Below are 72,089 nucleotides of genomic sequence, written 5' to 3'. Positions count from 1 at the left end.
TGTAATTTATTTCTAGGGGCATTTTCCACCCCTTTCTGTTTATTTAGCATATCCTTTATAGTTCGATTTGATCTTTCTATAACTGCTTGACCTGTAGGATTGTATGGTATACCTATAACATGCTTAATATTAAAATAAGCAAAAAACTGTTTCATTTTCCTAGAGACATAATCTGGACCATTGCCTGTTTTTATTTGTGCAAGTATACCCAGAATGGCCATAACTTCTAATAAATGAGTGATTACTGAATCAGCTTTTTTTGAACTTAAAGCAGTTGCCCACTGAAAGCCTGAATAAGTGTCAATGGTGTGATATACATTTATTAATTTTCCCAATTCTGCAAAGTGGAACAATTCATCTGTCAAATTTCATTCCTTTTAATACCCTTTGGATTAATCCCTGCAGGCAATGGTGTTTGGTTATAAAAAGAGCAAGTAGGGCATTCCTTTACAATCTCCTTAGCTTGTTGCCATGTAATAGAAAACTCTTTTTTCAAGCCTTTGCTATTGACATGATGTTTTTTATGAAATTCAGATGCCTGCAGCACACTACCAATCAATAATTGATCAATATCTGCATTACCTTGTGCTAGAGGACCTGGCAGACCCGTATGGGATCGGATATGTGTTATATACATAGGGCAGAGCCTGTTCCTGATCATGTCTTGTACCTGGATAAACAATGAGGTTAGTTTTGTATCATCAGGTATAAATTCAGCAGTTTCAATATGCAAAATAACTTTTTCTGCATATTGTGAGTCAGTAATTATATTAAGAGGTTCTTTAAAATTCCTAAGCACCATAAGGATGGCATATAATTCTGCCTTCTGGACAGAATCATAAGGACTTTGTTCTACGTTACTCAATTCTTCTGATTTGTAACCTGCTTTCCCTGATTTATTAGCATTGGTATAAAATATACGGGCTCTGGTTATTGGAGCATCACAGACAATTCGAGGGAGGATCCAAGAAGTTCTCTTTATAAAGTTAAATCTCTTGCTTTTTGGGTAATTGTTATTGATTTCTCCCCCAAAATTAGCACAAGCTCTTTGCCATGGTTCATTGTCTTCCCACAACTTTTTTTTTCATCAGTAGTGAAAGGCACTGTAATTTCTGCTAGGTCTATACTTGCTAGTTGATGAAGTCTCAGTTTACTTTTATAATTAATTCAGAGACCTTTTCTACATACATTTTCAATTTTTTGCTTGGTTTGTGTGGTAAAAAGATCCATTCCAAGATAATATCATCTCTTTGCATCAAGATTCCTGTAGGAGAAATTCTGGAAGGCAATATGACAAGAATACAACTAAGCTTTGGATTTACCCTGTCAACATGAGCCTCCTGAACTTTTCCTCAACCATTGTCAGATTTTTTTCTGCTTTGGATGTTAATTCTCTGGTACTGTTTAAGTCTTTATCACCATCCAAGGTCTTGTTTAAATGAATTATTAGATCAGGTGTTATCCCAACAGCCGGTCGTAGTCTGGAGATGTTTCCTACTAATCTTTGAAAGTCATTAAAAGTTTGTAAGTGATCTCTCCATATTTGTGCCTTTTGAATCTTAATTCTTTGTAAACGTATTTTATAACCTAAATAATTAACAGAATCTCCTCTCTGAATTTTTTCAGGAGCAATTTGCAATCCCCATTTAGGTAATACTATTTTTACTTCTTCAAACAGCCTTTCTAAGGTGTCTTTGTTTTGATCAGATATCAGGATATCATCCATATAGTGGTATATTATGAACTTAGGAAATTGCGTATAATTTTCAATGGTTGGCTTACAAAATATTGGCACAGGGTGGGAGAGTTTAACATTCCCTGTGGGAGGATGGTCCACTGGTACCTCCTTGCAGGCTGAGAGTTATTATAAGTAGGCACTGTGAAGGCAAAATTTTCTCTATCTTTTTCTTGTAATGGTATAGTGAAGAAACAATCTTTCAGATCAATAACTATAAGAGGCCATCCCTTTGGTAACAGGGAGGGCAGAGGAATTCCAGATTGCAGAGAGCCCATAGGTTGAATAACCTTGTTGATAGCTCTAAGATCTGTCACCATTCTCCATTTACCAGGTTTTTTCTTCACAACAAATACAGGAGAGTTCCAAGGGCTGGTAGATTCTTCTATATGTCCAGCATCTAATTGCTCTTGTATCAGCTGTACTAAAGCCTGTACCTTTTCCTCAGCTAAAGGCCACTGTTTAGTTCATATTGGTTTCTCAGTCAACTGTTGTTGAGGCATGGCTGTTGGTACCTCTGAAGGGCCATCAATTGTGTTGTGTTCTTGTATAGCTCTAATGGCTGTTTTCTGCCATCTGTAATATCTTTACTAATACTGTCCTCAGAAATATAGGCTCTGGAAGCAGCAGGAATGTTAATTTGGGTATTTCATTGCTGCAATAGGTCATGGACCCATAAATTCACTGTAATATTTGCTACATATGGCCTTAGTTTTCCTATTTGTCCATCTGGACCTATACAATTGACCCATCTCGTGCTTTGTCTTACTCGAGATAGGGTTCCAATTCATAAGAACTGAATATCTACCTCCTGAAGAGGCCAATGCAGATGCCAAGATTCTGGAGTAATGATACTTACATCCACACCTGTGTCCAGTAAGCCAGTAATAAATTTGCCATTTACACACACTCTTAGCTGTGGTCTTTGTTTATTTATAGAAGTCTGCCAGAATATTCATTTACTTTGTCCTCTTAGATTTCTTGATTCATTCACCACATTTAAATCATCCTTCAAGCCGCTTTTGCTTTTAACAGCAGGCATGGGACATTCTAATTTCCCTGAAGAGTCATGTTCTCTGCAGTGACCAGAAATGATTGGACCACATTCGCCATGGGAGCCTTCGAGAGGCCCATCATTGGGTTTCCCGATGGCAATGGGTTGCCTTGTTTATCTCTTGTTGACCTACACTCATTCGTCCAATGCCTGGCCTTTCCACATCTCATACATAAACCTGAAGGCTGATTCCTCCTATTCCTGTTATTCCTAGAAGAGGAATTATTCCTGGAATTCCATTGTCTGCAGTCCCTTTTCATGTGTCCCATTTTGCCACAATGAAAGCATTTTGTAATCTGATGTCTCCTTTTACCTTTGGAAATTGCTTCTTGCACCCATGTTTCATTGCCATAATCAAATGTATCAACATTCATTGTATGTAAAACCCATTCATCCAAAGGCACTGATCTGTTCTTTAAAGGCCCTAGGATCCTTTTGCATTCTACATTGGCATTCTCATAAGTCAAAGACTCAATTACTATATTTCTTGCTTCTGGATCAGGTATCTCTATTTGTACAGCCTTAGTTAATCTTTGTAAAAAGTCATTAAAGGGTTCTCTCTGACCCTGTTTTACCCTGATATATGATTCTACTCTCTGACCTGAGTCTTGAACCCTGTCCCAGGCCCTTAGAGCTGCTGTGGTATATATGGATAAAATGTTTTCATCATAAAGAGCTTGTTCCTGAGGATCAGAGTAAAGTCCTTCCCCTAGAATTTGATCTAGTGAAACCTCAATTCCTTTCGCTGATTCTTATTGTTGTAAAAGTCTGGCCTCTTGTTTGAATAGGCATTTGAAATTCCATAAAGGTCCGTTCTCGAGGACAGCTGACGTTAATTGATTCCAATCTTGAGAGATGGCCCTGCTGCTTAGAGCCCAGGATTTTAACATCTCCCTAACAAAGGATGAATGTAGTCCATAATTCACAATTCCTTGTTTAAATTCTTTCAGATCACTCACACGTATAGTCTCCCATGTATGTTCTTTAATGACCTTAGGGTTTTTAGAGCCGGTTATCTTTTCTGATGTTATTACTGGAAAGGCAGGTATAACTCTATGTAGACTGAGAGTTTTTTGAGGTGAATGTTGCCTTTCTACCTTTTGCTCATGTTCATCAGAGTCTATGATTTCCTCAATCTTATTAAATCTGCTCACCATTGCCTTCTGTAAGTCCTGAATCTCCTGTCCAGTATTATGCTCCAAAGCTTTCATTAATGATTCTAAGGCCTGGAGCTTGTCCGTCAGAGACACCATTTCCTCCTTGGACACAATTGCCTTCATTGATAATTCTAAGGCATGGAGCTTGTCTGTTTTAGATACCATATCCTCCTTGGACAAAATCCTTATGACATGTACAGTGTCTTCTTGTATGGAAATCCTGTCAATTAATCTATCATACCCTTTTGATAAAGTCCGATTTTCACATTCAATGGTTATAATTCTCTCAGCTAATGTTTCAGCACTTACAGTCATGGACTGGAGGTTGTGAGTCATTTTGGTTTTCCCCTCCTACAGAGCAGTGAAGCTCCCTTCTAAAGAATCTCTTTAGAGCTCTACCTTCTTGATATTTTGGTCAGTCGACCAAGTCATATCAGACAAAGATCTAGTCTCCTCCTTGAGAACTCCAAACTCTGTTTTGAGGAGGTTGGTATCAGTCTGAATTGTCCTTAAGGTTTTAATCTCTGCCCTTAGCATTGTAGATTCAGTCTGTAAGAACTGTATCTTCCTTATAAAATAGCCAAACACCAGAAAAACGACAGATCCCAGGAATAACCAAGTAAGAGGAATATCGGAGACATCCTTCAGAATATCCTCCATAGCACATTTAAAAAAACCACTGAACTTTTGGATAGTAATATTTTCTGACATTTTCAATCACAAGAAATTGTACATGTATCTATGTATGTATGTATGTATTTATTTTCAACCAAAAAGAAAGATCTTACATGTAATGACCGTTGCCTGCCAGTAGGAGGTGGGGGCGCACCTGAATCCACGTGGCAATGGCATCAATTCAGGAAGTAAACTCTGGAATATATACACTCAAATCCAGAGGTTAAATTTAGGCTAGCAGCGCAGGCCAAACTCAGCCAGCCCGCAGGGAATACACTGCCCAAGGGGGGTAGAGCTGCCGCCTGTTTGCAGAAGCAGGGAAGTCCCCTCCCCGATCTGTCCGAGGTTTGGAGAGGGCTAGTCGTCAGCGGTGTGCAACTCTGGAAAGAAGCTCCCTGGCCTAATTCTATTGAATGGAGCTGGGATCCAGTGCAGGCTTTATGGAGCGCCTAAGGAAGCTGTAGGTAGCCACCTACTGTTTTGGCGGCCATGCGAATATGGTTCGCACTTAAGCTAGGAGCTGGCTAGTTAGGGTAAAGGCCGTGGGGCCGCCAACAGACCCCAGGTGCTGTGTGCAGCGGTGAAAGCCCCACGTTGGGCGCCAGATAATGGCGAATCCATCCCACACCAGTTATGTTTTAAAGGGGTATTTATTTTTTGGGGTAAATCTTACATATACCATAAACTGTCAGGAAGGGAGCCTAGTCGCTGGATCAGGAGCCGGGAGCAGGTCCCGGAACCAAGAGGTCGAGCCGAGTTTGCCGCTCTTCTTTTAAAGAGAAACATACCACGCCCCAGTGGGCTGGTATTTCAGCAGGTATTGGCTGACAGAGTGGAAGGTGCTCCCGCAATACTGTGGGCTCGTGCTTCCGCGACTACTGGCTGAAGCAGCGGAAGGTACTCCCGCAGCTCTTCAGTTTCTATTATGTGGAACACTTTGAGGACTATAGGTATTAGCTGTTCTTGGAAGTTCTAGTAGAATTCTGCACTCAAACCATCTGGCCCTAGGCTTTTATGTTGGGAGGTTTTTGATGACAGCTTCTATTTCCTTGCATTTTATAGGTCTATTTAAATTGCACACCTGGTTTTGATTTAATTTTGGTATATGGTATCTATCTAGAAAATTGTCCATTTCTTTTACGTTTTCCAATTTTGTGGAGTACAAATTTTTGTAGTATGACCTAATAATTCCTCAGTGACTGTTGTTATGTCCTTCTTTTCATTTCTGATTTTGTTAATTTAGACAGTCTCTCTCTGCCTTTTACTTAGTTTGGATAAGGGTTTGTCTATCTTATTGATTTTCTCAAAGAACCAGCTCTTTGTTTCATTGATTTTTTTTTGGTACTGTTTTCTTTGTTTCTATTTTGTTGATTTCTGCCCTCAATTTGATTATTTCCTGTCCTCTACATCTCCTGAGTGAGTCTGCTTTTCTTTGTTCTAGAGCTTGTAGATGTGCTGTTAAGTCACTAATGTGAGCTTTTTCCACTTTCTTTATGTGGGCACTTAGTGCTATGAGCTTTCCTCTTTGCACTGCTTTCATGGTGTCCCATTGGTTTGGATATGTTGTGCTTTCATTTTTGTTGAATTATAGGAAGTCTTTAATTTCTTTATTTCTTCCTTGACCCAGGGATGCTTTAGTAGTTGATTGTTAAATTTTCATGAGTTTGTAGGTTTTCTGAAAGTAGTATTTTTGTTAGATTCTAACTTTGCTCCATGGAAATCTGATAAGAAACAAGGGTTTACTCCAATTTTTTGTATCTATGGAGGTTTACTTTGTTACCATGTATGTAATAAATTTTAGAGAAGGTTCTATGAGGTGCTGAGAGGAAGGTATGTTCTTTTGTGTTTGGGTAGAATGTTCTATAAATATCTGTTAAGTCCATTTGTGTTATGGCATTTGTTAGTTCTCTTATTTCTCTGTTAAGTTTCTGTCTGGTTGACCTGCCCATAGGCAAGAGTTCAATGTTGAAGTCTCCTACTATTAGTGTGTGGATTTTAATGTGCAAGTTATGTTTTAGTAATGTTTCTTTTACATATGTGAGTGCTCTTGTATTAGGACATAGATGTTCAGGATTGAGGCTTCATCTTGATGGATTGTTCCTGTTATGAGTATAAAGTATTCTTCTCCATATCCACTGATTGATATTAGTTTGGAATCTATTTTGTTAGATATTAGGATAGCTGTACCCACTTTTTCTTAGGTCCATTTGATTGGAAAAACTTTTCCAACCCTTTACTCTGAGGTATTGTTTTTGAGGTTGAGGTGTCTTTCTTATATATAGTAGATGGCTTGATCCTGCATATAATATCCTTCATATCCATCCTTTTAGCCTGTGTCTTTTTATAGGTAATTTGAGTTCATTAATATTAAGAGATTTTAACAATCAGTGGTTGTTAATTCCTCTTATTTCTCAGTAGTGTTTTTATTTTTCCCCTTTTGGGGTTATGTTGGTAGAAAGTTATTAGTTGCCTGTGTTTTTATGGTTGCAGTTAGCTTCCATGGGTTGGAATTTTCCTTCTAGTACTTTCTGTAGTGCTGAGTTTATGGATAAGTATTGTTTAAGTCTGTTTTAGTCATGGAATATCTTGCTTTCTCCATCGATGGTGATTGAAAGTTTTACTGGGTACAGTTGTTTGGGCTTGCATCTGTAATTTAGTGCCTGCATCACATCTATCCAGGACCTTCTGGCTTTATTATTTCCACTGAGACATTGGGTTTGTATCGATATGTCTAACTTTATGTTACTTGAGCTTTTTCCTTTGCAGCTCTTAATATTTTTTCTTTATTATGTATGTTTTGCATGTTGATTATTATATGGTGAGGGGATTTTTTTTGATCCAGTCCATTTGGTGTTCTGTAAGCTTTTTGTACCTTTTAGGGATAGACTTCTTTAGGTTAGGAAAGTCATTTTAAAGATTTTGTTGAATATATTTTCTGTGCCTTTGACTGGAATTCTCCTTATTCTATCCCTATTATTCTTAGATTTTGCCTTTTCATGGTGTCCCAGAATTCCTGAATGTTTTGTGTTTAGAATTTGTTGGATTTAATGCTTTCTTTGACCAATGAGTCTATTTGCTCTATAGTATCTTTAGCACCTGAGATTCTCTCTTCTATCTCTTGTATTATATTGGTTATCCTTGTCTCTGTAGCTCCTGTTCATTTTCCCAGATTTTTCATATCCAGAATTTCATCAGTCTGTGTTTTCTTTTTTACCCCTATTTCAGATTTCAAGTCTTGAACTGTTTGCTTCACCTGTTTGATTGTTTTGTTTCCTTTGGTTTTCTTGGGTTTCTTTGAGGGATTTATTGATTTCTTCCAATTTTTTGTTTGTCTTTTCCTCCATTTATTAAGAAAAAAGTCATTTATTCTTTAAAGGTCTCCATCATTTTCATAAAGTTAAGTTTAAAGTCATTTTCTTCTGCTTCTTCTGGGTTAGTAAGATCTTGTGTTCCTGTTGTGTGACCATGTTGCCTTTTAAGTTGCTGGATGAATTCTTGCATTGGTGCAATCCCATCCTCTGCGAGAGAATGAGGACTCCAATGAGGAGTCAACAAAGTCTGTCACATCACTTGAGGCAGTACCAAGGCCCTACCACCTGCAGCTAAGCTGAGTAAGGTATCCTTCCATAGAGAATAGGCTCCAAAGAACCAGTTTATGGGCTAGTGACCCCAGAAGCCATATCTATGCCATACAACTGTCACCCACATTCAGAGGGACTAGGTTGGCCTTATGCTGGTTTCCCAGCTGTCAGTCCAGGGTCAATGAGCTCCAACTAGCTTGAGTCAGCTGTTTCTGTGGGTATCCCCATAATGGTTTTAGCCCCTTTGCTCTTAATGTCACTCCTCCCTCTCTATGACTGGATTCCAGGGGTTCTACCTAGTGCTTAGCTGTGCATCTCTGTATTTGTTTCCAGCAGTTACTGGATGAAGGTTCTATGATGGCAATTAAGGTAGTCATCAATTTGATTACAGGGGAAGAACAGTTTAGGTACCCTCTCCACTATTGCTTAGATGCTTAGCTGGGATCATTCTTGTAGTTTCCTGGAAGTTTCCCTAGTGCTTAGTTTCTCACTAACACTACAACGCCTTCCTCTTTTAAGTTATCTCTTTCCTTGCCCTCCTCTCTGTCCTTTACCAAACTCAATGTTCCTGATCCCTCATGTTCTCCCTGCTCCCCTGGATACAGTTTGTTATTAACACAAAAACAGACAGGTGGACAAATGGAATTGAATCAAAGACCCTATTATTAATCCACACACCTATAAACACTTGATATTCAACAAAGAAGCTAAAATTATACAATGGAACAAAGAAAGCATCTTCAACAAATGGTGCTGGCATAACTGGATGTTGACATGTAGAAGAATGTAAATTGATCCATATTTATCTCCATGCACAGAACTCAAGTCCAAATCGATGAAAGAGCTCAGCATTTGAAAATGCAACTTTGAGCGTAAGATGATCCTTGGGCCTTTAAAGGTCAAATCAGCACCATTGAAGAATGGGTATTTCATACAATGAATGTTGAAACATTTGAATGTGGTACTGAGGCCTAGGTAGGAGAAGTTATTTCCAATGGCATGAGAAGACACAAAAATATTTTAATTTTGGTAGAATAGGACATCTAAGGAGGGTCTCTAGACAAGGAAGTCCTAGAAATAATGTCTTCTTTAGGTACTGAAAGAATAGGAAGAAACAAATTGCAAGATGTGTTGAATGAATAGAGCAAGAAGGACAGAAAGGAAGACTGAGGCCATATGTAACTAATATTGCAGTAAAATTTATGGGGTCATGACTTTTGCAGCAATGGAATACCCAGGTTAATATTCCTGAAGTCCCCAAAACTCATGTTTCTGGGAATACTATTATAAGATATTAAAAACAAAGGTCACCAGTCAGTCAGACTGTACAAGAACACAAAAAAAACTAGCAAACCTTCAGAGGTAGTATTGCCTTTAAAATGGTTAACTGAAAAATCAATAGGAGTTAAACAATGGCCTTTAACAGAAGTCAAACTGTTGGTTTTAGAACAACTGGTACAGGAACAAATAGATTCTTACCATACTGAAGAATCTACAAGCCCTTGGAATTTTCCTATATTTGTTATTAAAAAGAAATCTGAAAAATGAAGACTGGTGACAGATCTAAGAGCTGTCAACAAGGACATTCAACCTATTGGACCTCTACAATCTGGATTTCTTCTGCCTTCTTTGTTAACAAAATAGATAGCCCCTTATAGTTTTTGATTTAAAAAATTGTTTCTTCACTATACCTTTACAAGAAAAGGACAGAGAAAAAGTTGCTTTCATGGTGCCTACTTATATTAATTCTCAACCTACTAGGAGTTACCAGTTGACCATTCTCTCCACAGGAAATTCTCAGTAACCCTTTCTTGTGTCAATACTTTGTAAGTCAGCCATTGGAAATAATATGTAAGCAACTTTCTAAGTCTATAATTTACAATTACATTGATGACATTTTGTTATCTGACTCAAATGCAGATACTTTAGAAATAATGTTTGAAGAAGTAAATAAAGTTTTGCCTAAATGGAGATTACAAATTGCTCCTGAAAAATACAGAGAGGAGATTCTGTCAATTATCTAGGGTATAGATTAGGTTTACAGAAAATTGGAACACAAAAGGCACACATTAGGAAATAGCGATTGTGGACTCTTAATAAATTTCAGAGGTTGTTAGAAGGCAATTTCCAATCTATGACTGGTTGTTGGGATAAACCCAATCTAATAATTCATTTAAACAAAATCTTAGATGGTGACAAAGACATAAATAGTCCCAGGGAATTAATAGCTGAAATGGGAAAAGAATTGATGATTATTGAGGAGAAATTACAGGAGGCCCATATAGATAGAGTGAATTCAGATCTTAATTATACTTTAGTCATATTGCCTTCCACAATTTCTCCTATATGAGTTTTAATGAAGAGTGAAGATGTTATTTTAGAATGGTTCTTTTTATTACATAAAAAAGTAAAATAATTAAAAACTTATGTTGAAAAAGTCTCTGATTTAATTATAAAATAAAAATTGAGACTTTGTCAACTAGCAAGTATAGATCCACCTGAGATTATAGTGCTTTTACTACTGATGAAATAAAGTATATGGGAAGACAATGAATGATGGCAAAGAGCTCATGGTAATTCTTTTTGGAGAAATCAATAGCAATTATCCCAAAACTGATAGAATTAACCTTATAAAGAGAACTACTTGGATTTTTGCCTGAATTGTACATGATGCATCAATAACTGGAGACTGTACATTTTATACTAATGCAAATAAATCAGGAAAGGCATCTTATAAATCAGAAGAATTAAGTAAGGTGGAACAAAACCCATATAATTCTGCCCAAAAGGCAGAGATATATGCTATTCTCATGGTCCTAAGGGATTTAAGGAATTTTAAAGACTCTCTCAACATAGTCACTGATTTGTAGTATGTAGAAAGAGTTGTCTTGCATATTGAAACTGCTGAATGTATACCAGATAATACAGAATTGACTTTATTATTTATTCAGGTTCAAGATATAATCAGGAATAGTCTTTGTCATACACACACACACACACACACACACACACACACACACACACACACACATATATATATATATATATATATATATATATATATATATATATGAATAATATATCTGGTCCCATACAGGTCTGCCAGGTTTTCTAACTCAAGGTAATGCAAAATTTGACTGATTATTGATTGGTAGTGTGCTGAATGCCTCAGAATTTTACAAGCAACATCATGTCAATAGCAAAGGATTAAAGAAAAGAGTTTTCTATTACATGGCAATAATCTAAAGAGATTATAAAGAGATGCCCTTCTTGCTCTTTCTTTAACCAAATACCATCATTACCTGCCATGAGTCATCTGAAGGATACTCAAAGAAATGGAATCTGGCAAGTGGATATGTTCCACTTTACAGAATTTAGAAAATTAAAATATGTACACCACACCATTGACATTTATTAAGGTTTTCAATAGGCAATTGCCTTGATCAGTAATGAAAAGCCTGATTCAGTAATCACACATTTATTAGAAGTTATGGCTATCATAGGTATACCTGCACAAATAAAGACAGACCGTGATCAGCATATGTGTCTAAGAAAATGAAGCAGCTTTTTTCTTATTATAATATAAAGCATTTTGCAGGTATACAAAACAATCCTACAGGTCAGACAGTTATAGAAAGATCAAATCAAACTATCAAGGATATGCTAAACAAACATTAAGTGATGGAATACAACACAGAAATAAATTACATAATGCTTTATTAACTTTGAATTTACTTAACACTAGTGAGAAAGGAACAATAGCAGCAGAGAGACATTGAATAATAGAAAAAAACTTCTGAATTAAATCTACCAGTATATTTCAAGAATGTATTGACCTCACAATGGAAACCAGGAGATGTGCTACATTGGGGGAGGTGTTTCACTCTTATTTCCACATGAGAAAAAAATCTATGGATACCATTAAAATTAATAAATATTCAGCTTGAAAAAGAGAAAACTCTTGAGAAAGAGAAATGACAGCTCGTCCACAGAGGTGACAATCATATAGGTGGTAAGGAAACCTCACATGGGTTGGGTCAGAGTTCTATTCTTGTCTTTGTAGAAAAATATTCATTTTCAAAAGGTTGAGAGACCTTGGACATCTAGATGCTTAAAGATGAAAAGATAACTATCCAGAAAAATAATCACAAAACAAAGAGAAATCTGACTTATGATGCTATATATCATCTGCATGGCAAAATTTGATTATCTGGACATGTATACATCTCTACTTAAAAGTAAGAGCTGGCTTTGGAGTTGGATAATATCTTTCTCTAAATTTAAACATATTGTTAAAAGAAAAATTCAGAATTTGTCTCATGTCAGGAGCCACCTGGTATGGGACAGAAAGAACATAGATTTTTAGGAAACCATTTACTTTTCTCCATGGCTATATCATATCTTTTCTTGTATATATGTCTACATGAATACTGTTTAAGTTTTCAACAGTGAACTGTAGATTTTCCTGCAGTAGTCTTTGAAGCTTTGAGGAAGAAGATGGGGCCCCACAATATTGTCTCTTTCTGGTTGATATGATGTCATGATGCTGATAACAGTGCTATGAGACCAATTTTTGGGTACCAGCTGTGGATATGGTGCACCTTCTTACAACATTCTGTCCAGAACTCCAAATAATAACCTCAGAAAACCCTATTGACTACTCACAGACCATTTGTAATCACACAAAACAGAAATCTTAAAACTTAACTATTATTTTACTTTCACAGGATTCCATAGAAAGAACATCTCTTTCATGACAGCTGGAAGCAATTCTAGAAGATGATGACCACTCTCCAACAAAGTTTGTCCTCACAGTTACAGACACCATTTAGGGATTATTATTTGTATAGGATTGGGAATTGGGTTGTAATTTATGTAGGCCCAGAGATCTAAAAAGAAAAAAAAAAACAGGGAAAACTGAATGGTGACTGTAAATGGGGTAATAGGTAGATTAGTGTAAATTTACTAATAATAATAAATAATGAGTAAAATAGTGAATATTTGTGAATTATTATTTATGGACAACTTACATTGGTACAGATTCTTGTATATTGATATATTTTCAAATTATATTTGTTATATTGTATATGCTCCTATTTCTGTTTTTAATATTTGTACATCTATGCAAAGTTATTTTGTCAGATTGTATGCATGCATGCTTCTTCCTCTGGTTAAGACATTTTGTATATTGGTACAATTTTAAAATAACATGTGAACAGGAGACCACTTCCTACACAGAACCCCAGGAGTGCAGACAATATGAGAAACAACGAATAAATGGGACTTACTGAAACTGGGAAGCTTCTGTAAAGCAAAGGACACTGTCAGTAAGACAAAAAGGCTACCTTCAGACTGGGAGAAGATCTTCACAAACCCCTCATCAGACAAAGGCCTAAACTCCAAAATATACAAAGAACTCAAGAAACTAGACACTAAAACTCTAATTAACCCAATTAAAAAATGGGGTATTGAACTGAACAGAGAATTCTCAACAGAAGAAGTTCAAGTGGCCAAAAGATACTTAAGGTCATGTTCAACCTCCTTAGCGATCAGGGAAATGCAAGTCAAAACAAATTTGAGATACCATCTTACACCTGCCAGAATGGCTAAAATCAAAAACACCAATGATAGCCTATGCTGGAGAGGATGTGGAATGAGGGGAACACTCATCCATTGTTGGTGGGAATGCAAACTTGTGCAGCCACTGTGGAAATCAGTGTGGCGGTTTCTCAGGAAACTGGGAGTCAACCTCCCTCAGGACCCAGCAATTCCACTCTTGGGAATATACCCAAGAGATGCCCTAACATACTACAAAAGCATTTGTTCATCTATGTTCATAGCAGCACTATTTGTAATAGCCAGAACCTGGAAACAACCTAGGTGCCCCTCAATAGAAGAATGGTTAAGAAAGGTGTGGAACATATACACATTAGAGTTTTACTCAGCGGTGAAAAACAATGACATCTTGAATTTTGCATGCAAATGGATGGACATAGAAAACGCTTTACTGAGTGAGGTAAGTCAGACCCAAAAAGAGGAATATGGTATGTATTCACTCACAAGTGGATTCTAACCATAATTAATGGTCTTTGAGCCTATTATTCGTGATCCTAGAGAAGCAAAATAAGAAAGTGAAACTGATGAATATCATGTAGCTATCCTCCTGGAGACTGAAAATAGACAAGAGTCCCAGGTAACCTCGGGTGCATGGTGGAGTTGGAGGGTTGTTGGAAGGGGAGAGGGTTAGAGAGAATGGAGTAGGGGAGGAATGGGGAAAGCTCGGTGGACTGGGTTGGTGGGGAAGGGAGAAAGGATGGATATGGGATCAGGGAAGAATATATCTCAACTAAGGGAGTCATTTTAGGGTTTACAGGAGACTTGATTATAAATGGGATCCCAGGTCCAAGGAGAGATCCCCAGATTGTTCTCTGGACAGAGGAGAGGGTGCCTGAAACGGCCATGGCCCATAACCATACTGATGAATATTTTGCTTATCACCATAGAACCTTCATCTGGCGATGAATGGAGATAGAGACAGAGACCCACATTGGAACACTGGACTTAACTCCCTCGGTCCAAATGAGAAGCAGAAGGAAAGAGAACGTGAGCGAAGAAGGCAAGACCAGAGAGAACCTTCATCCGACGATGGATGGCGATACAGACAGAGACCCACATTGAACTGAGCCCCCCAAGGTCCAAATGAGGAGCAGAAGGAGCAAGAAAATGAAAAAGACAATCAGGACTGCGAGAGATGCGATCACCCACTGATACAAAGGGACGGATCTGACGAGAGTTTACCAAGGCCAGTTGGACTGGGACTGAACAAGGACGCGATCCAATCAGATTCTCTGAATGTGGCTGGATTCTCTGAATGTGGCTGGCCCGGAGTCTTTCTGAAAAGCCATTGACAATGACACTGGGACTTGTTTCCTCTGCATATACTGGATTTTGGGGATTCAGTCTGTCTGGACACTCACCTTCCTGTACCTGGAGGGAGGGGGGAGGAACTTGAACTTCCCACAGGGCAGGAAACCATGACTCCTCTTGGGGATGGAGAGGGAGGAGGAGAGTGAATGGGGGGATTGGGAGGGTGTTGGGGGGAGGGGCAGAAATGGAAACTTTTATAATTTAATATAATTACTTTCAAAAAAATAAAATAAAATATATTCATCATATTCCATTATATATTTCTATATTGCATTATATATTTCTGTCAAGATATTTATACATTTTGAGTTCATTGTCCTCTTTTACTGCACAGTTGGTTAAAGACTGTTTAATATTCTGATATGAAATCTTAATCTTTAAATTATATAAGTACTAAGTATTATAGTTCTATAGTCATTCATGTTTTTTATACTTTTAGTTAGACTAATTAGGTTCTTTAGATACATAGAGTTTATATATTGCATAGATAAGTAACCTTCAACCACTTTAAAGATCTGTAGCACATAGTATTTAAATAACTTAAGATTCTGTTGACATGGGGCTCTATTGCTCCTGGCAGCACCTATCTATTCCTGGGAGACTGTGAGCACAAAGACACTCCACTTGGAGTTTCTTTTATTTTTGGCAAAACTGACCTTTTGGCAAGGAATTGCCCATGACTCGACCATTGACAAAGTACACAATGTCTGGACTCAACAGGCAGGGTACAAGAAAACAGATTGCCAATCATTGTCAAACAGGATAAGATGGTTCTGAACATTTTCTGCATCTTAAAAAGGTCTGTCAGTTACTCTAGGTCTTAGCCAAAGTTTTTGCTTCAACATTTCAAATGAGACTTTGGGTGACTCCTCAGTCAGTCAGTTGTCTCCATAATCATTGCATATTTTGGAAGCTGCTTGATTGCATTTATTGCCTACTCAAGTAATATTTCCATTCTCAGGCCTTTGATGGGGATGAAGATCAGATATGTGCAGTATCATTTTCTCACCCAAACACTGGTATATGCACTAATAAGCACACATATTTTCTCTCTCATTCACATATCTAAAATGTATAAGTAATTATAAAAGTCAAAGTTTGGCACTAGCCCATTTTCTTGTCTACAAACATGAGATTCCTTAAAATCAGTGCCATTGTATCTTTCTTAATTAATTAATTTATTCATTCATCATCTACAAGTATTTGAATATTTTCTAGTCACTGGAACATCCCTAAAGAGCAGGGGCAGTCTGTCCTCCCAAAGTTCTAGCTTCCATGGACCAGAAGGCAGACAGGCATGCGGAAGTTTAATTCATGAATTGACCAGAACAAGAAAAGGAAAAAAAAAACAAAAGAATTAAAAAGGAGGACTTGAGCTATGGTCTACTGTTTAATAGTGAGTACATTATGCTCTTCTAGAAGACCTGAGTTAAGTTTCCAGTATCTATGAGAAGAGGCTTCATAAAGTTTCCTAACTCCAACTCTAGGAGACTCCACACAGTCCCTGGGCATTCACTAGTCAACTGGGAATCGTCTTGTGAGTATTAGCAAGAAGAACCTAGCTGTTCCAGTGCTCACACCCTTAACTAACTCTTCTGATAGGCTTATGAGACCTTAGGGGAAAGTCAGGAAGTCCAGGGGAAGGAAAGATGACATAGGTCCTCCTAATGACTGCATGTCTTTAGTGAATAAGTCTAGTGAATTCTTTCTTCTAGGAAGTAGTAACAAGTGGTGCTGATATAGACAGGTGTCCTGTCCCAGTGTCAGGGCCTTGTTCATATTGAGGCTACCTTATCTCTATGATAACATTCATCCATCATACCTCCTATGTCTGAGAAACTGAGACACAGAAACACCAGTGTGTACATCTGTCTCAAACAGACTGTTGATGATAGACAAGCTGTCTGTGTACAACCATGTTTCCAGTGTCTTTACTCTGAAGGCTTTGTCAAGTGTTTGTGGAGTGAGTAAACTGGTTTTCAGAGATGTGACTTTTAGTCATCAGCAGCTTGAATGAATATTTGCTACAGGAAGTGAGAAGAAATGGACAGTTTGATTCGACTTTAGATCTCAGCTACCTGCCTCTTCAGGAGTTCTACAAAATCTCATTATACCCAAGCCCCTCTACAAGACAGAAAATTATTTGCTTTCTGTTATTCCATTGCCATTAATTCAGAAAGGCAAAGGGCATAGCTTTGCTTTCACCCTTCCAATGAATAATTTATTGAACACAGGGTACTTTCTGGTCAGAAAATCACTTATTTTAAGCAACATGTCATCTGTCTCTTACCAAACCTCTTTGTACTATTTAGAAAAGTAATGCTTTCAGAGATCGAACTTAGATCCTGGGTATTAATAACAATTGTGTCATATGGAGAAAATTAGACTCCTAAATTTCTAATCCAGATCTGCAAAACACATGTGTACCTTCCATTCACAGTTCCAGAAAGTTCCTGTTCAGTGCCTTTTACCAATCAGGTCTGCCTCTGCAAACATTCACCTTGGAGTGCAGGAGAGATGATTCAGTGGGTAAGAACTCCAATTGCTCTCATGGTGGACCCACGTTCTGCTTTCAGCATAATCATGACATCTCATAACCAATCTGTAACTCTATTTCCAGGGTATCCATTGCCCTCTTCTGGCTCTGTGAGCATCAGACATACTTGTGGTTCAGAGATATACATGTAGTAAAAGTAACCAAACTCATGAAAAGAAAAAAAAAGAGCCACCTCCCCACCAAAAGCATTCCTTGCAGCCAGTCTGCAGGCAATCTACTGCCACCAGGTTACTCTACTACCATCTCCAGCTGCAGCATAGGGCCCAGGGCCTGGAGTACTTCTTCCTTATTGGAGGAAGAAGTAAGTGACTGCCCTCCTGGTTTTACAATCCTGCTTTATAGGTACTAGGTCTTGAGGTACTTTCTGTGCCCTCCCTTCACCCATCTCAACCCCAGTAGCCAGTGGGCAGGCTGCTTCAACACCATCCCAAGCTCTTTCAGAGAACCCTGGAGGAAATACACCCTCACATCACTTGCAGGTAGAGGTGAGTAATTAGCCCCTGGATTGGACAGCACTATTCCATATGACCTAGCTCAATAGGCACTTACCACACCTTTCCCCCATTACATTCCCTACAGCCAGTCAACAAGAAAGTCTCCTGTGACCATGCTGCTCCACCACCGTTCCCAGCTACATCAAAGGGCCCCAGAGGCACATCACCCACTGCACTGACTGGAGGAAGAGTTGCACAATGTGGCTTTGAAGGTGAAACCCACACCAATTGGAGGAAGAGCCCCAAGAATTGGATAGCAGGCAAGACTACTTACTGATGCCAGGCCACTCCGCCACCATTCCCAGTGGCATCAGAGTCCCCACAGAGGCACAGGCTGCACCTGCACTGATTGAGGGAAAAAGTGACCTTCTGAGGCACAGATACCACTTGCACCAATTTGAGGAAGAAATCAACACCCGCACTTTTAACTACCCAAAACCCACATGTGTAAATGACAGTGTGAGAATATATTCAACAATATAAAAAGCAAAATGGCACCACCAGAACCTAGTGATTCTACAACAGCAAGACCTGAACATTCCAGCATAGATGAAATAGAAAAATACCCTTAAAAATAATAGCATGAAGATGATAGAGGCCCTTAAAGAGGAAATGAGAGGAAAAAAAAGAAACAAAAATTTGGAAGAAATCAATAAATCCTTTAAGAAAGCAACCAAGTCAAGAAAAACAGTTGAACGGGTGAAGGAGACAGTTCAAGAATTGAAAATTTTAGCTTTTTTTTTGTCTCCTGGGTCCTGTAAACACCAGCTAATCCTGCTGCAGTGCTGAGAAGTTCTTTCCAGAGAGGTAAGTGGGTGCTTGCCTGGGCTCTCTGTCCCAGAAGAGAGCACAACCCCTCCCCCCTCAGCTTCTGCGGCAGGGTCTTCGGTGTTCCACGGGACCCCTCCCTGAACCCACCACTGCCGCCCTTTTGTCTCCTGGGTCCTGGAAACTCCAGCTAGCCCTGCTGCAATGCTGAGAAGTTCTTTCCAGAGAGGTGAGTGGGTGCTCGCCTGGGCTCTCTGTCCCAGAAGAGAGCACAACCCCTCCCCCATCAGCTTCTGGGCAGGGTCTTCAGTGTTCCATGGGACTCCTCCCTGCCCCCACTGCTGCTGCCTTTTTATCTCCTGTGTCCTGTAAACACCAGCTAGCCCTGCTGCAGTGCTGAGAAGTTCTTTCCAGAGAGGTGAGTGGGTGCTTGCCTGGGCTCTCTGTCCCAGAAGAGAGCACAAACCCTCCCCCCTCAGCTTCTGTGGCAGGGTCTTCGGTGTTATGCAGGACCCCTCCCTGTACCCACTGATGCTGCCCTTTTGTCTTCTGGGTCCTGGAAATACCAGCTATCCCCGCTGCAGTGCTGAGGATTTCTATCCAGAGAGTGCTGAGGAGTTCTATCCAGAGAGTGCTGAGGAGTTTCATTCAGAGAGGAGATGGGCAGGCGCCAATGCAAGAATTCCTCCAATATCTGAAAGGCAACATGACATCTCCAGAACCCAGGGATCATGAAACTAGAAGAATTGAACACACTACTCCAGAAGAAATAGAAGAAATAGACTCTAAGCAGATCTTTATGAAAATAATAGAGGAACTTAAACAGGAGGTGAAAATCAGCTGTAAAGAAATGGAAGATAAGTATAACAAAAAGATTGAGGATATGAGTAAAGAAATGGAAGAGAAATATACCAAAAGGTTTAAAGAAATGAGTAAATCCATAAATGAAATTCTGGGAAACCAAGGAAAAACAATCAAACAGGTAATGGAAAAAGTTCAAGATTTGAAAACTGAAATGGAGTCAATGAAGAAATCACAAGCCGAGGGCTGGCTGGCTATGAAAAATCTAGGTAAATGAACAGAGACTTCAGAATCAAGCATAACCAACAGAATACAAGAGATAGAAGAAAAATCTCAGACTCTGAGGACAACATAGAAAAATTAAACGCTCTGACAAAAGAAAACAGCAAATCCAACAAATTCTCATCACAAAACATTCAGGAAATGTGGGACACAATAAGAAAAACCAAATCTAAGAATAATAGGGGTAGAAGAAGGAGAAGAACTGCAGATCAAAGGTCCAGAAAATATATTCAACAAAATTATAGAAGAAAACTTCACCAACCTAAAGTACGATATCCCTATGAAGGTTCAAGAAGCATACAGAAAACTGAATAGGCTGGATCTAAAAAAAATCCCCTCGCATATAATAATCAAAACACAAAACAATTCAGATTAAAGAGAGAATATTAAGAGCTGCAAAGAAAAAAGATCAAGTAAATTATAAAGGTAAACCTATCAGACTTACACCAGACTTCTCTATGGAAACCATGAATGCCAGAAGACCCTGGATAGAGGTACTACAGAAACTAAGAGACCATGGATGCAAGCCCAGACTACTATACCCAGCCGAGCTATCGTTCACTATCAATGGAGAAAACAAAATATTCCAAGATAAGAACAAATTTAAACAATTCGTAGCCACAAACACAGCCTTTGTGGAAAGGAAAATCGCAACCCAAGGAATAAAACATTGCCAACATTGCCTACAATAACTCAGACATCTAGCGACCCTTCACGAGCTTAACTCAAAAAAGGGACACATACAAACTCTATAAAACAAATAAACAAAAAATAATAATAACCAGAGTCAACAACCACTGGTCATTAATATCACTTAATATTAATGGACTCAATTCACCTATAAAAAGGAACAGACTAAGAGATTGGATACGAAAACAGGATCCAACATTCTGCTGTTTACAAGAAACACACCTCAACCACAAAGACAGACATCTACTCAGAGTAAAGGACTGGGAAAAGGTTTTTCAAGCAAACGGACCTAAGAAACAAGCAGGTGTGGCCATTCTAATTTCCAACAAAATTGACTTCAAACTAAAATCAATCAGAAGAGATGGAGATGGACATTTTATACTCATAACAGGAACAATTCATCAGGAGGAAATCTCAATCCTGAATATCTACGCCCCTAATATAAAGCCTCCAACTTATGTAAAAGAAACACTTCTAGAACTCAAGGCAGTCATCAAACGACACACACTAATAGTAGGAGACTTCAACACACCTCTCTCACCAATGGACAGGTCAATCAGACAGAAACCTAACAGAGAAATAAGAGAATTATTGGAGGTATTGAATCAAATGGACTTAACAGACATCTATAGAACGTTCCACCCAAATAGGAAAGAATATACCTTCTTCTCTGCAGCTCATGGAACCTTCTCGAAAATTGACCACATACTGGGTAACAAAGCAAACTTCCACAGATACAAAAAAATATTAGTAACCACCTGTGTCTTGTCAGACCACCATGGATTAAAGTTAGAATTCAACAACAATGCTACCCCCAGGAAGCCAACAAATTCATGGAAGTTGAACAGTCAACTACTGAATCACCCCTGGGTCAAGGAAGAAATAAAGAAAGAAATTAAAGTCTTCCTTGAATTTAATGAAAATAAAGACACAACATACTCAAACCTATGGGACACTATGAAAACAGTGCTAAGAGGAAAGTTCATATAGCACTAAGTGCCCAATTAAAGAAAACAGAGAAAGCACACATTGGAGACTTAACAGCACACTTGAAAGCTCTAGAAAAAAAGAAAGCTGATTCACCCAGGAGGTCTAGAAAACTGGAAATAATCAAACTGAGGGCTGAAATCAACAAAATAGAAACACAGAAAACAATCCAAAGAATCAATGAATCAAAAAGCTGGTTCTTGGAGAAAATCAACAAGATCGACAAGCCCCTATCCAAATTAATCAAACGGCAGAGAGAGAACATGCAAATTAATAAGATCAGAAATTAAAAGGGGGACATAACCACAGACACAGAGGAAATTCAGAGAATCATTAGATCTTACTATGAAAGTTTATATGCCACAAAGTTGGAAAATGTACAAGAAATGGACATTTTTTTAGATAAGTACCATATACCAAAGTTGAACCAAGACCAGGTGAATAATATAAACAGACCTGTCAGTCGTGAAGAATTAGAAACAGTTATTAAAAATCTCCCTACAAAAAAAAAGCCCAGGACCAGATGGTTTCAATGCAGAATTCTACCAAAACTCGCAGGAAGAGCTAATACCTATACTCCTTAATGTATTCCACAATACAGAAACAGAAGAGTCATTGCCAAACTCCTTTTATGAAGCTACAGTTACCCTAATACCAAAACCACACAAAGACACAACCAAGAAAGAGAATTACAGGCCAATCTCACTCATGAACATCGACGTGAAAATTCTCAATAAAGTACTGGCAAACCAAATCCAAGAACACATTAGAAAAATTATCCATTATGATCAAGTGGGCTTCATCCCAGAGATGCAGGGCTGGTTCAACATATGCAAATCTATCAATGTAATCCATCATATAAATAAACTGAAAGAAAAAAACATATGATCATTTCATTGGATGCTGAAAAAGCATTTGACAAAATTCAACACCCATTTATGATAAAGGTGTTGGAGAGACTGGGGATACAAGGATCATACCTAAATATAATAAAAGCAATATGCAGCAAGCCATCAGCTAACATCAGATTGAATGGAGAGAAACTCAAAGTCTTTCCACTAAAATCAGGAACATGACAAGGCTGTCCACTCTTACCATACCTCTTCAATATAGTGCTTGAAGTTCTAGCAATAGCAATAAGACAATATAAAGGGATCAAGGGGATACGAATTGGAAAGGATGAAGGTAAACTTTCGTTATTTGCAGACGATATGATAGTGTACATACGCGATCCCAAAAACTCTTCCAAAGAACCCCTACAGTTGATAAACACCTTTAGTAATGTGGCAGGATATAAGATTAACTCCAAAAAATCGGTAGCCCTCCTATACACAAAGGATCAAGAAGCAGAGAGAGAAATCAGAGAAACATCACCTTTCATGATAGCCACACATAGCATAAAGTATCTTGGGGTAACTCTAACCAAGGAAGTCAAAGACCTATTTGATAAGAACTTTAAGTCCTTGAAGAAAGAAATTGAGGAGGATACCAGAAAATGGAAAGACCTTCCCTGCTCTTGGATAGGGAGAATCAACATAGTAAAAATGGCAATTCTACCAAAAGCAATCTATAGATTCAATGCAATCCCCATCAAAATCCCATCAAACTTCTTCACAGACCTGGAGAGAACAATAATCAAGTTTATATGGAAAAACAAAAAACCCAGGATAGCCAAAACAATCTCATACAATAAAGGAACTTCTGGAGGCATTACCTCCAGACTTTAAACTCTATTACAGAGCAACAGTATTGAAAACAGCTTGGTATTGGCATAACAACAGAGAAGTCGACCTATAGAATTGAATAGAAGTCCTGGGTATTAACCCACAAACGTATGAACACCTGATTTTTGACAAGGGAGCTAAAGGTATACAATGGAAGAAGGATAGCATCTTTAACAAATGGTGCTGGCATAACTGGATGTCAACCTGTTGAAGAATCAAAATAGATCCATATCTATCACCATGCACAAAACTCAGGTCCAAATGGATTAAAGACATCAACATTAATCCAACCACTTTGAACCTGATAGAAGAGAAAGTAGGAAGTAGTCTACAAGAGATAGGCACAGGAGACCACTTCCTAAGCAGAACCCCAGGAGCGCAGACAATAAGAGAAAAAATAAATAAATGGGACCTCCTGAAACTGAGATGCTTCTGTAAAGCAAACGACACTGTCAGTAAGACAAAAAGGCTACCTTCTGACTGTGAGAAGATCTTCACAAACCCCTCATCAGACAAAGGTCTGATCTCCAAAGTATACAAAGAAGTGAAGAAACTAGACACTAAAACTCTAATTAACCCAATTGAAAAATGGGGTACCTAACTGAACAGAGAATTCAGAAAAGATGAACTTCGATTGGCCAAAAGGCACTTAAGGTCATGCTCAACCTCCTTAGCGATCAGGGAAATGCAAATCAAAACTACTTTGAGGTATCATCTTACACCTGTCAGAATAGCCAAACTCAAAAACACCAATGATAGCCTATGCTGGAGAGGATGTGGAATGAGGGGAACACTCATCCATTGTTAGTGGGAATGCAAACTTGTGCAGCCACTGTGAAAATCAGTGTGGCAGTTTCTCAGGAAACTGGGAGTCAACCTCCCTCAGGACCCAGCAATTCCACTCTTGGGAATATACCCAAGAGATTCCCTAACATACTACAAAAGCATTTGTTCAACTATGTTCATAGCAGCACTATTTGTAATAGCCAGAACCTGGTAACAACCTAGGTGCCCCTCAATAGAAGAATGGTTAAAAAAGGTGTGGAACATATACACATTAGAGTTTTACTCAGCGGTAAAAAGCAATGACATCTTGAATTTTGCATGCAAATGGATGGAAATAGAAAACGCTTTACTGAGTGAGGTAAGCCAGACCCAAAAAGAGGAATATGGTATGTATTCACTCATAAGTGGATTCTAACCGCAATTAAAGGTCTTTGAGCCTATTATTCATGATCCTAGAGAAGCTAAATAAGAAGGTGAACCTGACGAAAATCATGTAGCTATCCTCCTGGAGATTGGAAATAGACAAGAGTGCCAGGTAACCTCGGGTGCATGGGGGGGTGGGGGGACTCTTGGAAGAGGAGAGGGTTAGAGAGAAGGGAGTAGGGGAGGAATTGGGAAAGATCGGGGGACTGGGATCGTAGGGAGTGAGAATGGATAGATATGGGATCAGGGAAGTTTATACCTCAGCTAAGGGAGTCATTTTAGGGTTTACAAGAGACTTGAGTATAAAGGGGATCCCAGGTCCAAGGAGAGATCCCCAGATTGTTCTCTGGACAGAGGAGAGGGTGCCTGAACTGACCTTGGCTTACAACCATACTGATGAACATTTTGCATATCACCATAGAACCCTCATCTGGCGATGGAGGGAGATGGAGGCGGAGACCTACGTCGAAACACTGGACCTAGCTCCCTAGGTCCAAAGGAGAGGCAGAAGGAAGGAGAACGTGAACAAAGAAGGCAAGAGCAGAGGAAACCTTCATCCGACGTTGGATGGCAATACAGACGGAGACCCATATTGGAGCACCGGACAAAGCCCTCCACGGTCCAAATGAGGAGTAGAAGGATGGAGAAAATGAAAAAAGAAATCAGGATTGTGATGGCACCATCACACACTGATACAAGGGGACTGATCTAATGAGAGTTCACCAAGGCCAGCTGGACTAGAACTGAACGAGCACGTGATCTAACCAGATTCTCTGAATGTGGCCGGATTCTCTGGATGTGGCTGGCCCGGGGTCTTTCTGAAAAGCCATTGACAGTGACACTGGGACTTGTTTCCTCTGCATATACTGGATTTTTGGGATCCAGTCTGTTTGGATACTCACCTACCTGGACCTGGTGGGAGGGGGGAGGAACTTGAACTTCCCACAGTTCAGGAAACCCTGACTACTCTTAGGGATGGAGAGGGAGGAGGAGAGGGAGTGGGGAAGTGGGAGGGTGTTGGGAGAAGGGGCAGAAATGGAATCTTTTATAATTTAATAAAATTTAAAAAAATAAACCAAGTAGTCTAAAGGCCTGTAGTACTGGATGTTTTAGCATCAATTCAAATAAAAAATAGTAATCCTTCTAAAAAAAAAGAGATAGAAGAAAGAATCTCAGACTCTGAGGACACCATGGCGAAATTAAACACTCTGACCAAAGAAAACAGCAAATCCAACAAATTCTCATTACAAATCATTCAGGACATGTGGGACACAATAAAAAAAACCAAATCTAAGATTAATAGGGGTAGAGGAAGGAGAAGAATTGCAGATCAAAGGTCCAGAAAATATATTCAACAAAATTATAGAAGAAAACTTCCCCAACTTAAAGAATGATATCCCTATGAAGGTTCAAGAAGCATACAGAACACCGAATAGGCTGGAACAAAAAAAAAATCCCCTCGCCATATAATAATCAAAACACAAAACATTCAGATTAAAGAGAGAATATTAAGAGCTGCAAAGGAAAATGGTCAAGTAACTTATAAAGGTAAACCTATCAGACTTACATCGGACTTCTCTATGGAAACCATGAAAGCCAGAAGTTCCTGGATAGAGGTACTTCAGAAACTAAGAGACCATGGATGCAAGAACAGACTACTTTCCTCAGCCAAGCTATCATTCACTATCAACGGAGAAAACAAAATACTCCAGGGTAAAAACAAATTTGAACAATACGTCGCTACAAATCCAGCCTTACAGAAAGTATTATAAGGCAAATCACAACCCAAGGAATCCAACATTCCTAACACCGCCTACAATAACTCAGGCATCTAGCAACCCTTCAAACTACAACTCAAAGAAGGGGAAAACATACACTCCACTACCCCCCCCCCAAATAATTGGAATCAACAACCACTGGTCATTAATATAACTTAATATCAATGGACTCAATTCACCTATAAAAAGGCACAGACTTAGAGATTGGGTACAAAAACAGGATCCAACATTCTGCTGTTTACAAGAAACACCCCTCAACCACAAAGACAGACATCTACTCAGAGTAAAGGGCTGGGAAAAGGTTTTCCAAGCAAACAGACCTAAGAAACAAGCGGGTGTGGCCATTCTAATTTCCAACAAAATTGACTTCAAACTAAAATCTATTAGAAGAGATCCAGATGGACATTTCATACTCATAACAGGAACAATTCATCAGGAGGAAGTCTCAATCCTGAATATCTATGCCCCTAATATAAAGGCACCCACTTATGTAAAAGAAACACTTCTAGAACTCAAGGCAGTCATCAAACCACACACACTAATAGTAGGAGACTTCAACACACCTCTCTCACCAATGAACAGATCAATCAGACAGAAACCCAACAGAGAAATAAGAGAATTATTGGAGGTATTGAATCAAATGGACTTAACAGATATCTATAGAACATTTCACTCAAATAGGAAAGAATATACCTTCTTCTCTGCTGCCCATGGAACCTTCTCAAAAATTGACCACGTATTTGGTAACAAAGGAAACTTCCACAGATACAAAAAAAAATATTAGTAAACACCTGTGTCTTGTCAGATCACCGTGGATTAAAGTTAGAATTCAACAACAATGCTACACCCAGGAAGCCAACAAATTCATGGAAGTTGAACTGTCAACTATTAAATCACCCCTGGGTCAAGGAAGAAATAAAGAAAGAAATTAAAGTCTTCCTTGAATTTAATGAAAATTGAGACACAACAGACTCAAACCTATGGAACACTATGAAAGCAGTGCCAAAAGGAAAGTTCATAGCACTAAGTGCCCAATTAAAGAAAACAGAGAAAGCACACATTGGAGACTTAACAGCACACTTGAAAGCTCTAGAAAAAAAGGAAGCTGATTCACCCAGGAGGAGTAGAAGAGTAGAAATAATCAAACTGAGGGCTGAAATCAACAAAATAGAAACACAGAAAACAATCCAAAGAATCAATGAATCAAAAAGCTGGTTCTTGGAGAAAATCAACAAGATCGACAAACCCCTATCCAAACTAATCAAAAGGCAGAGAGAGAACATGCAAATTAATAAGATCAGAAATTAAAAGGGGGACATAACCACAGACACAGAGGAAATTCAGAGAATCATTAGATCTTACTACGAAAGTTTATATGCCACAAAGTTGGAAAATGTAAAAGAAATGGACATTTTTTAGATAAGTACCATATACCAATGTTGAACTAAGAACAGGTGAACAATCTAAATAGACCTGTTAGTCGTGAAGAATTAGAAGCTCTTATCAAAAATCTCCCTACAAAAAAAAAGCCCAGGACCAGATGGTTTCAATGCAGAATTCTACCAAAATTCGCAGGAAGAGCTAATACCTATACTCCTTAACGTATTCCACAATATAGAAACAGAAGAATCATTGCCAAACTCCTTTTATGAAGCTACAGTTACCCTAATACCAAAACCACACAAAGACACAACCAAGAAAGAGAATTACAGGCCAATCTCACTCATGAACATCGACGTGAAAATTCTCAATAAAGTACTGGCAAACCGAATCCAAGAACACATTAGAAAAATTATCCATTATGATCAAGTGGGCTTCATCCCAGAGATGCAGGGCTGGTTCAACATATGCAAATCTATCAATGTAATCCATCATATAAATAAACTTAAGAAAAAAAACCATATGATCATTTCATTGGATGCTGAAAAAGCGTTTGACAAAATTCAACACCCATTTATGATAAAGGTGTTGGAGAGACTGGGGATACAAGGATCAAACCTAAATATAATAAAAGCAATATGCAGCAAGCCGACAGCTAACATCAAATTGAATGGAGAGAATCTCAAAGCCATTCCACTAAAATCAGGAACATGACAAGGCCATCCACTCTCTCCTTACCTCTTCAAGATAGTGCTTGAAGTTCTAGCAATAGCAATAAGACAACATAAGGAGATCAAGAGGATGCGAATTGGAAAGGATGAAATTAAACTTTTGTTATTTGCAGACGATATGATAGTGTACATAAGCGACCCCAAAAACTCTACCAAAGAACTCCTACAGCTGATAAACACCTTTAGTAATGTGGCAGGATACAAGGTCAACTCTAAAAAATCAGTTGCCCTCATATACACAAAGGATAAAGAAGCAGAGAGAGAAATCAGAGAAACATCACCTTTCACGATAGCCACACTTAGCATAAAATATCTTGGAGTTACTCTAACCAAGGAAATGAAAGACCTATTTGATAAGAACTTTAAGTCCTTGAAGAAAGAAATTGAGGAGGATACCAGAAATTGGAAAGACCTCCCCTGCTCTTGGATTGGGAGAATCAACACAGTAAAAATGGCAATTCTACCAAAAGCAATCTATAGATTCAACGCAATCCCCATCAAAATCCCATCAAACTATGAACACCTAATTTTCGACAAGGGTGCTAAAGATATACAATGGAAGAAGGAAAGCATCTTTAAGAAATGGTGCTGGCATAACTGGATGTCAACCTGTAGAAAAATGAAAGTAGATCCATATCTATCACCATGCACAAAACTCAAGTCCAAATGGATTAAAGATATCTACATTAATCTGTGCACAGGAGGCCACTTCCTAATTAGGACCCCAGTGGCACAGACAATAAGAGAAACTGCCCCGCGCTACCGTCTCGCCCGCAAGAACGACGCTGGACACTTAGGATCCTTCTGCAGCAAAGCTTTAATGCGTCTTGAGAGGGAGAGCATAAGCTTACATTGCGGAGACCCAGAATGAGGGGAACCCAGCCCTTATAAAGGAAACAGTCCTCGCTTCTGACGTGTCACTCTTGGATTGGTCCGCTGCCCATTATCCCAGATGATGCCTCGGAAGTAGGCAGGGACGCAGCAGTAGAGAGTTACCAAGCACATGTTCTGGGATTAAAGGCGTGTGCTACAACACCTTGAACTCACAGAGATCTGCCTGTCTCTGCCTCCCAGGCATTGGGACCAAAGGCATGTACTTCCACACCTTGAGGTCACAGAGGTCAATCTGCTCTGCCTCCCAAGCCTCAGGACTAAAGTCGTGTACCACCACACCTTGAGGTCACAGAGGTCAATCTCTACCTTTGTTCCTTGAAGCAATGAAGAATGTGGTTGCGGCTCTCCACAAGAAACAATGAATAAATGGGTCTTACTGAAACTGGGAAGCTTCTGTAAAGCAAAGGACACTGTCAGTAAGACAAAACGGCTGCCTTCTGACTGGGAGAAGATCTTCACCAACCTCTCATCAGACAAAGGCCTGAACTCCAAAATATACAAAGAACTCAAGAAACTAGACACTGAAACTCTAATTAACCCAATTGAAAAATGGGGTACTGAACTGAACAGAGAATTCAGAAAAGATGAACTTCAAATGGCCGGAAGACACTTAAGGTCATGCTCAACCTCCTTAGCGATGCGGGAAATGCAAATCAAAACCACTTTGAGATACCATCTTACACCTGTCAAAATAGCTAAAGTCAAAAACACCAATGATAGCCTATGCTGGAGAGGATGTGGAGTGAGGGGAACACTCATCCATTGTTAGTGGGAATGCAAACTTGTGCAGCCACTGTGGAAATCAGTGTGGCAGTTTCTCAGGAAACTGGGAGTCAACCTCCCTCAGGACCCAGCAATTCCACTCTTGGGAATATACCCAAGAGATGCCCTATCATACTACAAAAGTATTTGTTCAACTATGTTCATAACTGCACTATTTGTAATCGCCAGAACATGGAAACAACCTAGGTGCCCCTCAATAGAAGAATGGTTAAAGAAGGTGTAGAACATATATACATTAGAGTTTTACTCAGCGGTAAAAAGCAATGACATCTTGAATTTTGCATGCAAATGGATGGAAATAGAAAACGCTTTACTGAGTGAGGTAACCCAGACCCAAAAAGAGGAATATGGTATGTACTCACTCATAACTGGATTCTAACCATAGTTAAAGGTTTTTGAGTCTATAATTTGTGATCCTAGAGAAGCTTAATAAGAAGGTGAACCTGAATAAAATCTTATAGCTATCCTCCTGGATAGTGGAACTAAGCAAGATTGCCAGGCAAACTCGGGTGCATGTGGGGTGGGGGGGTGGAAGCAAGGGAAGATGGTCAGGGAGAGGGGAGAGGGGGAGGATTGGGGAAGGCTTAGAAGAATGGGAGGGAGGGAGGGAGGAAGGATGGTTGGGAGAGCAGGGAGGTTTATATCTCAGCTAAGGGAGCCATTTTAGGGTTTGCAAGAGACTTGATTCTGGAGGGGATCCCAGTAAAAATTAAATAAAAAAATAAAAAAATAAAATAATAATAATAATAATAATAAAAAGAAAATGCTTTTCTGAGTCAGGTAAGCCAGACCCAAAAAGAGGAATATGGTATATATTCACTCATAAATGGATTCTAGCCATAATTAAAGGTCTTTGAACCCATTGTTCGTGATCCTAGAGAAGCTGGATAGGACGGTGAACCTGGAGAAAATTCAGGTAGTTTTCCTCCTGGAGATTGGAAATAGACAAGAGTCCCATGTAACCTTGTGTGCATGGGGGGGTAGGAGGGTTGTTGGAAGGAGAGAGGGTTAGAGAGAAGGGAGCAGGGGAGGAATGGGGAATGCTCGGGGGGACTGGGAGAGGGGTAGGGAGGAAGGATAGATATGGGATCAGGGAAGAATATATCTCAACTAAGGGAGTCAGTTTAGGGTTTACTAGAGACTTGATTATAAATGGGATCCCAGGTCCAAGGAGAGATCCCCAGATTGTTCTCTGGACAGAGGAGAGGGTGCCTGAACTGGCCTTGGCCCGTAACCATACTGATGAATATTTTGCTTATCACCATAGATCCTTCATCTGGCGATGGATGGAGATGAAGACAGAGACCCACAAAAAAAAAAAGAATTGAATATTTTAATAGAGGCAATAAAGAAAACAGAAAACAAGAGAATTCTAGAAATGGAAAATATAGAACAGGAATTACAAATGCAAGTGTAACCAACAGCATACAAAAAGAGAAAGACAGACTCTTCAGCATTGAAGATACAATAGAAGGAATTGATTCTTTGGTCAAAGAAAATGTCAAATCCAACAAATTCTTAAAACAAAGCATCTATAATATATAAGAAACATGGAAAGACCAAATCTTAGAATAATAAGGATAGAAGAAGGAAAAGAACTCAAGCTTAAAGGCACAGAAAAATATTCAACAAAATCATACAGGAAAACTTTGCCAACCTAAAGATGAAAATGCCTATGAAGGTATAGGAAGCTTACAGAACACCAAATAGTTTGTACCCCCAAATCATGCATTTGCCACATAATAATCAAAACAGTAAACATACAAAATAAAGTAAGACTATTAAGAGTTTCAAAAGAAAAGGCCAGGTAACCTATAAAGGCAGAACCATCAAAATTATACCCAATTTTTCTATGGAAACTCTGAAGTGCTGAATACCCTGGACAGACATTTTACAGACACTGAGAGATCATGGATGCCAGAATATTTTACCCAGTGATGCTTTCAATCACCATAGACAGAGAAAACAAGTTATTCCATGGCAAAACTAGATTTAAACAATTCCTAACCACAAATACAGCCCAACAGAAAGTATTAGAAAGAAATCTCCAACCCAAAGATGTTAGCTACACCCATAAAACATGGGCAATAGAAAATCACACACCCGCAATTCCCAATGAAGTGAAACACAATCACATTACCACCACCACCATCAAAACCAAGAATAACAGGAATTAACAATATCTGATAATTAATATCCCTTAATACAATACACTCAAGTAACAAATAAAAAGACACAGGATAAAAGAATGAATATGATAAACCGAGTACATTTTTCTGCTGCATACAATGAATACACCTGAACTTCAAAGACCTCAGAGTAAAGGGTTGGGAAAAAATTTTCCATTCAAATGGATCTAAGAAACAAGCTGGATTAACTATTCTAAATCTACCAAAAATAGACTTTAAAATAAAATTAATCAAAAGATATGAAGAAAGATGTTTCATAGTCATAAAAGAAAATAAATCCATCAGGATGGAGACAAAATTTTGACCATTTATGCAGCCAAGATGAGGGATCAACATTTGAAAAAGAAACCTTACTAGCTGTGTGGTGGCACATGCTTTTAATCCCAGCGCTCAGGAGGCAGAGGCAGACGGATCTCTGTGAGTTCAATGACATCTTGATCTACCAAGAACTAGTTCCAGGACAGATTCCAAAATTACAGAGAAACCCTGTTTCACAAAAGCAAAAAAGAAAAGTAAAGAAACATTACTAAAGCTTAAAGTACATATCAAAATACACAAACTAATAGTAGGACATTTCAGTATCCCACTCTCACCAATGGACAGGTCTGGTGGAAAGAAACTTAAAAGAGAAATAATGGAATTAACAGATGTTATGCCTAAAATGAATTTAACAGTTGTCTATAAAACATTTCACCCCAAAAGAAAAGAATATACTTTCACAGCACATTATGAAAACTTTTCTAAAATTGCTACATACTTGATCACAAAGAAAATATCAACAAATACAAAAGATAAAATAAACCCCTGTATCTTTTCAGATTACCATGCTTAAAGTAAGCATTCAACAACAGCACTAAATACAGAAAGACTACGATCTCATGAAAACTGAACAGCACTCAATAGACTCACTACTGAGCCAAGGAAGAAATGAGGAAATTAAAGATTTTCTATAAATCAATGAAGATGAAGATGTAACATACCCAAACTTATGTGACACCATGAAAGCAGTGCTAGGAGAATCAGACTATTTTGCTAAGTGCCTACATAAAGAATCTGGGGAAATCTTATACTAGTGACTTAACAGCACATATGAAAGCTCTAGAACAAAAAGAAGAAAACTCACTCAGAAGGAGTATATGGCAGGAAATACTCAAACTAAGGGTTGAAATCAATAAAATAGAAGCAAAGAGAGCAATACAAAGAATTAGTGGAACCAAGAGTTAGTACTATGAAAAAAAACAAGATAGATAAACCCTTCTCCAAACTAAACAAAAGACATAGAGACTATCCAAATTAAGAAAATCAAAAGTGAAAAGAGGGACATAACAACAGATACTTGGTATAGGAAGTCCTTCTGTATTTGTGTTGCTTTCTTTGGTTGAATAAAGAAACTGCCTTGGCCTAGTTGATGGGGCGAAACTCATGTAGGCGGGGAAGACAGAACAGAATTCTGGGAAGAAGAACAGAGTCAGGCAGATGTCATGGTTCTCCTACCCGAGATGGATAATGGTTAGACTCATGTCAGTAAGCCACAGTCAAGTGGTGATACACATTAATAGAGATGGGTTAAATCAAGATGTGAGAGTTAGCCAATGAGAGGCTAGAGATAATGGGCCAGGTAGTGTTTAAATGAATACAGTTTCCGTTTGGTTATTTTGGGGGCTAAGGTAACCAGGCAGCCGGGATGAAATGCAGGCTCCTCTCCCTCAACAGATTCTGAGGAAATCCAGATAATCATGAGGTCATCTTTCAAAAAGTTGCACTCCACAAAATTTGAAAACCTCAAAGAAATGAACAATTATAAGGATAGGTACCACTTATCAAAATTAAATCAAGACCAGATAAACAATTAAAAAAAAGCCATAACACCTAAGGAAATAGAAGCATTCATTAAAAGTCTCACAATTAAAATAATCCCAGAGCCACTTGCTTTCAGTGCAGAATTCTTACAAAATTCCAAAGAACTAATTTCTCAAATTGTGCCATACAATAGAAATAGAGGGAAAATTGTCAAACTCGTTTTATTAGGCTACAATAAACCTGATGCCTAAACTGCATAAAGATGCAAAAAAGAAAGGGTTACAGACAAATCTCCCTCATGAACATTGACACAAAAGTAGCATATAAAATATGGGCATACTGAATGAAGAATACTTTAAAAAATCATCTAACATGGTTAAGTAGGCATCATTCCAGAGATACAGGAATGGCTCAATATATGAAAATATGTCCTTGTAATCCACCATATAAACAAACTGAAAGAAAAAACCCACCATGATCATCTCATTAGATGCTGAAAAAGCCTTTGACAAAATCCAATACCCCTTCAGGATAAAGGTCTTGGAGAGATCATGGAAACAAGGACCATACCGAAAAATAATAACAGCAATATACAGCAACATTACAATATACAGCAAACCAACAGCCAACATTAAACTAAATGGAGAGAAATTCAAAACAACTTAACTAACATTAGGAACAATACAGGGCTGTACACTCTTTCCACATCTATTCTATATAGGGTTCAAAATTCTAGCAGAAGCAATAAGGCAACAAAAGGATATCAAAGTGATAAAAAATGGAAAGCAAGAAGTCAAAATTTCACTTTGAGTAGATGATATAATAGTATACATGTTGTCCTCAAAATTCTACCAGGGTACTCCTACACCTGATAAACACCTTCAGCAACATAGTAGAATACAATATTAACAAAAATCAATAGCCCAGTTATATACAAATGATAAGTGTAATGAAAATAAAGTTAGGAAACTTGAACCTTTACAATAGCTACTAATAACATAAAATATCTTGGGAAAATCCTCACCAAACAAGTGAAAGAGCTGATGACATGAACTTTAAGTCTTTGAAGAAAGAAATTAAAGAAGATATCAGTAAATGGAAAGATCTCTCATGTTCTTGGGCAAGTATGATCAACAGAGTAAAAATGACAATATTACCAAAAGAAATCAACAGATTCAATGAAATTCACATCAAAATCACAACACAAATCTTCACACACTTCTAAAGAATAATATTCAACTTCATATGAAAAAAACCAAAGACCAAAGATAGAAAAAAAACAATCCTGTTCAATAGAGGATTCTCCAGAAACATCATTATCCCTGACTGCAAACATTACTGTAGAGCTATAACAATAAAACAATTTGGTATTGACTTAAAAACAGACTTGTGGACTGATGGAATTGAATCAAGGTCCCTAATATTAATTCACACACCTACAAACACCTGAGTTTTGGCAAAGAAGCCAAGCTGTACAGTGGTAAAAACAGAGCATCTTCATAAAACGGTGATGGAATAACTGGATTCTACATGTAGATGAATGCAAATCTATCACCTTATATATCAAAATGAACAAAACTCAATCTAAGTGGATCAAAGCCTCAATATAAATTCAGTTATACTAAAACTGATAGAAGAGAAAGTGGGAAGTAAACTTGAATGCATTGTGACAGTATGAAAGTGACTACCTCCTAAATATAACACAAGGAGCACAAATACTGGAGAGCAACAATTAATAAATGCGACCTCCTGAAATGGAAAAGGTTCTGTTAGGAAAAGTACATGGTCAATAAGACAAAACAGATGCCCACAAGATGGGATAAGATCCTTATTAAACCACATCAAACAGAGGGCTGACCTTCAAAATATATAAAAAAAATTAAGAAACTAGACATCAAAATACAAAAATAATCCAATTAAAAAATAGGGTACAGATCTAAACAAAGAATTCTCAACAGAAGATTCTCAAATGGCTGAAAAAAATATTTAAGGAATTGCTCAACATCCTTAGCCATCAGGGAAATACAAATCAAAATGTCATCATAGAATCTTTGTCTAGTAACTAATGAAATCAAATGTGAAGATCCACAGAGCTCTGGGCTGAGCTCACACAGTCCAGTCATGAAGAGGGAGGAACAAGAGGGTTAGAGTCACGATGGTGAAAATCACTGAGAGAGCTAACCCACTCTACAAGGAGCTTACTGAGTCTGGACTAATATTTGGGGAATCTGCATAGGACCAAACTAGGCCTTCTGAATGTGGGTGATAATTATGTGACTTGGGCAGTCAGTGTTCAGTTAAGTAACAAAGAGATAAGGGGAATATGATTGTAGATACTATGTCTGTATTAACAATCTCTGCAGCTCAGCCCACACATGGCAAAGACTGCTCATTCCACATAAAAACAGAACCACCATCTCTGAGCACTCAAGTCCTCCAGCATCAGTCTGCAATTAATCTTCTGCCAGGTTCAGTAAGTACAAGGATCAGAAGCAAATATTAGAAAGACCAACAATGATTGAATGAGGCCTTTGCAAGAATCAAAGTTCCCACAACAAGTCATCTCTGTCTGTTATCTTTGCAGCACTGTTACACAAGGCCACTATCAGAATTAAAAATTCTAATCTCCCTGAAGTTGACGACAGTAGCCTGGAAGCCTATATATTAGTATCAGAATATAACCTACCACTTGGGTATAAATGGTCAGAGCCTCTCAGAAGATTATTGGCTGAAACTGTCAACTGGGCTCTCACTTATTCAGTGTGACAACTGACACAGGATCCTGTGAGTGTATAATCTAGAAATGAGTGACTTACACTCAATGTGACCTATTTATCTTGAATGTTAACTGTGAATAATTTCTGTTTCCTCATGGCTATAACTACTTACATACAGAAATATAGAGCTACACTCATCCACTCTTGGGTATTGCAAAAGACCCCCCACAGATAACTTAGGCTCGTTAGGGAATCCTGCTCTAGCAAAAGCACATGCAGCAAAGTTGAGCATTGAGTTAGAATGGGCAGAGTGGGGACTTCTCCTTCCAGAAAAGCTAAGTGTGATGAAGTCAGGGAACATCTCAGACTCAAGCTCAATTCACACATCATAGTCCATTGGGAATGTTTGTTTGTTATGCCAGCGATTGATTAGGGCTTGTGTATGCTACATGAGTACTCTTCCACTAATCTAAACCCCAGTTCTGGTTGGGATCTGTCCAACTGAGGTAAAAAAAGAAACAACAGATATTAGAGCCTGCTATACATGAGGATTTTTCTATTTCTTTGCAGATATCACATGTGGCTTTATTCAGTATGCTCAATGTTATTTAGGTGATGGGATAATATCCATCTCAGATAATCACATGTATCCAGGGTCAAACCTCAAGCTCTTCCACAAAGTTACTTCTTACCTGCACAATACTGTTGGCTTAACAGTGGAGAACCCCAGATATCCTGACGGGAGTTATTTATCCAAAATTCCATTACTATCATTTGTAAATCTTATATCTTCAATGACTAGAAATCAGACATTAGTGTATATAGAAACCAAGTGAAGAAAATTACAGGTCTTGGGTAGCAGATCACTGAAAGGACAGTATCGACCTTTGGGTGAATCCTTGGTTTGATATATAGATATAGAAAATAATTCCCAGCCTGTGCCATGGACACAAATACCAATTGTCTTATGAGATTTCAGCTATGTTTCTTTCTACTCTCCTTACATCTCTGCTTTCTCTTGGCATACCTTGGACTTGTATTGGAATGTGAAGTGGGGGGGTTCTAGAAGGGAGGAATATCCAAAGTAGAGAAACTTTATTTAATGTCAAGTAAATTTCTTTTCTGTCACTAACTCTTGCATTAACCCTTCCATATATTATCATGGTCTCTTTGATTCAGAAGAAATAACTTAGAAATTTGACCCATGCTTATTTATCCTTTACCACAGGTGTTTCCATTTCCTGTCTTGTTTCAGCTGATAATTGGCTTTTGTTCTAATTCCAATGGAGTCAGAAGAGGCAGGTGATGCATGTACCTTAGAGAACTGTCATAAGTCAGGATGAAACATGTTTTGATGATGCTGTTTCCTTAACTCTACATGATATCTTTTGTGGACATCATAGCATCCCTGATATCAGGATCAGGGAAGTGAGAAAAGTGACACTCAGGGTATATGTATTTGAGGTCTATTCTGGCTCAGATTGGCCCAGCATATGTGATGACCATGGCAATCAAAGAGACGTAGTCACTTAGAGAATGGGGAACATCATCTGGAATCTACCTATGAAGGAGGACTTAACAGTTTGAAGCAATGTCCTAGTTAACATTAGCTGTCATCTTGAGATTGTCCCAAATGTCTTGTAAACCGTATTGAGGCACAGTCCACACTAGTTAGAAAGACTGGTGAGCAATCTACCTGCCAGCTAAAATGCAACACTTCCTAGATTCTATTTCAAAGAACCTCTCCCACCAAAAAAATCTGTCCCAGAACAACTGCATTGCTCTTGGACAATACAGTCATTTTACCAAAAACAATCTAGATTCAATGTAATTTTCATCAAAATTCTAACACAATTTCTTTATAAAGCTTCAAAAACAATGTTCAAGTCCTTAGGGAAAAACAAAGAAACCCAAGAAAGCTAAAGCAATCCTGTATAATATAGAAACTATATGAGGTAACACCACCCCTAATTTCAAGATCTACTATAGAGCTATAGTAATAAAAATTGTATTGTATTAGTATAAAAACAGACAAGTGGATCAATGGATGGGAATGTTGTTTTAACCCATCATAAGGTAGAAGGAATTAGGAGTACTAAAGTGTATAGTGTTCTGGATGGCAGGTCCTGCAAACCACCCATGCTGAATGTATCAGGGAAGTTGACATTTGGAAACTTGACCATGCTTTTGGTAGCCTTAGACATGAGATTGCAACTCTCTCAGTGATCTCCAGGGGTTGAGAGCAGGGTACAAGCTCAATGCTCTGGAAATTGTTTCACTGGGCCATGACCTAGCCAAATGCCTTTTTTCTTTGTCCCTACTAACACTGAATTATGTTACTAGACCCTGCTCTGACCTACTGGTTACTTCCTTTGTGTGAGAACTCCTTTCTGCATGGGGACCATGAAGATCTCTTCCCTCCTTGCATCTCTTGTAAGATAATGCAAGATTGCCAACAAGGAGCCATCTAGAAAAGGGCAAACATGATCAGAAAGGACATGTGTATACCTAACACATAGTGCTAGAATGTTGTTCTGAAACCCTCCATAAAAAGATGGAATCCACAGTCCTTTCAAGGACACACAGGTCATCTCTTCCCCAAGGCTGAGCACAGGAAATTCCTCATACAGCTGTTCCTTGGCCCCTGTCCTAGTTCATTAATTTGACTGGTGCATATAGTGATAAACCATTGATCAACATTCCTAGTCATCACTCAGTGGGTCACTTTTCAACTGTCAGAAAGATTTCTGTCAACGTCTTGCAGAGAATAAGTAAACACAGGTTAGCCTGGTTGATCAACTGTGTCTCTGTGACACAAAGGCACATAAGCATGGTACAGACTATTTGGTACTGAAAGACCCAAGGCAAAGACACAGCAGATGTCAGCCCTGGGGTGTTCCATTTTTCTCTGAGGGCATGGGGATTCTTATCTGAACTGTTGTCCTATGTGCTGCTTGGAGGAGAAACATAAAGGGGAGTTGAGAAGGATGCAAGACAGCACTGAGAGTAGCAGGGGCTCAAACCCTTCCTCTCACAGTCCATTGGATTCTGGGAAGTGCTCCTGTCTGAGAAAAATCTCAGCCCAGGGAGGAAGAAGAGCAGAGCCTGAGTTCTCTGTCGTACCTGAGGCTTTTCTCCTTAGAGGCAGAACAAGAAGTGAGAAGATGGAGGAGTTCTCTGTACTTCTCCACAAGAGGTGCACACCATGGAAGGGGCTTCTTCTCACAGGTAAGGACACCCACTCTCTGAGTTTGTGGGGAGGACAACTCAGAGGCAGGTCAGAGTCTCATGAGGAGAAAAGGATCTTGAGAGGAGACCCATGTTTTTGAACGCCATTATGGTGCAGAAGGTAGAGTGAGGGAAAGAGGCTCAACGTAGTGAAGTTCTTAGGTGACAGCAATGTTATGAGAAAATCCTCAAACACTCCATATTAACTGTGAATTACATTGGCTGTAATGTTTTTAAGACAGTTTTTCCACAACCATGTAAGATGACCATCCAAATAGAAGTCAAACTGGGGAGGGCTAGAAAGATGTCTTAGTGTGGAAAAATATGACAATCCTCAGTTCCCATGCAGCAGATGGAGAGAACAGACTCCTGCAGGATCTATTCTGCCCTCCACATAGGCATTTTGGCATGTACCCACACATGCACACCCTGACACGTGTGCTCCGCTCAGATTTGAGGCATATATCTACATATGTACACAAGGAGCTACCAGCTTCACAAATACACACATATATTCACATAAGTAACTCTAGAATTATTTATTTCACAGTTGAACAAGATTATTGTCATAATGTCCAAACCTAGAAACTATAAAGAGAAATCAATGGAGACACATTCCTCTTTCCCTGCTTCTTTTTTTTCTTTATTCACTTGTTACTGAGTCTTTTCAGGGAACTGAACCTATCAATAAATTCTAACTATCCCTGCCTACAAATCACTGGTTCTAAATGTGTGACAGTGTCTAAATCCTTTAATCCCAGCACTTGGGAGGCAGACACAGGTGATCTCTGTGAGTTCAAGTATACCTTAATCTATAGAGTAAGTTTCAGGACAATCAAGTTTGCACAGAGAAATCCTGTCTTAAAAAGACAAAACAAAAAAGCAAAACCAAAATCAACAAAGAAACAAAAAGCCCTGGTTCTAGTTGGCCTGATGCCAGTACAACCAAAAGATGAAGTCATGGCTTTACTAGAATCACAAAAAAAAAACCAGAGTAAAAAATCAGAAAGAGAGCACTCTCCAGAGCCTGAGTTCAGAGAGGCAATGATCCTCACACCAAATACTCTATGTGAGGAGATATATGGGACACTGACAGAGGTGACCAGGCAGCCACCTAAGCAAAGAATTCTAAAGAGAATTTACTCACACTCTTAGACACTCTGAGCCAACGTAAGTCATGTTGCTCATGTCTGCAAAGGAAGGTGTGGTCACACATAGTCACATATCAAATCTAAATTATGAGCACACCTGGTTAACTGGTGATATTTCTCAATTTCCTTCTAGCCTCTATTTTACGTTTCTGGCACATGTCCACAACTGCCCATGAGATCACCGAGTCACTGCCACACCAAGTGGTTGAAGGAGAAAACGTCCTTTTGCTTGTCCACAATCTTCCAGAGAATCTTATAGCCTTTGCCTGGTTCAAAGGGCTAACAAATATGACACAAGGAATTGCAGTATATACAATGCATAATAATTTAAGTGCACCAGGGCCTGTGCACAGTAGTAGAGAGACAGTATATAGCAATGGATCACTGCTGATAGAAAATGTCACCCAGAAAGACACAGGAATCTATACGCTACGAACCTATAATAGAAGTGGAAAAATTGCATCAACAACATCTATGTACCTCCACGTGCATGGTAAGTGATTCATTGTGAACTGTGTTTTATTCATTTCACTGAACACATATAGGAGTGTGACTCTCTCTCTCTCTCTCTCTCTCTCTCTCTCTCTCTCTCTGTGTGTGTGTGTGTGTGTGTGTGTGTGTGTGTGTGTGTGTGTGTGTCTGTGTGTCTGTGTGACTACCTTTCCTGTGCATTGTTTTCCATATTGTGGTTTGAGCATTTACTGCAGGACACATATATTGTAGAACAATGGCAAATAAATTACAATCCTCCATTTGATATCATCTTGCACACAGGTGGATGCATGCTATGAACCAAGGGGTTCATACTAAGAATATTTCCTTGAGAAAGACATGGAGGAAATATATATTGGTCCTGATTGAGAAAAAGATGGGATCCTTATTGAGCTGTGAGTAAGAGTCTGCCCTGTCTCCAGATCTCTGGCCCAGACTCAGCTCCAGTTATTTATGAAAAGCATTTTATAAGGGTTGGATTTTGACCTCCTGATGGCAGGGAACAGTGATCCTTAGTTATCAGTCTTGTGATGTATGCAATCAGACAGGACACTGTCATGAGAGTCTTGATTAGTCTACATCTCTTGTCAATCTTCTTCAAAAGGGGTACATAACTCAACAAGTGTCCAGGTCATTCACCAACTGTCCTATTGGACATATAAGATTTGTTTCACATGAAAGTCTTTGTCCCCTAGGAGAGGGACCGAAGGACAGGTTCTCCTGATAAGTGCTTGTCCTTTGGGTTCAACTCAAGGAATTACCTCCTGCAGTCAAATGGCTACAAGCTATGTTGATCTGACAGCTTCCAAGACATGAGCTGCAGTTCACCAGCGATGTCACTAGGACACACAGTGAACTGCAGTAATGTATTTGTTTGAACCAGTAATTTACCTAGCAGCATGGTTCTATTCCTGGTTTTTCAGGCCGGGAAATCAGGGTCACAGTGTTCTCAGACCTACTGACTGCTTGGTATGTCTGTCACACTGCCAGGAGACCATGTTCTGTTTCCCACTATATATGTTTCCTTTTGAAAATCCATGGTATCCAAGGGAAATCAAGTAGACAGAGGTCAAAGACCTCTCAGACAGACCATGGAGCACAGGGGCAAACCCACCACAAAGCTTAGCAAACAGAGGAAGTGGGAGCATTGTCTTGAAAATCTTTCACAGGATGAAGGAGCTCACAGTTTTTTTTTCCAGGAATCAGGTCACTTCCTCCTAAACACCCAAGACGTGAAAGTCATGACACAACCTGGGCCTTTAATCTCTGTCAGAACTCCATCTGATGGTGACTCCAGTGAGAAGAGTTTTGTTCTTTTCCACAAACATCACTCACACAGTCATTTGGAGTCTCAAAGGCAGTTTTGTCATCTTCCTGTTGGGAATTTCATGTTTTCAGAGCAATGTAAACACAGGGCAGACTGGATGCTCTGGATTGGTTGTGCAGATTTTCCCTTTTTGGTGCTGATTAATCGAGGACACGACATAGAAGAACACAGTTCCATGGTCAACAGCTATTTTCTTTTGTCAATGGATGGTCATTGCACTTGATTCTCACTTTGTGCTCTAGAGGACAGAAACATAAAGAGATAATGGGATAGGAACATGAGGCAGGAGTGAAACTGGAAGTGTAGATCAGTTTTTTAAACATAGACCCACTTATAGCCAATGGGACCCTGGGAGGTGCTCCTTCCTGGAAGAGGTTCAGCACGGATGAGGAAAGACCAGCAGAGAATAGAAGGTGTGGAGCAGAAGTTCTTCAGGGGGATGACAGATCAACATACTCAACAATGGAGGCCCCCTCTCCACTCCTTTGCAAAGGCTGCATCACATCTCAGGGACTTCTGCTCACAGATGAGGAGACCAGGATTTGGCAGTGCATGAAAGGAGAGGACTGACAATTCATGGATCTTATGATATCCCAGTTTGTGTGAACTTGAAATAAAGAAAGTTAGAATGTGAACACAAACAAAATTAGGTGCAACCTCAAGATGAATAGAAAAAGAAAAACAAAAGCCAGAGAGGAAAGACTCAGAGTCTATAGGGGAATAATTTGGGCAGGCATCACCCCAATTCCAATCAATTGCAAATGTGAGCAGGGAAATCATGACACTAAGCAGGGGCAATGTTGATGGTTGAAGAGAGAGTCATATACTGAACATAATAAGTGTGGGGACACTGAGAACATAAAGACCATGTGCTGACCTCCACCAAGTAAGACATGGAGATGCTCACCCACAAATTTAGGCTGAGCAACAGGCACAGTTGCAAAAGATACAGGGCCTTGCCTTATTTAAGTGCAAACATTATTTAAATGGATCTATTTCTTTCCTTCTAGCTTACCTTTGGAAGTGTGGGCGCCTTGCTACCTCTTCCCAGCCCACTATTGAATCATTGCCACCCAGGGTTGCTGAAGGGAGAAGTGTTCTTCTACTTGTTCACAATCCCCCAGAGAATATTGTAGCCGTTGTCTGGTTCAAAGGAAAGACTTTGCCCAAGAACATTGTGGTTACCCAGTATACACTAGGCATTAAGTCAACTGTTTGGGGACCTGAATATGGTGGCAGAGAGACATTGTACAGTGATGGATCCCTGTTGCTTCATGGTGTCACTCAGAAAGACCACGGATTGTACACCCTACGAATTCTGAGGGCAGATATGAGAAGTGAAGACGCACAGGTGCAACTCCAGGTCCACAGTAAGTGATTCTCTGTGATTGTTCAGTGATGGGTGGGGTTCGACACACCATACTGTCATGGCCGGTATAGTCTTCCTTCCCTTAGCATAGTGCCTCCATGTGGAGGTTTGAATATTTAATGCAGCATACACTGTTAGAGACAAATGGCCATAGTTCAGTTTTCATCTTCTGACTCCACCTGCATCAAAGAAGGCCTTGATGGAAAGTAATTCAACCTAAGATATCGGAGTCAGTACAGTCTCCTGAGACTCTAGACCAGGTAGCCCTGAATCCTGTCGTATTTCCAAGTATATACTAAAATGATCTAGGGGAGCATTTTCCCAGTGCTCGACTGGTACCTCCTCTCAAAACTATGCTTCCTATTGATTTGGTCTTCATGTTTGTTAAAACTGTTCTCTTATATCAACACAGTACTCCTATCCCAGGGCTTGGAACTGCCTGAATTGGTCTGAATCCTTTTGTATCAACCACAGTACAAAAAAATACTATAGTTTTGCCCACAGACCAATCCAGTGATAGCATTTTCAACTGAGGACTTGTTTTGAAAAATGACCATAGCTTGTGTCAAGTTGACATAAAACCTGCCAGCTTAGTTACCAAGACCTTTAAAGATCTATGCCTGCCTTGAAGATCAGACTGCTCCAAGCCATCACACAGGCCCATAATAAAGACTTGACAGAATGAATTCATCTGCTCAAAATAGAGGTCAGAATCTTTTCACCAAGCACAATGATCCTCATATGATGACTTTTTTTTTCTCTTTTCACTTCCAGGCTCCATTTCACTGTTCTGTGATGCTCTCACTTCTTCCCAACTCATGATCCTATCAGTGCCTCGGTATGCTGCTGAAGGGGAAGGTGTATTTCTACAAGTTCATAATCTTCCAGAAGATGTGAAAACCTTTTCCTGGTACAAATCAATTTCTAGGACCCAGTTTCACAAAATTGTAGAGTACAGCAGAGCCAAGAATTCCATCACCTGGGAACCTGCACATAGAAGACAAGGGATGGTGTATGAAAATGGATCCCTGATGCTCCAGGATGTCACTGCGGAAGATGCAGGAATGTACACACTATCAGTTTTAAACAAAGATTCCAAAGTTGAAAGTGCATATGTGGAAGTTTATGTGAAGAGTAAGTGACTTTCTATGGTCTCCAACTTATGTGTGGCTTATCCTACTTCACATACCAAACTGTCATGATTGGGTTGTTCCTGTTCTCTCCCCACTACATTGTGCCCTGCACTAGGGTTTGGGCCCTCACCACAGGACGCATATTGAGTAGACAAATAGTAATAAATTAGAACCCCTCACCACTGTTTAACTGCAGAGAGAAGGAACTATTCTGGGTAAACTTAACATCAGGATATCAGCTGTAGCCCAGACACTTGGAATTCTCACTGTGCACATGTCCCCAGAAAGACTCTGTGGGAGTCAGGCAGGCCCTGGTTGATGAAGTCATGGGGTCCTCACAGAGACACCAAGGAAGCCCTGAACATAAAACTGCCCTGGCTGGATTCAATGTGACATTGAGGACATTTTGTAAGTGTTTATTTATGTTTGTTAGATTTCCTGTCAGAGCTGACAGGGAAAAAGACTTTACTTATTGCCCAAGTCATGAGACTGATTGTCCCATAGAGTGGAGGATCAATTGTGTTCTGCCATGACAGTTGTAGTTATGTAGGTCTCCTGCGTATCTCCTTCTCCTAAGGCTCAGTGGGCATTTTTCTGTGCCATTAGCCTATTGTTCTGATGGGCTTATGAGATTTCACAGAACAGTCAAGGCAGCAAGAAAAGAAACAAGTCAGCTACTCCAGATTCTTCCTTCTCCTGATGGATTCAGACTAGGGAATTACTTTCTGCAGGTAAATAGAACAGATGCTTCTGATGTCAGCAACACCCCATCCCAAGTTTATATCATTGTTCATAGGTAAGCTTACCTCATGGACGTGACAATGATCATGCACTGTGTATCATATTACAAGAAAACTGTTATACAGAAACAGTGACTAAATTAGAGTAATACAGTCCCTGGGGGGCAGATCTGAAGCACAAGATATGCCTATAGTCACAACTCCAAATTCTCCCCCACAAAACCTTTATAAAGTATGAATTTCAGTGAGTCTGGTCAAACTCTTTGAACTTCTGTCATTTGGTACCTTCCTTTGTAACTTCACAGAGAATGTAACACAGCCCTTTGTGCAAGTCACCGACAGAAGAGTCACAGGACGTAGATCAGTGATCTTCACTTGCATTTCACCCGACACTGATGTCTCCATCCGTTGGATCTTCAATAAGAAGAATTTGGAGCTCACAGAGAGGATGACTCTGTCCCCAACGAAGTGTGGACTCAGAATATATCCTGTTAGACGCGCAGATGCTGGACTGTATCAGTGTGAGGTCTCCAACCGATTCAGTTCAAAGACCAGTACCCCAGTTTTCTGGTCATGATGAGTATGTGACCTTTCCTCTAATCCTACAGCAGAGTGGGGGTATTGCTTTGTCAATGGGGTATAAAATGGAGAAAAGTTATGTGGTGAAAATGGTTAAGTACTACTCAGGTACAGCCAGCATGGTGACTCACACCTATAAACCCGGGATACACGTGTGTACAAGGGAAGGCCAGGATTTACAGTGAGGCAGTCTTAAAAGAAAATAAAGACATCAATATAGGAAACAAAATTTCAAAGGCCTTAAGATCTTAGATTGTGGTTGAAATATATAGTGATACCTCGAATTCATGGGAACTAGCTTCAGGACCCCTCAAACTGTTGGATGCTCTTTGTCTGCTGGGAAAATGGTGCCTTGCTTGCATTGAGAAAACATCCTCTGATATACTCAAATTTGCCCCCTATTTACCTAATTCACATTAAGCCTAATGCTGCATGCACACCATTAATCCATGTGTAGTGAGGAAGAATGACAGGATAAGGGTCTGCCCATGTTTCTCTTAGGACATGGCTGGTTTCTAAACAGCTTTGATCCATTGTTTGTTTGATGCACAGATGTAAGTGTCTTTGTGTAAGGGCAGATAATACAGTTTTCATCCTGGAAGAGGCAATCACAGTGAGTCCTTGCACATGATCCTTTTCTTTCCTGTTAATATGTATTTCTTTCCCTTTTACCTCTTCTCATATATTACAGCTGAGCACAGTTTTCCCTCCCTCACCTCCCTCAACCTTACTTTCCCTTACACAAGATTCACTTCTGCTCTATTCCCCTTCAAAAAATTTCCAGATCTCTCAGGGACATCTACAGAATAGTGCCCAGAAAGTTATATAAGACTTGTCACAATCGCTTATATTAGATCTGAAAGAAATAACCCAATAAGAAGAAAAGTGTCCAAAGGGCAGGCAAAAGAGTCAAAGGTGTCCCCTACTTCTGCTGTTAAGAGTTGCACAAGGATACTCCTATATATTACCATACTTATATGCAGAGGCTGTAACTCAAACCTGTAGATGTGGATGATACCTTTCTGATGAATTTTAAGGTGAAGGCTGATCTAGTAGTGTAAGAGAATATCATTAGTAATCTTTTCATTTAAATGTTTTTCCAGTCATCTTTGGTTCTTTCTTGAACTTCTGGGCTGTCAAGCCTCTGGTTCCTGGCCATCTAGGGAGTGTCAGGTCTGTGCTTCCTCTCAAAGCCTGGGCTCTAATTTTGGCCGGTCACAGGTTGGCCACTCCCACAAGTTCTGTTCCACCATTACCCCAGTATATATTTCAGGAAGGACAGATTGTAGGTTGAATATTTTATGTCTATAGTGTGGTCCCACTCCCACTACTAGAAGTCTTTGTTGGTAGAAGATGACTGGTTCAGGATACTTATCCCTCACTGCATGGAGTTTTTACTAGGGTTGTTCTTGTAGATTCTTGGGATTTTCCATCATAGTAGGTCTCCACATTGTTTCACAAAAGTCCACTATTGAAGTCATTACTCCAAATACTCTTTCCTTTCATCCCACCTTTCCCTACCTGTTCATCCTTTTCCTATGCCCCCTTTTCTTCCATCCATCCACAAAATCTTTCCAATTCTTCTTCCTGGGGTGATACTTGTGTCCCACTTGAGTCTTGTTACTTTGTTTCCCTATGCTTTTGACAAAACTGGACTTCTAATGGGTTGTGTGCAATAGTAGTTTACAGTAGTAGAGTTAAGGTGGGTGGGTTTGTTTAGCAGTTCCAGAAACTTCTGTAGAATCTTTCAGATTTTCAATAAATAAGGTCATTTCATCTACGATCTATTTTCCAGGCAATGAATTGACCAAATTTATTTCTTTGTGTCACCCTTTTGTTCTGCCTAGGATATCTAAGGGAATGCTGAAGAATAGTGGCCACTGCAGCATCCTGTGTTGATCCTGGTCTTAGAGGAAAAGATATCAATGTCCCCACTGAATACTGAGTTGTCAGTGGTTTTTCATGTGTGCTTGTGTGCCCCTCATGAACTGGCCTTTATTCTACCTGGTTTGTTTGTTTTCATCATTAAAAAATTTCACGTTTCTCAAATGTCTTTATTGATTCAGACTTATGAGTTATTCATGGAATCCATTTTGTCTTTTTTCATGCTTCCATCTTTGTAGGTTCTGGGATTCTAGGTATTTGTCTGTTTTATCTAAGTCACTCTACAATTACCCCCATAACTGTTGAGTAGTCATGGAAATTTTAGTAATCTGAATAACTGACAACAAGTTCTCAAATTTCAGTTCTAGTGTTAATGTTCCTCTTCTAAAAACAAAGTTAATCTAATTAAAGATTGTCAATGTCATTAATCACTTTGAAAAATAAACTATTTCCTTTTATTAAAAATAGATTCTTTACTCATAAAATACATACTATTTATATTTTTCCCTCTCTTAACAGTTCCCAGTTATTATCCACATCTGTACCATGGGGATCAACTCCATTTCTTTCTCTCATTAGAGAAGAAGAGGCCTCTAAGAGATAACAAAAAATGACAAAATAAAATGAAATAAAATACAAAAGATATGCTATAGATGTTGGACCCTGCAACCCAAAGTGAGCATATGAGGCCTAAAAGAAGATATAAGAGACTCACTTGTTCTTAGAGTTGGGAGTCTCAGAAAAATATTCCAATAATAATTATAAAATACATGCAGGGTACCTGCTGCCAATTCATATAGAACCTGTGAAAGGTGATCTCATGCAGAAACTTTTTGTCTGAGGACTAGATCTTATAGTACTCAAAGATTCTATGTAAGTGGGCAACAGAGAAAAACCATCAATTGTCCTACCCAGTTATGATTCCTACAAACCACAGAAGTGACCAGCAAGGCAAGATATCCCTAAATATGCAAGAGTATCAGTTATCTCTTAGAGGTAACCAAAAACTGTCTGATTTGTTGTTAGGCTGCTCAAAAGAAGGATAATCATGACTAGTAGTGAACTGCAAATAATTGTACATGGATAGTGATTTTATGCATCCTAAAGGATATCTATAATGGCCAGTTTCCTAAACCAGTTTAATTTCTATGTTCATTCTAAATACACCTCCTTATTCCCACAGACAAATATAGCTCTAGCCCTACATTAAAAGATGCTTATTTTTGCAAAGACTGTGGTTACCAAAGAAATCTAAAACTAATCCAAATGCAGTGAACAATAGATGCTTGGTAGTATCAATAGGAATATCCCCTATAGATTCGCATGTTTGAATGTTTGGCCCATAAGGAGCTGCACTACTAAGAGATGGGGCCTTGTTTAGGTCAGTGTAGCCTTATTGGAGAAAGTTTGTCCCTATGGAGATAGGCTTTGAAGTCTCATATTGTCAAACTACTCTCACAGTGGCACACAGTCTCATTCTGCTGCCTGAGATTCTAGATGTGGAACTCCCAGCACCATCTTTAGCAGCATGCTTACCTGCAATTAATCATGATTTTTTTTTGCCATGATAGTAATAGATTAAATTTTTGAAATGATAAGCAATCCCTGATTAACTGTTTTCCTGATAAGAGTTGCTATGATTTCAGTGTCTCTCTTCACAGCAACAAAATCCTAAGATAGACATTGTGGGGTGTCCAGTCCTACCTGATTTATCTATAATACAACCCCCTTGTTTGATGTTCAGGTCACATCTCAGAAGAGGACTGAAAATACTGCAGAAGACCTTCTGTTCACTGTAAAATTGTGTCTTCTATATGTTACAGGGAAGCTACACCCAAGAAATTTAAACCATAACACTGCAAAAATAGTCATTAAAATTGACACCACCAATTGACATGCCAGAATACATGAACAAAATGTCAAGACTCTCTACTCCTACATAAACATCTCCAGGAAGGTCATGAGTTCTGGGAGAGGGACAGTCAGGGTTCTCAAGAGATGAGTCAATGATAAGAACTCTAGTCCCACATGGTCAATCATGAAATATATATACATGAAGAACTCTAAGTGTACCCATGAGATTGTTTATATATTTATTGATTTAAACATATATTTACAGATTTAATGATAAAAACAATTAAAAAGTTCATGAAGTTGAGAAGGAGTCAATATCCTAAGAGTAGGTAGAATGGAATAGGGTGGGGTGAAGAGGATATAATGTATACACAATGTGAATGTAGAAGATTAAAATATGTACTTTTAAAAGTTTTAAAAACAAGGGTGAATAATAGGCTCAATGTCCTTTGTTTATGGCTAGAATCCACTTATGAATGAGTACATGCCATATTCATTTTTGGGGTCTGGGTTATCTCACCCAGTAAAGTGTTTTCTCTTTGCATCCATTTGCATGCAAAATTCAAGATGTCATTATGTTTTACTGCGGAGTAGAACTCTGAAGTGTATATGTGCCACACCTTCTTTATTCATTCTAAAATGGATAAAAGGGCACCTAGGTTGTTTATAGGTTCTGGCTATTACAAATAATGCTGCTATGAACATAGTTGAACAAATGCTTTTATGGCATGATTGGGCATCTCTTGGGCATATCCAAGAGTGGAATTGCTGGATCCAGAGGTAGGTTGACTCCCAGTTTCCTAAGAAACCACCACAATGATTCCAAAGTAATTGCACAAGATTTTGTTCCCACCAACAATGGATGAGTGTTCCCCTTACTCCACATCCTCTCCAGCATAGGCTATCATTGGTGTTTTTGATTTTAGCCATTCTGACAGGTGTAAGATGGTATCTCAAATTTGTTTTGACTTGCATTTCCCTGATCGCTAAGGAAGTTGACCATGACCTTAAGTATCTTTTGGCCACTCGAACTTCTTCTGTCGAGAATTCTCTGTTCAGTTCAGTCCTCCATTTTTAATTGAGTTAATTAGAGTTTGAATGTCTAGTTTCTTGAATTCTTTATATATTTTGGAGATCAGATGTTTGTCTGATGCAGGATTGGTAAATATCTTCTTTCACTCAGTGGGTTACCTTTTTGTCTTACTGACAGTGTCCTTTGCTTTACAGAAGCTTCTTAGTTTCAGGAGGTCTCATTTATTCATTGTTGCTCTTATTGTCTGTGCTACTGGGGTTATACATAGGAAGTGGTCTACTGTGCCCATGTGTTGCAGAGTACTTCCCACTTTGTCTTCTATCAGGTTTAGTGTGGTCGAATTTATATTAAGGTCTTTAAACCATTTGGATTTGAATTTTGTGCATGGTGATAGATATGTATCTACTTTCTTTCTTCTACAGATTGACATCCAGTTATGCCAGCACCATTTGTTAAAGATGCTTTCTTTTTCCATTGTATACTCTTAGTTCCTTTGTCGAAAATCAGGTATTCATAGGTTTGTGGATTAATATCTGGGTCTTCGATTTGATTCCATTGGTCAACATCTCTGTTTTTATGCCAATACCAAGCTGTTTTCATTACTGTAGCTCTGAAATAGAGTTTGAAGTCAGGGATGGTAATGCCTCCGGAAGTACTTTTATTGTATAGGATTGTTTTGGCTATCCTGGTTCTTTGTTATTCCATATAAAGTTGATTATTGTTTTAGCAATGTCTGTGAAGAATTTTGTTGGAATTTTGATGGGGATTTTACTGAATCTATAGATTGCTTTTGGTAGAACTGTCAGTTTTACTATGTTGATCCTCCCAATCCAAGATCATGAGAGATCCTCCCATTTTCTTGTATCCTCTTCAATTTCTTTCTTCAAAGACTTAAAGGTCTTGTCAAATAGATCTTTCACTTCCTTGGTTAGAGTTACCCCAAGATACTTTATGCTATTTGTGGCTATAGTGAAAGGTGATGTAGTGAACCCCCCAAAAAACCCATATATTTATCCTCCTGGATATCGGAAGTAGACAAGATCGCTGGGCAAAAGTTGAGAGCACATGGGTGGATGGGGTGGGGGAAAGAGAGATGGGGAGATAGAAAGGAGGAGCGGAGGACTTGGGAGAGCTTGGGGAAATGGGATGGTTGAGATGGAGGAATGGTGGATATAGGACCAGGGAAGAAGGTATCTTAATTAAGGGAGCCATTTTATTATTGGCGAGAGATTTGGCTCTGGAAGGGTTTCCAGGTGTCCAAGGAGATGTCCCCAGCTAGGTCCTTGGGCAGAAGAGGAGAGGATGCCTGAACTGGCCTTATCCCATAGCCACACTGATGAATATCTTGCATATCACCATAGAACCTTCATCTGGTGATGGATGGAGATAGAGACAGAGACCCACATCAGAGCACTGGACTGAACTCCCACATTCCAAATGAAGATCAGAAGGAGGGAGAACATGAGCAAGAAAGTCAGAACTGCGAGGGGTGCATCCACTCACTGAAATGGTGTGACTGATCTAATGGGAGCTCACCAAGGTCTGCTGGACTGGGACTGAATGATCACGTGATCAGACCAGGCTCTCTGAATGTGGCTGACAATGAGGGCTGACTGAGAAGCAAATGATACGGCAGGAGGTTTTGATTCTACTGCATGTACTGGCTTTTTTGGTACCCTAGTCTGTTTGGATGCACACTTTCCTAGACCTGGATGGAAGGGGGAGGGCATTGGACTTCCCACAGGGCAGAGCACCCTGACTTCTCTCAGGACTGGAGAGGGAAAGGGAGGTACTGTGGGGGCAGTAGGAAGGAAATAGAAGGTGGAAATTTTTAATAAATAAATAAATTAAAATATAAGGGTGATCCTAACAGAGAACTGATAGAGTGAGAGAATGAGAAACAGCTATCAAGAGAGTGATCATGGAGGGTAGTTGAGAAGCTTCTTCAAAGAACATTCTCCATTTCTGGGCAACATCCTAGAGCAGACTTTTCCTGATTCTCAGATTGAAGAGAATCTCTAATTGTTTATAATATATTAGCAGTGGTGGGGTGTGGTGGGGAGTTTCACATATGTGATGTAGTTAAGTGTAATGTAAGTGACAAGGGGCATGGAGGATCAAGGTATTGTAAACTATGAGTAGCCATCTTCTACACTCTGTCCTAGAGTGATCTTCAGGAAATGTGGCCTGAAATTAGGGAAATGGAATCTGGCCTAATGCTACAGGCCTGTGTCTCCTAACACAAATGTCCCTGTATTAACAGTAGAAAAGAGGAGGGAAATCATAAAATATCTGTGAGTTGTTAAATAAGAGTTTGGCAGGAGACTCAGTTTGTTTTGAGAGAGGACAGAGGAGAACAGTTGAACAGAGAGATCTTGCGAAGCAAGAAATGTTAAGAGGAGGGGGAATATCAGATTGTTCCCTACTCAAAGTTAATCACTATTGGCCATTATATTTTGAGGACTGATGCTTCCAACTATGATGTGGTATTTCTCTAAATGAACATCCAACAATGATTGGCCAAACAGATGGCTTATTGGGTAAAGGCAATTGATTGCTGCTAAGGCTGACATGCTGAGTCAATCCCTATATCCAATATGGTTCAGTGATAAATCCAACTCCTTCATGTCTTCTAACTTCCATAATTGCACAGGAGGATTATCCCAATCACAGAGTGATAAAATGAGAAAAGAGGGCTGAGGAGATTGCTCATAGATTAAGTGGCATCTGTTGTTCTTCCAGAGAACCTGTGTTCAGTTCCCAGAACAAATGTTAGGTGGCTTCATAACCAATCCTGTGTAACTCCTGATCTAAAACATTTCACAGAGTCCCCTGTGGTCAGAAGCCTCCTGCACACAGTTTTACAGAACCAGAAGCATATATAAAATAAAATAAATCTTATAAAGATGAAATGAAAGATGGTCCAAGGATTCTAGTGGTAGCAAATAGTGAATGCATACCCCCACCCACAAAATGGTCTTAATTGCGAGCAAACCTGAAATCAGATTCATTGAACCATCAGAAGCTTGGGAATACAATTCCATACAGGCTGAATGACATTTTCATGAGCACTAATTGAAAGGATATCATGTCACATTGTTTCTCTCTTCTAAATTCTGCAGAATCACCAGGTACCCACACTGATGCTAAGGGATCAGTTAACTTGCTTAAAACATAGGTCCAGAATTCCATGAAATGAAAAGGGACCAAGATTCCTCTTTTCTTCTTAACCTCAAATATTTATTTTATAAAAAAATTATATGATTTGTTGATATTTTTGAGTGTTTTGCCTACATATTTGTCTGTGTACCAGCCATTGACCTCCCACCTCAGCCTGTTCACCACATTGTCAGTTCCCCTTCTCTTCACAGTGCATTACCCTCTCTGGTGTAGGAAGTTTTTCTGTGTATGTGTTGCTTTTATTGAATAATGAATAAAAAATCTGACTTGGCCTGTGATAGGGCAGAGTAGAGCTTGGTGGGGAAAACTAAATTGAATGCTGATAGAAAGAACATGGAGTCAGGAGATGCCATGTAGCTACAGCTGGGAACAGACAAGCTGGAACCTTGCCAGTAAGCCGCAGACACATGGCAATATAAGATTATATTATAAATGATTAATAGAAATGGGTTAAATTAAGATGTAAGAGCTAGAGAATAAGAAGCTAGAGCTAATAGGCCAAGCAGTGACTTAATACAGTCTTTGTGTGGTTATTTTGGGGCTGAGCAGCTGACAACAAGCAAGTGGGTTCCTATAAGAAACTGGCACTCCAACGTGTGCTAGTTGAATTCACATAAAACCTGAGAGGGCTTGGAATGGAATTCTAAACATTTAAAAACAAAGTTTAGCCACATTCTTTTTCAGATGGGTGTTGCCTCCGCACTTTTCTGTGAACACCCGAACCTAGAAACAGGCACGCGCTTTCCTGACTCTAGCCCACTAGAATGGATTAATATCCTAAAGGGTTAAAACACACACACAAACACAAGAGACCGGGCTCATTTACCAAGGATCAAGTGGCAAATGGAAGCTTTATTAAGCATAAGTCGGGTATATATACTGTGGGGCAGAAAGACACCAGCCCCCCATCAGGAACAAGGAAAGAGAAAAATCAGGGGGCCACACCCAAGGTTGGAGAGCAGCTAAACAGAGAAAAGAGGAACCTTTCTTTCTCTGACCCAGGAATCTTGCCTGCAGCAAGAACCTCGCTTGCAGGAGGAATTACCATTACAATAGAGGGAGAGTTCTCTCTAAACTACACCCTTGGGCCATAGGTGAAATTATCATAACAGGAGAGGGCAAGTTCTCTCTATGTACACCCTCAAGCTGGTACAGTGGAACCAGGAAGCAGAATGGCCCTGCATAGCGCCTCGGGGAAAAATGGGGAACGACCTGTGTACCTACAGATGGGCACTGCTGGCTGACAGCATGCTGCAATTCCTTTAAGAGAGAGCTTTCTGATTCAGCAGTAGCAAAAATTAAAACAAAAACAAACAACAACAACAACAAAAAGGGTGTTTTGAAATGGTGGCTTCCTGGGATATGATACCAGCATAAACTCTGGCTCTTTCAGAAGATCAAGCATTTATTTTTATTTTTTCAAAATTAACTTATTTATTTATTTATTTATAAGAATTTCCAATTCCTCCCCTTATCCCAATACTCTCCCGCTCCCCCTCTCCCTCTCCTCCTCCCTTTCCAGTCCCAAGAGCAGTCAGGGTTTCCCGCCCTGTGGGACTTCCAAGTTTCTCCCCCCTCCCTCCAGGTCTAGGAAGGTGAGCATCCAAACAGGCCAGGGTCCCAAAAAGGCAGTCCATGCAGACGAAACAAGACCCAGTGACATTGTCAATGGATTCTCAGTCAGTCCCTATGTCAACCACATTCAGAGAATTCGTTTTGATCACATACTCCTTCAGTCCAAGTCCAGCTGGCCTTGATGAGCTCTCATTCAATCAGTCCCCTTGTATCAGTGGGTGAACTCACCCCTCGCGGTCCTGACTTCCTTTTTCATGTTCTCCCTCCTTCTGTTCTTCATTTGGACCTTGGGGGCTCAGTCCAGTGCTCCAATGTGGGTTTCCGTTTCTATCTCCATGCATAGTCGGATGAAGCTTCCCTCTGGTTCTGCCTTCCTTGCTCACATTCTCCCTCCCTCTGCTTCTCATTGGACCTAAGGAGTTCCATCCAGTGTTCCAATGTGGGTCTCTGTCTCTATCTCCATCCATCACCAGAGGAAGGTTCTATGGTGACATGCAAAATATTCATCAGTATGGTTATGGGCCAAGGCCAGTTCAGGCACCCTCTCTTCTGCTGCCCAGGGAACAATCTGGGGACCTCTCCTTGGGCCTGGGAACCCATCCAGAATCAAGTCTCTTGCAAACCCTAAAATGTCTCCCTTAGTTGAGATATATACTTTCCTGCTTCCATATCCATCCTTCCACCCTCCCCCATCCCATTCCCCCAAGCCATCCCCAACCTCTCCCTCTCCTTTCTCTTCAGAAAATCTTGCTGTAATAACTGGATTCTACATGTAGATGAATGCAAATTTATCACCTTATATATCTAAATGAACAAAACTCAATCTAAGTGGATCAAAGCCTCAATATAAATTCAGTTATACTAAAAATGATAGAAGAGAAAGTGGGAAGTAAACTTGAATGCATTGTGACAGTATGACAGTGACTACTTCCTAAATATAACACAAGAAGCACAAATACTGGAGAGCAACAATTAATAAATGCGACCTCCTGAAATGGACAAGGTTTTGTTAGGAAAAGTACATGGTCAATAAGACAAAACAGATGCCCACAAGATGGGATATGATCCTTATTAAACCACATCATACAGAGGGCTGACCTTCAAAATATATAAAAAAATTAAGAAACTAGACATCAAAATACAAAACGAATTCAATTAAATGTAGGGTAGAGATCTAAACAAAGAATTCTCAACAGAAGAATCTCAAATGGCTGAAAAAATATTTAAGGAATTGCTCAACATCCTTAGCCATCAGGGAAATACAAATCAAAATGACTCTGAGATACCATCTTACACCTGTCAGAATAGTAAAGATCAAAAACACTCTTGACTCCTTATGCTGGAGAGGATATGGAATAAGGGGAACACTCGTCCATTGCTGGTGGGAGTGAATAGTTATACACCACTTTGGAAATCAATTTGGCAGTTTCTCAAAAAAAATGGAATCAATCTACATCAAGACCCAGTGATATCATTTTTGTGTACATATTCAAAGGATGTTCAATTATACCACAATGGCACTTGCTCAACAATGCATTATTTATAATAGCCAGAACCTGGAAACTACCTAGATGCTCTGAAGTCAAAGAATGGATAAAGAAAATATGGTACATTTATACAAGGGAATATTACTCAGTGGCAAAAAACAATGACATCTTGAAATTTGCAGGTAACTGAATGGAACTAGAAAAAGGCATTCTGAGTGAGGTGACCCAGGCCCAGAAAGACAAATATGATATATAGTCAGTTGTAAGTGAATATTAGATGTCAAACAAAGGATAACCATGCTATCATCCACAATCCTAGAGAAATTAGGCAACAAGGAGAACCCTAAGAGCGACATGCATTGATCCCCTTAAGAAGGGAAAAGATAAGATCTCCTGAGAAAATTGGAAGCATGTTAGTAGAGGAAGTGGGGATGGGAAGAAGGAGAAGAACATGAGGGAATGGGATGGTTAAGTTCGGGGAGACATAGAAGGAGAACAAGGAAAGTGATATCTTGAAGAGCTTGCCATTAAGGAGTTAGGGAGAAATCTGGTGGTATGGAAAGTCCCAACAATCAACAAGGATGGCCCCAACAAAGACACTAAAGTGCCTGAACTGGCCTTCGCCTGTGATCAGATTGATGACTACTCTGATTGTCATCTTAGAATCTTCGTCTAGTAACTAATGAAATCAAATGTCGAGATCCACAGCTAAACACTGGGCTGAGCTCTCAGCGTCCAGTCATGAAGAGGGAGGAACAAGAGGGTTAGAGTCACGATGGTGAAAATCACTGAGAGAGCTAACCCACTCTACAAGGAGCTTACTGAGTCTGGACTAATATTTGGGGAATCTGCATAGGACCAAACTAGGCCTTCTGAATGTGGGTGATAATTGTGTGACTTGGGCAATTGTAGGGCCACTGGGAGTGAGATCAAAATGCATTATTTGTACATGAACTGGCTTTCTGAAGTCCATTTCCTATGGAAGGATGTCATGTTCAGCTTCAAAGCAGGAGGTAGGGGCCTGATCATGAAACAACTTGATATGCCAGACTCTGTTGGCTCCCAATGAGAGGCCTTTTCCTTTCTGAGAAGTGGATGGTGGTTGTGGTGGGGAAAGATGAAGAAGAAATGAGAGGAAGGGAGGGAGGAGGAACTGTTGTTTGTATGTAAATGAAGAAAACTAGTAATGATATGAAAATTGAAAAAGATAGTTTCTTTTCATTTAAAAAAATAATAAAAATTGAAAAAGTAAAAACCCGATACTTAGATCATTATGGTGAAATTTACAGAAACAACTGAACCAAGCTTATGTAAACTCATGAACTCTAGACCGACAGGAAGAAAGAAAGAGAGGAAGGAAGGAAGGAAGGAAGGAAGGAAGGAAGGAAGGAAGGAAGAAAGGAAGGAAGGAAGGAAGGAAAAAGAAGGAAAGAAAAAAGAGAAAAATAGAAAAGAAGAAAGGAATTAAGATAAAAGCAACTTGTATTTCAGGAAATGTCTTGATATGGTCCTTGACTGTGCAAGACATCACAGGCCAAGACAATGATGGTTCTGTTTCAAGCTCACATTTAACCCAGAGTCTTCCATTTCCTAAAGAATTCTATGACTCATCCTTTGGATTCGGTGATCCATGCTTCATCTCAGTCACCATAAAACACCTGGGAAGTTTTGTTTATGTTGTGACTCAGTCTTTTCATTTAGTTGAATGAGAGGCCCACTGCTGGTCTCATGTGTAAGGTTTCTGTACTTACACTCATGTGTAAGATTTCTGAGGACTGTTTGTGTGTGCTTCTCAAGTTACTTAGGAAGGCTTATTCTGCTCTATCTGTATGACTTCCTTAAACATCATGGCCTTGAAGGGCATGGCACAGACTCATTAGTGGATATCATCACAGCTAGAGGAACACAACATTTATTTTAGCGCAAGGCAGTCAGTGTTCAGTTAAGTACCAAAGAGATAAGGGGAATATGATTGTAGATACTATGTCTATATTATCAAGCTCTGCAGCTCAGCCCACACATGGCAAAGACTGCTCATTCCACATAAAAACAGAACCACCATCTCTGAGCACTCAAGTCCTCCAGCATCAGTCTGCAATTAATCTTCTGCCAGGTTCAGTAAGTACAAGGATCAGAAGCAAATATTAGAAAGACCAACAATGATTGAATGAGGCCTTTGCAAGGGTCAAAGTTCCCACAACAAGTCATCTCTGTCTGTTATCTTTGCAGCACTGTTACACAAGGCCACTATCAGAATTAACAATCCTAATCTCATTGAAGTTGAGGACAGTAGCCTGGAAGTATTTGTGTTAGTGTCAGAATATAACCAACCTCTTGGGGATAAATGGTCAGAGCCTCTCAGAAGATTATAGGCTGAAACTGTCAACTGGGCTCTCACTTATTCAGTGTGACAACTGACACAGGATCCTGTGAGTGTATAATCTAGAAATGAGTGACTTACACTCAATGTGACCTATTTATCTTGAATGTTAACTGTGAATAATTTCTGTTTCCTCATGGCTATAACTACTTACATACAGAAATATAGAGCTACACTCATCCACTCTTGGGTATTGCAAAAGACCCCCCACAGATAACTTAGGCTCGTTAGGGAATCCTGCTCTAGCAAAAGCACATGCAGCAAAGTTGAGCATTGAGTTAGAAAAGGCAGAGTGGGGACTTCTCCTTCCAGAAAAGCTAAGTGTGATAAAGTCAGGGAACATCTCAGACTCAAGCTCAATTCACACATCATAGTCCATTGGGAATGTTTGTTTGTTATGCCAGCGATTGATTAGGGCTTGTGTATGCTACATGAGTACTCTTCCACTAATCTAAACCCCAGTTCTGGTTAGGATCTGTCCAACTGAGGTAAAAAAAGAAACAGCAGATACTAGAGCCTGCTGTACATGAGGATTTTTTCCATTTCTTTGCAGATATCACATGTGGCTTTATTCAGTATGCTCAGTGTTATTTAGGTGATGGGATAATGTCCATCTCAGATAATCACATGTATCCAGGGTCAAACCTCAAGCTCTTCCACAAAGTTACTTCTTACCTGCACAATACTGTTGGCTTAACAGTGGAGAACCCCAGATATTCTGACGGGAGTTATTTATCCAAAACTTCATTACTAACATTTGTAAATCTTATACCTTTCTTGACTAGAAATCAGGAATTAGTGTATGTAGAACCCAAGTGAAAAAAATTACAGGTCTTGGGTAGCAGATCACTGAAATGACAGTATCGACCTTTGGGTGAATCCTTGGTTTGATATATAGATACAGAAAATAATTCCAAGCCTGTGTCATGGACACAAATACGAATTGTTTTATGAGACTTCAGGTATGTTTCTTTCTTCTCTCCTTACATCTCTGCTATCTCTTGGCATACCTTGGACTTGTATTGGAATGTGAAGGGGGGGCTTCTAGAAGGGAGGAACATCCAAAATAGAGAAACTTTACTTAATGTCAAGTAGATTTTTTTTCTGTCACTAGCTCATGCATTACCCCTTCCATATGTTATCATGGTCTCTATGATCCAGAAGTAATAACTTAGAACTTTTACCCATGCTTATTTATCCTTTTCCACAGGTGTTTCCATTTCCTGTCTTGTTTCAGCTGATAATTGGCTTTTGCTCTGATTCCAATGGAGTCAGAAGAGGCAGGTGATGCATGTACCTTAGAGGACTGTCATAAGTCAGGATGAAACATGTATTGATGATGCTGTTTTTTTTAACTCTACATGATATCTTTTGTGGACAGCAGAGCATCCCTGATATCAGGATCAGGGAAGTGAGAAAAGTGACACTCAGGGTATATGTATTTGAGGTCTATTCTGGCTCAGATTGGCCCAGCATATGTGATGACCATGGCAATCAAAGAGACGTAGTCACTTTGAGAATGGGGAACATCATCTGGAATCTACCTACGAAGGAGGACTTAACAGTTTGAAACAATGTCCTAGTTAACATTAGCTGTCATGTTGAGATTGTCCCAAATGTCTTGTAAACCGTATTGAGGCACAGTCCACACTAGTTAGAAAGACTGGTGAGCAATCTACCTGCCAGCTAAAATGCAACACTCTCCAGATTCTATTTCAAAGAACCTCTCCCAGCAAATAATCTGTATTTGGACAATACAGTCATCTTACCAAAAACAATCTACAGATTCAATGTAATTCCCATCAAAATTCCAACACAATTTCTTTATAAAGCTTCAAAAACAATGTTCAACTCCTTTAGGAAAAACAAAGAAACCCAAGAAAGCTAAAGCAATCCTGTATAATAAAGAAAATACATGAGGTAACACCACTCCTAATTTCATGATCTACTATAGAGCTATAGTAATAAAAATTGTATTGTATTAGTATAAAAACAGACAGGTGGATCATTGGATGGGAAAAGTAGGCAGAGGAACAGGGAATAGATGTTGGAGAGGAAACTGTTGCCAGGGTACCAAAATAAACAATAATACAACAAAAAAATCCACAGAATCTCAATCAAGTTAGGTCAGGCTATATATTTCTGTGAATGTTTGTCTTAATAGTTGATACAGGAGAGTCCAAACCACTGTGTGCAGTATCAATTCTACTTAGGTGGTCCCTGGTTGTATAAGAAACTAGCTAAGGATGAGCCAGAGTCTGAGCCTGCAAATGAGCCAGAAAAGACCATGTTCTTTGCCTTGACTTTCTTCAGCGATACAATGTGACACAGCCTCAGTAGGGAAATGGACTCTCAGATCTCTTCTAAACTGCTCATTTTAATGGTATTATCATGACAGGAAGTAAAAGAAACATAGAACAGTGTATATGGAAGACACATTGGTTTGAAACATTTGATTTGTACTCACCACATTCTGGGTATAGAAGTGGTAGGTCCATGTATGTCTCTCTAAGGCTCCTCATTGTTGTCTTGGTTCTTTCTCTGAGATTGTGAATAGTAGGCTGGTTTTCTTTGCTTTATGTCTAAAAGTAGAAAAAGACAAGATATCCTGAGTAAATTTGGAGCATTGGGACCATGGTAGAGGATAGAAGTAGAGTGGAGAGGAAGGGAGGGGAGCAGAGAAAAATGTAGCTCAATAAAATCAATAAAAAAATTAAAAAGAGAAATGGTAGGATTGGCCAAAAAACATGTGCATCCCCATAACTTAGTGTCCTGTCCTTTATATTACCAGACAGGATTTCTCTGGGCAACCCCAGCTGTCCAGGAACTCATTACTTAGTCCAGGTTGGCTGAATATAAGAGATCAACATGCCTCTTCTTGAGTTTAAAGAGGATTAAAGACATTGAGGATTAAAGACATTTATCACCATTTCTGACTCTGTTCTGTCCTTTTAATCTCAAGAGAAATGTACCAGGACTTTCTGTAGCTAACAAAGTTTCTTCCCTTCTCTCCTGGCGATTCGCAGGGCTGTGTGACCTCCGGCTTCCTGGAGTCTCTGCACCAGCTCTGGCTTGAGGGGATAACTTAGCAAGAACCTGGTTCTCTTTGTTATGGTGATTCCACTTGTATTCAAGGTCTTAGCAGTGGGCCTTTAGCCTGCCTCCCCTGGCTGACCCTGCCCGAGGGGTCGGGAAGCTTTAATCTTCTCCTCCTGCTTCTGGTTGGGAGGAGGCTTTGCCTTTTTGATCCTGGTTGCCCACTGGTATAAATATCTGTCTCGAGTTTAATAAAGTTGCCATTTACTCTTGTAGATGAGCCAGGTCTCTTTGTGTGTGTGTTTTCTTTCCCAACCCTCAGGACAATGTCCCTTCTCGTGGGCCCGAGTTCAGGAAGCGTGCAGCCTGGGTCGGGCGTGGGTATCCATTGGGAAGCGCGGACTCCCACAGATGGCGTCCCTTGAGTGGGCTTGGCTTTGAAGAATTGAAGAGTCGCGTCCTGCTGTCAGTGGATCCAACACGAGAAGCCCAAATAGAGGTGAGGGCCCCCCCACGATCCGGAATCTGGCCAGATTTTGCAGTTTTTGTAACGTGCAGTTGTGCACGGGTGATAAGGGGGTGAACAGGTTGAATAGTTTGATTTTTAGGAATATGGGTGCTGAAAGGTCTGATCCAGAGCTGAAGGCCAGTGAGCAAATCAGCTGCTAAATTTCTTAAAGAGACCAAGCGCCAAGATCAAAGATGACACTGCACTAGAGACTGCTTAGAATTAAACTCAGTCCCTGGCTCTCTCATGCAGGGAACTTTAATTTTTGCCTGAGAGCACAGGCTGGGCGCAGTTAGCTCCCAGCGGGAATCCGTTCCCAAGGCAACAGAGCCAAATGTAGCTGGCTACTAGCAAAGTACATAGCCGAGGCACATATAGGTGCGGACCTTGGGCTGAGAGAGGATTAAAAATATATTTGTAAGTTCTATTAAGAGTTTTTGAGTAACAAAAGAGAAGCTTCACAGAGCTTGTCTTTCAGGGAGACTAGAAAGCTTCCGCAAATGTTTGTATGCAGCTCACAGGACCGCATTGGGTCATTCACTGTGGCTGAGGTTCTGCAAGGTACACTTAGGAGCAGAGAAACAGGCTGCTGTATGGTGCAGGGAGAAGCGCAGGCAGCCGCCAGGCCCTGCCTGTGAGCTGCGGGGCCATTACAGACAGGCCAAGGAGGGTAAACGCAGCGGTGTGCCAGTACACTCAGCCGCGGGTGCAAACTCGTCCGGAAGGCACATCCGCGCTCACCAGACGCAGAAAGGCAGTCGCACGGCTTCCTCGCCCAAGGCAGCCAGTGAGCGGCGGGCTGCAGGTACCTGGAGCAGGGCTATGCCGGTTGTGGCGGTGCCTGAGCAAACAGATAAAAAAGAGAGTGCTAGGCGCCTCGCAAACTCCGGCACCTCCCGGGTGGGGGCTACGGGAGGAAGGCGCAGGGCACACAGCGCGTGGTGCTCGGCTTTTTGGCGGGGCTCGCAGCTTATTGGTGGGCATCTGGGCTGGCTTGGAGGGCTTGCCTGGACAACAGAGGCAGCCCACAAAAAGCGACAATAGCCAGGCCTTGGTGGTGCAAAAAAATAGTTAAAATCCGCCCGCCAAATCTCAGGTGACAGTTTGCAGCCAGAGGGAGCGAGTCTGTGTCCCGCCCCCTGCTGTGCAGCACAGGCAGCTTTGGCGGTTTTTAGTGGAGATTGATAGATTCAAAGGTTTTACAGACCCAAAGAGGTTAGCTAAATCTTGGAATGGTTTGTTGCCTAATTTTCTGTAAATTCAAACTATGCCAGTTCGCATTTCCACCAGTGGTAGAGGAGTTTCTCTTAAGTACAACTTATGAGCAGTATTTGATCTTAATCATGTTTAAGGGATAAGATAAGAGTCAAGAGTTATTTTGATTCACACTTCTCCAATGATTAAAGATGTTATAATTGAGGATTTTAAAAAATGTCTTTCAGTCATTTTAAGTTTGTCTATTGAGAGTTTTCAGTTTAGGTTTGTTACATATATTTTTGTTTTATTAATTGCTCTTGGAGGACTAATTTATGGAGTCCTAATATTTTTTATATGGATTGATGACTGACAAAGATTTCCATATCTGTAGCCAGATATGTCGATCCTATTAATTATTTCTCTAATGTTGGCGGGAGGCAATGTGCCCCCATAAAGGTAGCAATTTTTATAATTCTGTCCAGTTATGTAAGTGCTCATGTACTGGATCAGATAATAATTTTCTGCCCCTGGAAAAGTTCCAGGTGGAACTGATTCTAAAAGATGTTTTGGAGCTGACCATTCAGCCCAGTTCAAGACCTGCTATGATGGTGCAGGCCAATAAAAAATAATGTTTTGAGGTTGACTAATTCAGCCAACATTTAGGCCGGTTGCAGTAACACAGGCCAATAGAATTTGCTCCTTGGAGACAGAGACCTACAGATCTCTGTATGTCCAAGATCTGCTTGGTTGTAGTTTAGATCCTAAACAGCTAAGCACATTGCTCCCAGAGACTGATGAGAGGAGCCAATTCCAATGATGCACGCAGGCAGGATTGGCCTCAACTAGCGTCTGACAAGGTCCGGGTCATGTACTGATGTATATGGTCCAGGCTAGGTTTGATTTGGGGAAGAGGGCGGTTTGCATATTTCCACAGGATGCAGAGCTCCCGATCTGGGTTCCTGAACGTCTGGTGCGGACCGTGAATTCCTCTGTTCAAAAACCTGAGGACGAGGCGAGTTCGAGAGATCCCACGGACACGATGGCAGAGGCGATAGCAGAGTTGACAGATTCCTGAGAGATGATCCAGTGCCTGATTTTACCCCTTTCCCAGCTTTCTGTCTCTCTGTCTGATCTGTCCCTTTTAGCCAAGGCTGCTTGGCCCCCTGAGGGGAAAACACCTACTTCCCCCTGCCCTGATAGCAGCTTTGGATGCTCAAGGCTAAGACCTTGCCAGATACGCGGAATTACCATACTATTCAAATTCGCAATTGGACTTGTAGTCAATCTTTACAACTGGGTGTGAATTTTAACCTCTGCTGGTCACAGGTTAAGATTGTGCTGCTTTTTCTCGGACCCCGGAATACAAAATTGCTAATTGGCTCTAATTTAGTTTAGCTAGTCACATCAGGGGTCCCATTTGCCGGTGCTGCAGCCCTACCCAAGGGCGCTATGCTGAGCCAACGTTTCAGACTTTGTGCAAGCACTGTCTCTTCCAGGAATGCTTATGCATGCTTACGCTGGAGTGTCTTCTCCTGGCCAGTGGCTTCAGGTCCGCCACGGCCTGGCCCTAGTTGGCGTTCGCCCCGGAGTATCTTTCAGCATTAACTGGCTGAACGTGTTGGAGGATGACATTAACCAGAGACGGGTCTAAATCACTGGGCAGACATTTCCAATCTAAGACAGGGAGCATCGGACCTGAGGCGTTATCCTAAGGACGGATCCGGATCTGTTCTCCTGACTACTTCCGGTGATGCCTAAGACAGGTGGTGTCGTCATATTTTATATATAAAAAGGGAGACTTGTAGCTAACAAAGTTTCTTCCCTTCTCTCCTGGCGATTCGCAGGGCTGTGTGACCTCCGGCTTCCTGGAGTCTCTGCACCAGCTCTGGCTTGAGGGGATAACTTAGCAAGAACCTGGTTCTCTTTGTTATGGTGATTCCACTTGTATTCAAGGTCTTAGCAGTGGGCCTTTAGCCTGCCTCCCCTGGCTGACCCTGCCCGAGGGGTCGGGAAGCTTTAATCTTCTCCTCCTGCTTCTGGTTGGGAGGAGGCCTTGCCTTTTTGATCCTGGTTGCCCACTGGTATAAATATCTGTCTTGAGTTTAATAAAGTTGCCATTTACTCTTGTAGATGAGCCAGGTCTCTTTGTGTGTGTGTTTTCTTTCCGAACCCTCAGGACAATGTCCCTTCTCGTGGGCCCGAGTTCAGGAAGCGCGCAGCCTGGGTCGGGCGTGAGTATCCATTGGGAAGCGCGGACTCCCACAACTTTCCTCTGCAATTTCCTATTAAAAGACTCCTGAGAATGCCCTTCCTCTGGATTCATACTACTTCCAACCTTATTTCAGGGCTTTCCAAGACAAATCTGGAATGTTGTCTTAACCCATCCTATGGTAGAAGGAATTAGGAGTACTAAAGTGTATAGTGATCTGGATGGCAGGTCCTGCAACCCACCCATGCTGAATGTACCAAGGAAGTTGACATTTGGAAACTTGACCATGCTTTTGGTAGCCTTAGACATGAGATTGCAACTCTCTCAGTGATCTCCAGGGGTTGAGAGCAGGGTACATGCTCCAGGCTCTGGAAATTGTTTCACTGGGCCATGACCTAGCCAAATGCTTTTTCTCTTTGTCCCTACTAACACTGAATTATGTTACTAGACCCTGCTCTGACCTACTGGTTACTTCCTTTGTGTGAGAACTCCTTTCTGCATGGGGACCATGAAGATCTCTTCCCTCCTTGCATCTCTTGTAAGATAATGCAAGATTGCCAACAAGGAGTCATCTAGAAAAGGGCAAACATGATCAGAAAGGACATGTGTATACCTAACACATAGTGCTAGAATGTTGTTCTGAAACCCTCCATAAAAAGATGGAATCCACAGTCCTTTCAAGGACACACAGGTCATCTCTTCCCCAAGGCTGAGCACAGGAAAAACCTCATACAACTGTTCCTGGGCCTCAGTCCTAGTTCATTAATTTGACTGGTGCATATAGTGATAAACCATTAATCAACATTCCTAGTCATCACTCAGTGGGTCACTTTTCAACTGTCAGAAAGATTTCTGTCAACGTCTTGCAGAGAATAAGTAAACACAGGTTAGCCTGGTTGATCAACTGTGTCTCTGTGACTCAAAGGCACATAAGCATGATACAGACTATTTGGTACTGAAAGACCCAAGGCAAAGACACAGCATATGTCAGCCCTGGGGTGTTTCATTTTTCTCTGAGGGCATGGGGATTCTTATCTGAACTGTTGTCCTATGTGCTGCTTGGAGAAGAAACATAAAGGGGAGTTGAGAAGGATGCAAGACAGCACTGAGAGTAGCAGGGGCTCAAACCCTTCCTCTCACAGTCCATTGGATTCTGGGAAGTGCTCCTGTCTGAGAAAAATCTCAGCCCAGGGAGGAAGAAGAGCAGAGCCTGAGTTCTCTGTCGTACCTGAGGCTTTTCTCCTCAGAGGCAGAACAAGAAGTGAGAAGATTGATGGAGGAGTTCTCTGTACTTCTCCACAAGGCGTGCACACCATGGAAGGGGCTTCTTCTCACAGGTAAGGATACACACTCTCTGAGTTTGTGGGGAGGACAACTCAGAGGCAGGTCAGAGTCTCATGAGGAGAAAAGGATCTTGAGAGGAGACTCATGTTTCTGATCGCCATTATGGTGCAGAAGGTAGAGTTAGGGAAAGAGGCTCAGCGTAGTGAAGTTCTCAGGTGACAGCAATGGTATGAGAAAATCCTCAAACACTCCATATTAACTGTGAATTACATTGGCTGTAATGTTGTGAAGACAGTTCTTCCACAATCATGTCAGATGACCTTCCAAATAGAAATCAAACTGGGGAGGGCTAGAAAAATGTCTTAGTGTGAAAAGATATGAAATCTGAAACCAGTCCTCAGTTCCCATACAGTATATGGAGAGAACAGACTCCTGCAGGATCTATTCTGCCCTCCACATAGGCGTTGTGACATGTACCCACACATGAACACCCTGACACATGTGCTCCGCTCAGATTTGTGGCATATATCTACATATGTACACAAGGAGATACTAGCTTCACAAATACACAAATATATTTACATAAGTAAATCTACAGTTATTTATTACACAGTTGAACAAGATTATTGTCATAATGTCCAAACCTAGGAACAATAAAGAGAAATCCATGGAGACACATTCCTCTTTCCCTCCTTTTTTTTTCCTTTATTCATTTGTGCCTGAGTCTTTTCAGGGAACTGAACCTATCAATAAATTCTAACTATACCTGCCTACAAATCACTGGTTCTAAATGCGTGACGGTGTCTAAATCCTTTAATCCCAGCACTTGGGAGACAGACACAGGTGATCTCTGTGAGTTCAAGTATACCTTAATCTATAGAGTAAGTTTCAGGACAACCAAGTTTGCACAGAGAAATCCTGTCTTAAAAAGCCAAAACAAAAACCAAAATTAAAAACAAAACCAAAATCAACAAAGAAGCAAAAAGCCCTGGTTCTAGTTGACCTAATGCCAGTACATCCAAAAGATGAAGTCATGGCTTTACTAGAATCACAAAAAAAAACCAGAGTAAAAAATCAGAAAGAGAGCACTCTCCAGAGCCTGAGTTCAGAGAGGCAATGATCCTCACACCAAATACTCTATGTGAGGAGATATATGGGACACTGACAGAGGTGACCAGGCAGCCACCTAAGCAAAGAATTCCAAAGAGAATTTACTGACACTCTTAGACATTCTGAGGCAACGTAAGTCATGTTGCTCATGTCTGCAAAGGAAGGTGGGGACACCCATAGTCCCATAACAAATCTAAATGATGAGTACACCTGGTTAACATGATTTTTTCTCAATTCCCTTCTAGCCTCTATTTTAAGCTTCTGGCACATGTCCACGACTGCCCATGAGACCACCGTGTCACTGCCACACCAAGTGGTTGAAGGAGAAAATGTCCTTTTGCTTGTCCACAATCTTCCAGAGAATCTTATAGCCTTTGCCTGGTTCAAAGGGCTAACAAATATGAAGCAAGAAATTGCAGTATATACACTGCACAAGAGTGTAAGTGCACCAGGGCCTATGCACAGTAGTAGAGAGACAGTATATAGTAATGGATCACTGCTGATAGAAAATGTCACCCAGAGAGACACAGGAATCTATACGCTACGAATCTATAATAGAAGTGGAAATATTGCGTCAACAACATCTATATACCTCCACGTGCATGGTAAGTGATTCATTGTGAACTGTGTTTTATTCATTTCACTGAACACATATAGGAGTGTGACTCTCTCTCTCTCTCTCTCTCTCTCTCTCTCTCTGTGTGTGTGTGTGTGTGTGTGTGTGTCTGTGTGACTACCTTTCCTATGCATTGTTTCCCATATTGTGGTTTGAGCATTTACTGTAGGACACATATATTGTAGAACAATGGCAAATAAATTACAATCCCCCATTTGATATCATCTTGCACACAGGTGGATGCATGCTATGAACCAAGGTGTTCATACTAAGAATGTTTCCTTGAGAAAGACATGGAGGAAATATATATTGGTCCTGATTGAGAAAAAGATGGGATCCTTATTGAGCTGTGAGTAAGAGTCTGCCCTGTCTCCAGATCTCTGGCCCAGACTCAGCTCCAGTTATTTATGAAAAGCATTTTATAAGGGTTGGATTTTGACCTCCTGATGGCAGGGAACAGTGATCCTTAGTTATCAGTCTTGTGATGTATGCAATCAGACAGTACACTGTCATGAGAGTCTTGATTAGTCTACATCTCTTGTCAATCTTCTTCAGAAGGGGTACATAACTCAACAAGTGTCCAGGTCATTCACTAACTGTCCTATTGGACATATAAGACTTGTTACATGAAAGTCTTTGTACCCTTGGAGAGGGACCAATGATACAGGTTCTCCTGATAAGTGCTTGTCCTTTGGGTCCAACTCAAGGAATTCCGTCCTGCAGTAAAATGGCTACAGGCTATATTGATCTGACAGCTTCCAAGACATGAGCTGCAGTTCACCAGTGATGTCACGGGAAATCAGGGTCACAGTGTTCTCAGACCTACTGACTGCTTGGTATGTCTGCCACACTGCCAGGAGACCATGTTCTGTTTCCCACTACATGTGTTTCCTTTTGAAAATCCATGGTATCCAAGGGAAATCAAGTAGACAGAGGTCAAAGACCTCTCAGACTGACCATGGAGCACAGGGGCAAACCAACCACAAAGCTTAGCAAACAGAGGAAGTGGGAGCATTGTCTTGAAAATCTTGCACAGGATGAAGGAGTTCACAGTTTTTTTCCAGGAATCAGGTCACTTCCTCCTAAACACCCAAGACGTGAAAGTCATGACACATCCTGGGCCTTTAATCTCTGTCAGAACTCAGTCTGATGGTGACTTCCAGTGAGAACAGTTTTCTTCTTTTCCACAAACATCACTCACACAGTCATTTGGAGTCTCAAAGGCAGTTTTGTCACCTTCCTGTTGGGAATTCCATGTTTTCAGAGCAATGTAAACACAGGGCAGACTGGATGCTCTGGGTTGGTTGTGCAGATTTTCCCTTATTGGTGCTGATTAATCTAGGCCAGGACATAGAAGAATGCAGTTCCATGGTCAACAGCTATTATCATTTGTCAATGTATGGTCATTGTACTTGATTCTCACTTTGTGTTCTAGAGGACAGAAACATAAAGAGATAATGGGGTAGGAACATGAGGCAGGAGTGAAACTGGAAGTGTAGATCAGTTTTTTAAACATAGACCCACTTATAGCCCATGGGACTCTGGGAGGTGCTCCTTCTTGGGGAGAGGTTCAACACATATGAGAAAGAACAGCAGAGATTAGAAGGTGTTGTGGAGCAGAAGTTCTTCAGAGGGATGACAGATCAACATACTCAGACAATGGAGGCCCCCTCTCCACTCTTCTGCAAAGGTTGTATCACATCTCAAGGACTTTTGCTCACAGATGAGGAGACCAGGATTTGACAGTGCATGAAAGGAGAGGACTGACAATTCATGGATCTTATGATATCCCAGTTTGTGTGAA

The 72,089-nt window shown here is 40.1% G+C and overlaps 2 protein-coding genes across 2 annotated transcripts in view; both read left to right on the top strand.

Moving 5' to 3' along the window:
* Positions 1-40,077: 40,077 nt before the first annotated feature.
* Positions 40,078-46,930, top strand: LOC146895972 (pregnancy-specific glycoprotein 22-like). Its single transcript, XM_087911411.1, has 5 exons — positions 40,078-40,141; positions 41,426-41,785; positions 44,122-44,481; positions 45,255-45,614; positions 46,659-46,930. Exons 1-5 carry the CDS (start codon positions 40,078-40,080, stop codon positions 46,928-46,930), a joined length of 1,416 nt encoding a protein of 471 aa, XP_087767537.1.
* A 21,603-nt stretch (positions 46,931-68,533) lies between these two features.
* Positions 68,534-72,089, top strand: part of LOC148123417 (pregnancy-specific glycoprotein 22-like) — a 6,765-nt gene continuing 3,209 nt past the window's right edge. The window contains exons 1-2 of the mRNA XM_087911385.1: positions 68,534-68,612; positions 69,915-70,274. Of these exons, the coding sequence (XP_087767511.1) occupies positions 68,549-68,612; positions 69,915-70,274 (424 nt within the window). The 5' untranslated portion in view covers positions 68,534-68,548. The remainder of the gene's footprint in view (positions 68,613-69,914; positions 70,275-72,089) is intronic.

This window comes from Myodes glareolus, chromosome 1, assembly GCF_982192425.1.
Source record: "Myodes glareolus chromosome 1, mMyoGla1.1, whole genome shotgun sequence".
In the NCBI taxonomy this organism is placed as follows: Eukaryota; Metazoa; Chordata; class Mammalia; order Rodentia; family Cricetidae; genus Myodes; species Myodes glareolus.
The sequence above is the reverse complement of the archived record's forward strand: the minus strand, read 5'-3'. Positions and strand labels throughout refer to the sequence as shown.

What these genes read in the sequence shown, in the direction of transcription:
- LOC146895972 (XM_087911411.1), top strand. Translation starts at nt 40,078, where the DNA reads ATGGAGGAGTTCTCTGTACTTCTCCACAAGAGGTGCACACCATGGAAG. An exon ending in GAAGGGGCTTCTTCTCACAG is followed by an intron (nt 40,142 to 41,425) that starts GTAAGGACACCC and finishes ATTTCCTTCTAG; the next exon opens with CCTCTATTTTACGTTTCTGG. An exon ending in TATGTACCTCCACGTGCATG is followed by an intron (nt 41,786 to 44,121) that starts GTAAGTGATTCA and finishes CTTTCCTTCTAG; the next exon opens with CTTACCTTTGGAAGTGTGGG.